The sequence below is a fragment of the Hyperoodon ampullatus genome (genome assembly GCF_949752795.1).
Source record: "Hyperoodon ampullatus genome assembly, chromosome: 2".
NCBI classification, from domain to species: domain Eukaryota; kingdom Metazoa; phylum Chordata; class Mammalia; order Artiodactyla; family Ziphiidae; genus Hyperoodon; species Hyperoodon ampullatus.
Genome location: NC_136915.1, coordinates 103,966,725 through 104,038,173, shown reverse-complemented (window position 1 = coordinate 104,038,173; position 71,449 = coordinate 103,966,725). Strand labels below are relative to the sequence as shown.

The 71,449-nt window shown below is 46.1% G+C and overlaps 1 protein-coding gene across 1 annotated transcript; it reads right to left on the bottom strand.

Moving 5' to 3' along the window:
* Positions 1–26,252: 26,252 nt before the first annotated feature.
* Positions 26,253–47,188, bottom strand: ATP1A1 (ATPase Na+/K+ transporting subunit alpha 1). The gene is made up of 22 exons (XM_079698104.1): positions 47,144–47,188; positions 46,386–46,445; positions 43,900–44,103; positions 43,133–43,246; positions 42,610–42,744; positions 42,380–42,497; positions 41,650–41,918; positions 40,941–41,139; positions 40,578–40,687; positions 38,525–38,659; positions 37,649–37,841; positions 36,207–36,382; positions 33,810–33,946; positions 32,803–32,953; positions 32,055–32,223; positions 31,761–31,915; positions 31,253–31,376; positions 29,937–30,082; positions 29,692–29,822; positions 29,304–29,405; positions 27,064–27,155; positions 26,253–26,613 (listed from the first exon to the last, which is right to left on the bottom strand). Exons 1-22 carry the CDS (start codon positions 47,171–47,173, stop codon positions 26,585–26,587), a joined length of 2,979 nt encoding a protein of 992 aa, XP_079554230.1. The 5' UTR covers positions 47,174–47,188; the 3' UTR covers positions 26,253–26,584.
* Between the last annotated feature and the right edge of the window lie 24,261 nt (positions 47,189–71,449).

Sequence of the window (71,449 nt, the reverse complement as noted above, 5' to 3'; positions counted from 1 at the left end):
TTGTTTTTCCTCTGTGTGATTTTCAAAGATCTGTTGTCCTTTTGCACTGAATTTTATCATGTGTTGGTGCCAATTTGTTTTCCAGAGGAGCACATCTCCAAATTTATAATGAAAGGCAAGCAAAGTGGGACTTCACGGCCTTGGCTGGACACCAAGTGTTAGCTAATTTTTGCAGCAAGGAAGACAAAATAACAAGTCCCTGAATTGCAATTTGGGTTTCTCCTTCTGTTCCCAAACAAAATGGTTTAAATAACAAACGCCTGCCTTAATCATACTTATTAGTTAATGAGAGTACGTCTGTATTTCAAAAGTATATTTTTGTTTTTTAGATCTTAAATGTCATCCTGGGATTGGAAAATCCTTGGGGGCTGTTACCTTTGATTAAGGCAGAGGACTCTGGTTAAACGAATTAACAGTTCATTTAACTTAATGGGCTGGAAGAGCAAACAGATACCCAGTTTACTAATGTTTACTCTTTACGGTTGACATCAGCTGTCATTTAGCCTTTAGCCGGTACACAAAAATGACAGTATGTCCATTTTATAGAATGAAGGAGTAAGATTTATGCTTGAAACTATACATTTTATACTTACTTGATTATTTACAGACTGAAATAAGGAATGTCATTGTAACCTAACCCTATGAATCATTTTGGAATCTTATTTGCTTCTAAGAACAAATGAAGATATTAATTTACTTAATTTCTTATGTCAGGGTAGAAACTTTATATAGCCCGAGAGAACCCCTCCGTGCCCCCATCCCCTTGCCTCTCGTGATTGTTCTTGGTTGCTCAGGCCCCTCTGCATACTGTGGAGACTCTACCTTGCACATACACATGCACACACATGTGCACACACATGCACACAAACTCCTATTTATACACACAGAGTCTTTCCTGTTCTTCTCTCCCTTAACTAAGTTCCTCTCTGAAGTGGTCTATTCTTTGTGCATTCTGATCTCTGCTTCAGCCTTCAAGAGTACTAATGGCCTAATTTATTTTGCATCTTCCAGGTCCCATACCATATTTGTTCAAATCTAAGATGTCATCGATTGGAAGATGCTCCATTAGTTTGTGTGCCGTTAAGAAAAAACAATCACACTTGCAAGACTCTAGAGATCTTAAGTTATGTCCTGATTTTAAAGATGTTTAAATATGGCACTATCTGAGCCTTAGACTCAATGATATATAGTAATTGAATTTTTTTTTTGGCCCCGTTGGGTCTTCGTTGCTGCGCGTGGGCTTTCTCTAGTTGCGGTGAGCAGGGGCTACTCTTTGTTGTGGTGCACGGGCTTCTCATTGTGGTGGCTTCTCTTGTTGCAGAGCACAGGCTCTAGGCACCCAGGCTTCAGTAGTTGTGGCTCGCAGGCTCTAGAGCACGGGCTCAGTAGTTGTGGTGCACAGGCTTAGCTGCTCCACGGCATCTGGGATCTTCCCGGACAAGGGATTGAACCCGTGTCCCCTGCATTGGCGGGTGGATTCTTAACCACTGCACTACCAGGGAAGCCCCTGGTAATTGAATTTTGAAGGGAGCCTTCCTGAGGCAATGCCTTGGTGACTCCCATGGTGGAGTGTCAGGCTCCTTGGCAGGTGGCGGGAGAAAGGTTGGAGTCAGTTGGTACTTTTGTTGCCCACATGAATCACACTGTGTAGTAAGCTGCCCGTCCCATGTACAGAGTGGCCATGAGTGAGAAGACCCGGTACATAACAACAAAAGAAAACGTAAACCAAACTATGAAAATAAAGAGGTAGATCTGCCTGTAGGGAATTCACAGATGTTCTGCTATATAAATCTCATTGATTGGAGGCAGCAGGGAAAGTCTGTCCATACGGAATATGCTTAGAAGGGCTCACAGTAAATTTCTCTGCTTAGGCTTCAGACCTGAGTTCTTGTTTTTGCTTTGCTGCTCTCAGCGGCCCAGTGACCTAGGTCTGTGGCTTCCAAATGTCATCCTCATTTCTGGAGCCCCTCAGGTGAGGGGAAAGAAAAGGAACCTTGGACTTCAATCAGAACAGCTCCACTTTTACCTGACTTGGATATTAAATGTCATTATTTCCTACTTGAGAAAAGAAGAGTTCCTCTGATAAAAGCAAGCTTGAAAATGATTAAGAGAGATGAACCCTACACTCTCTTCTACTGCTAAAGTTCTCAGATTTAGTATTTCACTCCAAGAAGTAGGTTATAGAGAAATACTAAAATCTCTCTCCTTGGATAATAGTACCAAGACAAGAATGCTGTCTTAATCAGTTTGGGCTGCTATAACAAAGTACCATAAACTGGGTGGCTTTATTTCTTACAGTTTTGGAGGCTGGAAGTTCAAGGTCAGGGTACCAGCATGGTCAGGTTCTGGTGAGACTTGCTGATGGCCATCTTCTCATACATTCACATGGCAGGAAGAGGATGAGGGATCTCTCTGGGATCTCTTTTATAAGAACACCAATCCCATTCATGAGGGCTCTACCTAATAATAACCTCCCAAAGGCCCCACCTCCAAATACCATCACATTGGAGCTTAGGATTTCAATATATGAATGGGGTGTGGGAGGGACACAAACATTCAGTCTATAAGAAGGACCAAGGGTAATTCCTGCAGTATCAGCTGCTTTCTTCTCATTGTTCCTGCTGAGGCCTCCTTTCCCTATAAGTGACCCCTTGGGATCACTAAAGAAGTGGAATTGCTTAGTGTGTTAGTTTCCCATTGTTTCTGTAACAAATTACTGCAAATGTAATGGCTTAAAACAGTACAAATTGATTATTTTACCATTTTGTAGGCTGGAAATCTGACCCAGGCCTCACTGGGCTAAAAATAAGGTACCGGCAGGGCTGGATTCCTTTCAGGAGGCTCTATGGGAGAAGCCATTTCCTTACCTTTTCCAGTTTCTGGAGGCCATCTGTATTCCTGGGCTTGCAGCCCCTTCCTTCATCTTCAGAGCCAGCTATGGTGAATAGAGTACTTTTCAAATTGCATCTTTCTGACCCTCTTCTGTAGTCATATCTCACTCTGACTCTCTTCTTCTGCCTCCCTATTCTACTTTAAAGGATCCTTGTGATTACATTAAGCCCAGTATAATTTTCATGTTTTTAGATCACCTAGTTATCAACCTTAATTCCATCTGCAATCTTAATTCCCCTTTGCTATGTAATTAACATATTCACAGGTCCTAGGTATTAGCACACAGACATCTTTGGGGGCCATTATTCTGTCTACCATACCTAGAAACAGGTATCACAACATGGCAGGTCATGGGAGAAAAGAGAAGTGACACAAAAGAAGCTACAGAGACATAAATAAGCCTATTTTGATTTATGACTTGTCCTCATATTATTTCTAGATAATGTTAACTGAAGAGGGACCTAGAGAGTAGTAAGTGAATATTTCATGTGGGATTCGGTCACAGGTTGGATTCCCCCAGATGATGGAGATTTCCATGCAGGATATTTATTAGGTAGCACTCTTGGTATCAACCTTTGGAAGGGACGGGAAGAGAGAAAGGTGGTTTGGGCAGTGAACGATGTTGGACTACAAAGCAGTCTCAACAAAGGCCACAGCTGATCCCTTAGAGAGCTCTGAAGCTGAGGTAAGGGTACCAGACCTTTATATACACGTTGGGTGTGGACTGCCCTAGGAAGAGGGTGTGACCTTGAAGGGGCCTCTCACTCTGCAGAGAGACTTCCTAGAGAAGACTGACAACCTAGGGCTATCTGCCAGGCACCCCCAGTAGCTAGGGGGTAAATCCATCAGTTCTGGAGTGGTGCATTCTTCCCATGCAAAGCCATTTGGCAAGAATACTGAAAAAGCCCTTACAAACGTTCATACCCTCTGACCTAGTAATTCTACTCCTGTGTATATAACCTAAGGAAATTGGTCTAAATACTGAGAGGACTTTGTTCACAAGAACGTCAAAATAATTCATAATGGTGTAACTCTGGAAACCACTTGAATGTTAAACGTTTGTCGCTCAGGTAAATGCTAGCATATCCACCCAATGAAAAAATATCCTGTCGTTAAAAATTATAGTTAGAAAGAGTCTGTAATAACATAACAAAAATATTTATGTTATAAAAGTGAAAACAAACACATTAGTAGGTGCATTATCACAGCTATGTAAAAAATAAATCCATATACATAGAAATAGAATGAAGCGAAAATATATGTAAACGGCAACAGTGATTTGCTTAGTGGTAGAATTAGGTGAGCTCGTAAAATCATTTTATTGTTCTCAGTATTTTCCAAGATGTGATGACTGGAATGCTTTTGTGCTGCACTACGGTTTTAAGCCTGGTGCACAAGCGCACAGAACTCTCCCGCCAGTCGGTTCCCAGCACGACTCCTGGAGCGGGTAACAGATTCTCTAGGGGGAGGCGACCAAAGTCAAGTGGCGGCCGTGGGCGCAGGAGCCCTGGCGAGGGATCCGAGGGCCCGGAGCGGGGACAAAGGACCCTTTGCACTCCCCGCTGGCCGAGGCCGGGGTGGCTTTGGAGACCCTAGGTCGGCGTTCCCGCGGCCACGGCCACGGCCGGAGGAGCCGCCGCGAAGCTCCGGGCTCTGCGGCAGGACCCTCGGCGGCCGCCGTAGCGCGGAGCCGACCCCGCGCATCCCGAGCGCTGCTGTTGCTGCGCTGTTGGACCAACCTGGGCGACTCGGGTGCATCCTTAGAGCCTCGGGACCTTGCTTTCCTCATCTGTAAAATGGCTTCCTACCTCGTGGGCCGTGTGAGGACTGAATGAGGTAATGCATATGCAGTAGTAAAGTGCTTGTCACAGTGCGCAAGCCCGATGTGGGCAGCCAGCCTAAAGAGGAGCTTCCAGATGCACCCCTGTTAGGGACACTCCCGGCACTAGCCAGGGGATAGTGTGGGCTCTCCAAAGAGATACCAAATCCCTTTACCCTAGAATAAGGATGATGCTTCTGGAGTGTGAAAAGGAATAAACGAGATTATATCTAAAGGGGTTAGCCCCGTGGCTGATGCTAAAATAAATCATTTTCTCTGCTGCCACTGCCGCTTACACCTGGACGTCTGCAACAGCCTCCTGGTGGGTCTCCTCATTTGTAAGCTGAAGTCAATAGGTGTGCTGTGAGAATGCAGTGAGAAAATACACATACAGAACCTGCATTTAATTAGGCCTCAGGAAATGGTAGCAGTTCCTTTTTCACTACACAAGCGGCACCATTGGAAACACCCACCCTTAACAGCTGCTTCCCATGAGTTGGGAGCTGGGGCAGCGAGAAGGCAGATGCTGTGAGAATTGAGAGAGCCAGAGGGGAGACAGCCATGCCCAGGCACCCAGCAGTGTGTCTGCTCTCTGCCGGGCCCTGCCTGCTGTTTGCATTTGCTGCACCCATCAGTTCCCACACCTGTTCTCTGAGGCAGGGAGCACGAGGACAGCTTGTCCTGATTGAGCAGAGAGTGCAGCACACACCCACGGCAGTATCCCTCAAAGTCAGCAGGTGAAGGTCCCGTAAGCTCCAGGTCAGTGAGGCCCTCCAGGTTAGCTTCTTGGAAATAGCCAGCTCAGGGGCCTGCCAAGGTCAGTCCCTCCTTTTCTGCAGTAAATCAGACTTTATAGGGTACTGGAGAAAAGAAAATTGGCATGCTTTTATTCCATTGTCCAAAGGAAAGACGTTTCATTTGCCTTTAAAGTGAATTGTAGTACCAGCTACTTTTATAGAAGCCTTTCTCTTTGTAGTCATTGTACTAACTGCTCTGTAATCTCATTTAACTCTCATAACCACCCTCACAATGTCCTATCCAGTTTACATATTGGAAAACTAAGACTCAGAGATTGAGAGACTTGTTGAAGGTCACAGCTGGCAAATAGTAGAGCCAGAATGTGAATTGGGCTGACTTATAAACAGTATGCTCTTAACAACTACACCACTCTAAATGTATACCCATATTCTCCACTTTAAATAAAATGCTTTCGGTAGCTTCATTTTCGGGGCCTCTAATAAAGTCTTTTGCAGAACACATTTTCTAGATTCTCCTTCACCCGCTGAAACCAGGCTTCCTTCACTAACCTTTTATTCATTGTAAGCACATAATACACGCATGCTGAATTGGTAAGCTCAGCACCATGATTGATCACCCATGCTAAGCAGGGTTTGGTTAGGGAATTCAGCTGCAAACCATCGGCTGCCCAGCCAAGTCCTCAGAGCGAAATCCAGGGGTACAAGGCCCCTTGGCTCTGCAGTTGCAATGACACCCTGATATGGCCTCCCTGGGTCCTGCCTCAGAGGCCCCTCCATTCGCCTGTTAAGTGAATGCACTTCCCCTTCCCCACCAGTTATTGGGACAAAATGTCCTATGCTTTCACCTTTATGTGGCTCCAGATGTTGGATTTAAATTTTTTTTAAATTCTGCAGCAGAAATGTGGTGGTGAGTCTGGGATGCGTGCGTATGTGTGTGCTCCTCTGTGTGTGAAGCCAGTATCTCAGCAGCAGCTAAAAATGTGAAGCAGCCAATGTGTGCTGGGAATTGAGGACACCATATGCTTGCATTTCTAGGTCTTCCTAAGGGTTATATAACTGCCCCCGAAGCCAGGGGGCAGGAGCAGGGCCAGCTGTGGGAGATGTCTCCAAAGAGGAATGCTGAGGAAGGACTGACCTTGAGAAGATGGGGAGTTGGCCAAGCCATGGAATGTTCCCAGCCTTGGGGCTTAAACAAAAACTGTATTCAGAGAGTGAGGGCTCTGTTGAGAACAAACCCTGTCTGTCTCCCTGCTTTGTCTTGGGGGCTTATCAAGGTGAACCCTTACCCTGTGGGGCACTGGATATTGAATTTAGAGCTGGGCACAGCTGCCAGAACAGGGCCCTGGTAATCCTCCCAGCCATCTCTAATTAGCAGGCTTCAGGGCATCTTGAGGGCCAGGCAGAAGTGAGATAAGAGCTCCAGCCTCATCTATTCACAGAATTCTTGGGGGAGGAGAGCCGTGGGAGGGAACACAGCTAATCAGCAAAGGCTTATCAAGGGCTCACTCTGTGGTCATCCTTCGGTGAGGGAGGTATCTGATTGGCCCCTTCCCCTTGGGGGCCTTGTAGAAAAAACTCTGTTTGCCATTCTCCCTGCCCACTATCTTACTTGACTAATGCTTATTTTTCAGGCCTCAGCTCAGAGGGCTGAGACCTAGAGCAGCGTTTTTCAATCTGTGGGTCATGACCCATTAGTCGCTTGTATAACCAATTTAGTGGGTCACACCCAGCATTAAAAGGAATAGCATAGGGCTTCCCTGGTGGCGCAGTGGTTGAGAGTCCGCCTGTCGATGCAGGGGACACGGGTTCTTGCCCCCACCCGGGAAGATCCCCTATGCTGTGGAGCAGCTGGGCCCGTGAGCCGTGGCCGCTGAGCCTGCGCGTCCGGAGCCTGTGCTCCGCAACGGGAGAGGCCACAACAGTAAGAGGCCCGCGTACCGCAAAAAAAAAAAAAGGAATAGCATAGACCATCTGAGCACATCAGATGTAATAAAGATACCTGTTGTTTCAGTTACGTGTACGAAATGAATTCTCATTGGTCATTTCAAAAAATTGAAAGCCTTTGGCTTAGAGGCTATATCTGTCCGTATCCTTCTCACTACAGGCATCAGAAACCCTGGCTCAATCTAGTTTGGACAAGAAAGATATTTATTATTTCACTTAAAAGGAAGTCCAAAGGTGGGGCAGGCCTCAGGATACAGGATCCACTTTGATTCAGGCTCCTCTGTGCCACCAAGGATGGCAAGCCTTCATGAGGGTTTGGTTGTCCTCAGGCTGGTAGCAACATGGCTACGGAAGCTTCACGTCACATCACGAGAACATCACGGAAAGCAGAGAATGGCTCTTGTGGCTCTGAAGAGTGAGGAAATCTGGCTGACTTCTCTAGCTCAGTGGGGAATTGGTCACAACCGTATTCCTAAATGTATCACTGGCAAGAAGTATATGACTCCCACGAATAGAGAGACTGAGCAGGATATCACCCTGGAGCTGGAGATGGGAGGCAAGGGTGGCTACCTGATCAAAGTAGCGTTCTGACCATGGACCAGAGGACAGAATGGGTGAAGACGCTTGCAATATCGAAACTGATTTCTAGAATATACAAGAAATTCCTACACACCCAGGAAAAAAGAGAGCAACCCCAAGAGAAAAATGGGCAAAAGATATGAACATGCAATTTTCAGAAGAGGTAACACTAAAAGCTAAGAAACAGATGACAAAATATTCAAAATCATTGCTAATCACCAACGAAATGAATTCAAATGAATTTTTATATACATTAGATTAACAATTAAAAAGCTGGGCAATTCCAGTTGTTGATGTGGGGACATGGGAACCCATACACGCTGCCTGTAGGAGTGTGGACCAGTGCAGCCATTCTGGAGGGCAGTCTGGTCTTCTTGGTCAAATTATGTAAATGCACATACCACGTGACCAGCAATTCCACTCCCAGGCAAGTTCTCACAAAGGCCACTTTGTGAGAGGAGACGTGTGAGGGTATTCCCTGCAGCTTTACTTGTGGTGGAGGGACGTTGTCCAGAACCCCATGTCCATCACTGAGAGAAGGAAGAGGTCAAATGTGGGTGCACCAACAAGTCGCTAGGCAGCAGTTAGAAGTGATGGATCAGAGGTATCCATGGAACATGCGTGGATCTTAAAAACAGTGTATTTTGGGGGAAAAAAATCTACCTGGTGGCTGTGAGTTTTTTAAAAGGTCATTTTCTGTTTGAGATGCATACTGAAGTATATCTGGATGAAATGACATGATGTCTGGAATTTGTCTTAAAATACTCCTCAAAGAAAAAAGTGAGCATGGAGTGGGGTAAAGAGATGAAACAAACTTGGCAAAATATTGGTAGTTGTTCAAACTAGGTCATGGCTATGTGGAGCTTTGTTATATTATCTCTACTTTTGTGGATCTTAGAGATTTTTCATAATTAAAGTTTAAAGCAACACACAAAAAAACAATACCCATGTTGTGGGAAGACATTGAAATAAAAAGATACACATTAAAATGGTACCTATAAGGCAGAAGAAAGGAATGGGAGTTGGAGATGGTGAACAAAAGGGAAAGGAAAATAGAGAAACTATTTGGTGTTCCATCAGGAAGGCCCAGAAAACTCAGGATGCCCCCAGTGGAGCCTGGGATGCATAAGGGCAAATGGGTGGGTGGGGGGCGGATGTATGTTTGCAGGCAAACAGCAGGATCTGCACAGTGCCCATGCTGATTTCCTCACGGGGCATCCTTCCAACTGCCAAGGCTTGGTTAGGCTCCTCCTGTGAGTTTCTGCAGCAAGAGGGTCGGGTGGCAAGGGCACAGGAGTGGGGAGGGGTCTTTTCTGGCACTTACTTCACAACATCTTAAGATCTTCTGACTGCATGGTCTTCCCCAGCAGACTGGGAGTTACAGGGTGTGGGGCTGTGTGTTGTGTTTTGCACAGTAGTGCATCCCTGTGCATCCCTGGCACGTGGTACAGGGTCCACCACAGAAGTGTACTCTACAACTTCCATTTATTAAAAAACAATAGCCAAGGCTTGTTGAGCATTGTCTCATTTTATGCTCACAAACAACGCTATGAAGTAGGAAATAGTACTTTCCCCATTTGGTCAACAAGGAAATGGAGGCTCAGAGAGGTTAAGAAACATGTTCAAAGTCACACAGCTAAAGCTCGGCAGAGCAGGGCCCAGTTGGACCATCTGCCATTGGAACCAATACCCTCAATCACTGTACCACACTGTCTTGAGGGAGAGAGTGAGGCCACTTGTGTTACAAGAAGCAAACACTGGGCTTCCCTGGTGGCGCAGTGGTTGAGAGTCCGCCTGCCGATGCAGGGGACACGGGTTCGTGCCGTGGTGTGGGAAGATCCCACATGCCGCGGAGTGGCTGGGCCCGTGAGCCACGGCCGCTGAGCCTGCGCGTCCGGAGCCTGTGCTCTGCATTGGGAGAGGCCACAACAGTGAGAGGCCCGCGTACCGCAAAAAAAAAAAAAAAAAAAAAAGAAGAAGCAAACACACCTGCAGCACTTTGCAAGCACCAGAAGACACTCCCAAACCAAGAGTTAAAGGTGGTGGTAAGGCTCTGGGGTACAGGCATGGTTGAGAAGGAAAGGGCCTGATTAGGGAGATGGGAAACCAAGGGAAAGAGCTTGCTGAAGACAGCGGTGGGAGACCAGCACGTGATTGCAGTTGAACCCAAGAGCATCTTCTTGAAATTGCTGTGGGGCTGAGATGGTAGGCTGAGCCCAGCCCTCCCCCTTGGGAGGGGCTCCCCCTCCCCCCTCTTCCCTTCTAGGTAGGTCTTTTTTTTTTTTTTTACATCTTTATTGGAGTATAATCGCTTTACAATGGTGTGTTAGTTTCTGCTTTATAACAAAGTGAATCAGTTATACATATACATCTGTTCCCATATCTCTTCCCTCTTGCGTCTTCCTCCCTCCCACCCTCCCTATTTCTAGGTTGTTCTTAATCAGCGCTTCTGAACTGGGCGTGGCTTTGCCTTCCAGGAGACATTTGGCGATACCTGGAGTGAGAGGGTGTGACTGATGGCATCTAGGGGGTAGAGGCCAGGGGTGCTGCTAAACATGCAGTGGTGCACAGGGCAGAGGACAGTCCCCACAAGCAAGAATGACCTGACCCAACATGTCAACAGCGCCAAGGTTGGGAAACCCTGCCCTGAATCTATCAATCACTCTTAACCTGTAAGAAAGTTCTGACCATTCACCCCCTCTGCTTCCTACAGTCCCCCTCTCTCAGCTTCCAGAAGCTCTAAATACAAGGACTTGGCCAAGACAGGGTTTGTCAGAAAAGCCCGAGTGCTGGCTGGGTCTAGGGAGCTTCACACGTTGGTGGCATTTCTTTGATGGTTCATTACAGCCCAGCGTTGGTGCACCGTGCTGCCTTCTCATGCTGATACTTGGGCCTAACAGTGTGCTGGTTAATGTTTAACAGCTGGCTCTCTGGCAAAACAAGCCATGGTTTGCAGCATTTGACGACTTTCATGGTGTAAATATTCTAGCCTCTGCCAATTTCAAGCTACTGATGTGAAGTCACCAGACTTGCAAAATTCCCGAAAATGGATCAATCAAGTGAGCTGGCAGGAGCCAGCTCTCACATGCCACTGCTTGGTCCCACCTTCAAATCTTCCATTTTCTCTATTAAGCTACGCAAACACTGACCTATTGAACCAGTGGCTTAACAGATAAAAGTTTTTCTCACTCATACTCCAATACGGGTATTCCTGATACAGCAGCTCAGGACCCAGGCTCCTTCTGTGTTGCGGCTACCTTCCTCTAGGGCAGTGGCTCTCAAACTTCAGTGTGCATCAGAATCAGCTGCAGAGGTGAAAATGTGATTCCCCAGAGCTCTGACTCGGCAGGTCTAGGATGGGGCCTGAGGATGTGCATTTTCTTACAAGTTCCCAGGTGATGCTGATGCTGCCGGACAGGGTACACATGCTGAGAACCACCGCTCTAGGGCAATACTTCTTAACCTTGGCTGCAGAGAGGGATCACCCAACTCCTGATGGCTGGGTTCCACTTCCTGAGCTCCCGATTGAACGTGTCTAGGAGGCAGCCTGGTCCTGGAGATCATTAAAGCTCTCCAGGTAATTTCATTGTGCCGCCAAGGATGAGAACCACTGCTTTAGGGCCTTACTGTCACTTCCTCCATTCGCAGGTGGATGTGGAAAGAGAGTGAGGACTTTACATGGAAGGGTTTATGAGCCAGGCCTGGAAGTGATCTATCGGAGCCTGGCTGCATCTCACATGGCAGGCTGGGAAGTGTGGTCTCACTGGGAGCTCAGGAGGAAAGGGGGCATGGTTTGCTGAAAAACTAGTGAGTTGCTGCCATAACAACTTCCTACCTGCTGCTTTGGAACAAGTATACCTGGAGGGATGCCCACACATGTGGATCCACGAGTCTCTGTGAGCCGACATGAGCGTGTAGGAGTCCCTGGCTTTAGGGTATGTCTGGATAAAAACGACCAATGGCAACATGGGGTGCTTTTATGTCCTTAGAGGAAGGCAGCCTGATGTGGTAGAAAGAGTCAAGGCTTACAGACCTGTGCTCCCTTCCTCAACCACCTTTTACAAGTGATAAATCTCTCCGAGCTTCAGTGTCCCTTCTCTGTAAAGTGGGAACAGTATCTATCTATCTGCTTCAGAGGATTAAGTGAAATTAGTATAAAGCCCAAAGAGTGCTGTAGGCGTATAGTATCTGTTCCATAAACGTCAGTTCCCTTTCCTTTAGCAAATACTGCCCTGTTAGCACCAGAGATAAGGGAACTGAAACAGGTGAACTGCCGAGACTCTGGGTCTCTCCCCCGGCACACGCATATGTTGTAGTGAAGCACTGGCTCTCTGTTCTTTGGGAGAGAAACCCTCACAGAACTCATTATAGTAAAGGATGAAACTATATTTCTGGGACAGTATTTTGTTGGCAATAATGTCCTCACATGTCTGTCATTTTAGGAAAAAAGTAAAACCCTGCAACTAGTTTTAAAGGGAGCAATTATACTACAAAAAGATTCTTTGCGTTACTCAACAGCCTCTTTAAATAGCTTTGCTTTCCTGCGCACAAATTAAGCACACCAGGGCAGCCAGGAATGCTGGAAGGGAGGGATCCTTCCTTTCTATAGAAGGCAGAGCTGGGAAGGGCAGTGTCAGCTCCTGACCGCTGAAGAGCAGTCATCAACGCAGAGCCTGCAGGACGTAAGGGACCCGCCATCCTTCAGCTCACTGTTCTGCCACAGCCTGGGAAGCAGATCTGCCACTAGCCTAACGGGAGAGGCAGCACAGAGCTGGCCGGGATTAGAGCTGCCTGCCTTCATGCTGCCCAGTTACGCAAACTGCAGGTTTAGTCACCCAGCACCTCCTGGGGGCAAATCCATTTGAGTAACTGTTCAACAGTGTGTGCTTAATTTCCAAGAAACTTTCCACGATCTTATGTTTTAGCACCAACTCTAACCTTCCCTATTATTTGTTTTTCATAAAAACTGCCCTTCTCCAGTTCTTGGCCCCGGCACTAGCCTTCTGTCACAACGCCAACACATCCATAGCACTTGCTAAATATGGGCCAGGTACAAAGTCTTAGGAGTCTGGGCTCTGAGCTCAACTGTCTGGGTTCAAGGCAGACTCGCCCACCTCTGCCACTTCTTAGCTGTGTGACTTCAGGCAAGTTACTCCACTTCTCTGAGCCTCAGTTTTTTCATTTGTAAAATGGTTGTAGTATGGGCCACTGCCTAGCCCATGTAGCTATTTCTATTCTGGGAACACCAAGTCTGCTCTCCTAGGTTTGTCTTCAGAGGACACTTGGAGCACAGTGCAGATGCGCTGGTGGGCGAGTATGGGAAGTGAGTTACCCTTTAATGAACGCTGATGAAGAGTCGGGCTCTTCTCATTTAATCTTCACAGCACCCTCATATGGTAGGGGAGGCAGTTGCCTCCATTGTGCAGGCAGAAAGAGAGGTTTGGAGAAAGTCCGTTACTTGTCCAGATCTCCCATTTAACAAGCTGAGGAAACAGACTTCCCAAACATTGCTGAGACTGCTTCTCTCTAGGCACACAGGCTGAGAGGGACAAGGAATAAAAAAGAAACCCGGGCTACCCTGGTGGCACAGTGGTTAAGAATCTGCCTGCCAATGCAGGGGACATGGGTCTGAGCCCTGGTCCGGGAAGATCCCACGTGCCGTGGAGCAACAAAGCCCGTGCGCCACAACTACTGAAACCTGCAATCTAGAGCCTGTGAGCCACAACTACTGAGCCCACGTGCCACAACTATTGAGCCCGAGTGCCACAACTACTGAAGCCCACGTGCCGAGAGCCCGTGCTCTGCAACAAGAGAAGCCACTGCTCGCCGCAACTAGAGAAAGACTACACGCAGCAACAAAGACCCAAACACAGCCAAAAGTAAAATTAATTAATTTTAAAAAAAACCAAAAAAAACAGAAAGAAAAGAAAAGAAACCCAGCTCCTGAAACTCTCTGAGCCCAGATGCCAGGCAGCCCCACAATCAAGTGCAAGCCCACCCAGGAGGCTCTTCACCTCTGCAGCTCTGCACGCCCGGGTCGGCCTCCCGGAGGGCAGGGAGCAGGAGACCCACCAGCTAAGCCTTGCCCCTTCTTCTCAGCTGCACGAGATCGTGGCAAGTCTCTCTGCCTCTCTGACCTTCTCTTTATTTATGATACATCAAATGATTTTATTTAAGTTATTTTTTATTGAGGTATAATAAACATATTATTAGTTTCAGGTGTACAACATAATGGTTCAGTATTTGTATGTATTGTGAAATGATCACCACAATGAGTAGTTTATTTAGACTTACATAGTTACAAATTTTTTTTTCTTGTGATGAGAACTTTTCAGATATATGGTTAGCAACGTTCAAATGTGGTCTACAATATTATTGACTATAGTTGCCGTGACATTTCTTTTATAACTGGAAGTTCGTAACTTTTGACCCCTTTCACCCATTTCACTGCCTCCCCTCCCCCACCTCTGGCAACCACTAACCTATTCTCTATCTATGAGCTCTGTTTTGGTTTGGTTTGCAGATTCCACATTTAAGTGAGATCATTTGTCTTTGAATCATTTCACGTAGCATAATGCCCTCAAGGTCCACGTATGTTGTTGCAGATGTCAAGATTCCACTCTTTTTTCTGTCGGAGTCATATTCCATTGTGTGTGTGTGTGTACGATCGTGCATGTGTATGTGTATATATCAAAGGACGCTTAGGTTGTTTCCATATATTACCTAACAAGTTGATCCTTGAACAAATGGGTTTGAACTAACTGTGTGGGTCCACTGACATGTGGATTATTTTTGCTAAATATGTGTACAGTACTATACCATCTGTGGGTGGTTGAATCCATGGACGTAGAGCCTTGGATACAGAGGAGGAATTGTGAAGTTTTATTCGGGTTTTCAACTGTGTGGAGCGTTGTCACCCCAAACCCCATGTTGTTCAAGAGTCAAATGTGGTGCTGCAGTGAACAAGATTATGCATTTATCTTTTCAAGTTAGTGTTTTCATTTTCTTTGGATAAATACCCAGGAGTGGAATTGCTGAATCATATGGTAGTTCTATTTTTAATTTTTCGAGGAAACTCCACACTGTTTTGCATAGTGGCTGCACTAATTTACATTCCCACCAACAATGCACAAAGGTTCCCTTTTCTCCATATCCTTGCCAACACTTGCTATTTCTTATCTCTTTGATAATAGCCATTCTAACAGGTGTGAGGTGATAACTTATTGTGGTTTTGATTTGCATTTCCTTGATGATGTTTCAGTGATGTTGAGTACATTTAATAGTACATATTGGCCATCTGTATGTCTTCTTTGGAAAAACGTCTAGTCAAGTCCTCTGTCCATTTTATAATTGGATCATTTGTGGTTTTGCTATTGAGTTCTTTTTTTATTTTGTATATTAGCTTCTTATCGGATATATGATTTGTGAATATTTTCTCATTCAGTAGTTTCCCTTTTCCATTTTGTTGATGGTTTCCTTCGCTGTGCAGAAGCTTTTTCCTTTGATGTAGTCCCACTTGTTTGTTTTTGCTTTTGTTGCCTCTGCTTTTGGTGTCAAATCCAGTAAATCAGATTGACGTCAAGGAGCTTACCACCTATGCTTTCTTTTAGGAGTTTTATGGTTTCAGGTCTTTTTCAAATATTTAATCCATTTTAAATTAATTTTTGTGTGTAGTATAAAATAGTAGTCCAGTTTCATTCTCTTGCATGTGACCATTCAGTTTTCCCAACACCATTTGTTGAAGAGACTGTCCTTTCCCTACTGTATACTATTGGCTCCTTTGTTGCAAATTAATTGACCATATATGCATGGATTTATTTCTGGGCTCTCTCTTCTGTTTCATTGATCTATACGTCTGTTTTTAATGACAATACCATACTGTTTTTATTACTATAGCTTTGTAATGTAGTTTGAAATCAGGACACATGATTCCTCCAACTTCGTTCTTCTTTCTCAAGATTCCTTTGGCTATACTAGGTCTTTTGTGGTTTCTTGCAAATTTTAGGATTATTTGTTCTATTTCTGCAAAAAATGTCCTTGGAATTTTGATAGGGATTGCATTGAATCTATTCATTGCTTTGGATACTATGGACATTTTAACAGTATTCTTGCAATCCATGAGCATGGAATATTTTTTCATTTATTTGTGTCTTCTTCAATCTGTTTCATCAGTGTCTTATAGTTTTCCATGTACAGGTCTTTTACCTTCTTAGTTAATTTTATTCCTAAGTATTCTATTCTTTTTGATGCCCTTGTAAATGGAACTGTTTTCTTAATTTCTATTTCTGATAGTTTATTAGTGCATATAAACACAACAAATTTTTTTTTTTTTTTTTTTTTGTGGTACGCGAGCCTCTCACTGTTGTGGCCTCTCCTGTTGTGGAGCACAGGCTCTGGACACACAGGCTCAGTGGTCATGGCTCACAGGCCTAGCCGCTCCGCGGCATGTGGGATCTTCCCGGACCGGGGCATGAACCCGTGTCCCCTGCATCGGCAGGCAGACTCTCAACCACTGTGCCACCAGGGAAGCCCAAACACAACAAAATTTTTTATGTTGATTTTCTATTCTGCAACTTTATTGAATTTGTTTATCAGTTCTAACAGTTTTTGGTGGCATATTTAGAGTTTTCTATGTATAGTATCATGTCATCTGCAAATAGTGACAGTTCTTCCTTTCCAATTTGGATACTTTTTTTTTTCCTAGTTGCTCTGTCTAGAACTTCCAATACTATATTGAATTAAAACGGCAAGAATGGGCATCTTTGTCTTGTTCCTAATCTTAGAGGAAAAGCTTTCAGTTTTTCACTGTTGAGTATGATGTTAGCTGTGGGCTTGTCATATACAGCCTTTATTATGTTTAGAGAGTTCCCTCTACACCCACTTTACTGAGAATTTTTATCATAAATTGATGTTGAATTTTGTCAGATGCCTTTTCTGCATCTATTTAGATGATCGTATGGTTTTAACCCCTCATTTTGTTAATGTGGTATATCACATTTATTGATTTGTGGATGTTGAACCATCCTTGAATCCCTGGAAGAAATCGTCCTTGATCATAGTGTATGATCATTTTAGTATTGTTTAATTGAGTTTGCTAAAATTTTTTTGAGGACTTTTGCATCTATGTGCATCAGGGTTATTGACCTGTACTTTTCTTGTGGCATCCTTGTCTGGTTTTGGTGTCATGGTAACACTGGCCTCATAAATTATGTTTGGAAGTATTCCTTCCTCTTCTATTTTTTGGAAGAGTTTGAGAAGGATTGGTATTAATTCTTCTTTAAATGTTTTGTAGAATTCACCAGTGAAGCCATTTGGTCTTGGATATTTATTGGGAGGTGTTTGATTACTGATTCAACGTCCTTACTAGTAGTCGGTCTGTTCAGATTTTCTATTTCTTTATGAGTCAGTCTTGGTAGGTTTATATTTTTAGGAATTTATTAATTTCTTCTAGGTTGTCCAATTTGTTGGAGTATAATCGTTCATGTTTTTTATGATTCTTTGTATTTCTGTGGTATTGGTTGTAATATCTCCTCTTTTATTTCTGATTTTATTTATCCAAGTCCTCTCTTTTCTCTTGATAAGTCTAGCTAAAGGTTTACCAATTTTTTTAATCTTTTCAAATAACCAGCTCTTAGTTTCATTGATCTTTTTTTTTTTTTTTTTTTAGTCTCTATTTCCTTTATTTTTTCTCTGATCTTTGTTACTTCCTTTCTTCTAATAACATCGGGCTTTGTTTGTTCTTTTTTTTTGGCTGCATTGGATCTTTGTTGCTGTGCACAGGCTTTTCTCTAGTTGCAGTGAGCAGGGCTATTCTTCATTGCAGTGCACAGGCTTCTCATTGCAGTGGCTTCTCTTGTTGCAGAGCATGGGCTCTAGGCATGAGGGCTTCAGTAGTCACGGCACATGGGCTCAGTAGTTGTGGTGCGCAGACTTGGTTGCTCTGCAGCATGTGGGATTTTCCTGGACCAGGGCTCAAACCCTTGTCCCCTGCATTGGCAGGCTGATTCTTAACCACTGTGCCACCAGGGAAGCCCTGTTCTTCTTTTTCTAGTTCCTTGAGGTGTAGAGTTAGGTCATTTATTTGAGACTTTTCTTATTTCTTGATTAGTGATTTATTGCTATGAACTTCCCTTTTAAAACTGTTTTTGCTGCATCTCATAAGTTTCGGTATGTTGTATATCCATTTTTATTTGTCTCAAGGTATTTTTAAATTTCTCTTGATTTCTTCTTTGTCCCATGGTTGTTCAGTGGCATGTTGTTTAATCTCCACATATTTGTGAATTTTCCAGTTTTCTTCTTATAATTGTTTTCTAGTTTCATACCATTGTGGCCAAAAAAGATGCTTGATATGACTTCAATCTTCATAAATTTATTAAGGCTTGTTTCGTGGCCTAACATATGATCTATCCTGGAGAATATTCCACGTGCACTTGAGAAGATAGTTGCTTTTGGATGGAATGTTCTGTATGTATTTGTTAACTCTATCTGATCTAACATGTTGTTTAAGTCAGTCTTTCCTTATTGATTTTCTGTCTGGATGATCTAGCCATTGATGAAAGTGAGGTATTTAAATTTCCCTACTATTACTGTATTGCTGTCTATTTCTCCCTTTAGGTTTGTTAATATTTAGGTGCTCCTATGCTGGGTACATAAATATTTACAAATATGTTGTCCTCTTGTTGGATTGACCTCTTTATATAATGTCTTTCTTTGTCTCTTATTACAGTCTTTGTTTTTTAAATGTTTTGTCTGACACAAGTACAGCTACCTAAACTTGCATGGAATATATTTTTCCATCACTTTACTTTCAGTCACTTACATATGAAGTGAGTCTCTTGTAGGCAGCATACAGATGGGTCTTGTTTTTGTTTTAAATCCATTCAGCCACTCAATGTCTTTTGATTGGAGCATTTAGTCCATTTGCATTTATAAGAGTTATTTATAGGTATGTACTTATTGCCATTTAGCTAATTGTTTTCTGGCTGCTTTGTAGTTTCTCTGTTCCTTCTTTGTTCTCTTCTTTTATAATTTGATGATTTCCTTTAGTGCTGTGCTTAAAGTCCTTTATGTTTTGTGTACCTAGGACAGATTTTTGCTTTGTGGTTACCATGAAGCTTACATACAAAAATTATAATAGTCTATTTTAAGTTGATAATAATTTAAGTATGAATGCATTCTAAAGCTCTACATTTTTAGTCTCCTCCTCTTGTATTTTATGTTTTTGATGTCACATTTTACATATTTTTATTTTGTATATCCCTTAACTAATTTTTGTACTTATAGTCATTTTTACTACTTTTACCTTTTAACTGTTATACTAGCTTTATAAGTGATTAATCCACCATTTTTACAACATTAGATTATTCTAACTTTTACTATATGTTTACCTTTACTAGTGAGATTTATACTTTTATATGTTTTCCTGTTATAATTAGTACCCTTTTCAGCTTAAAGAAGTTCCCTTAACATGTCTTGTAAGCCAGTTTTGTGATGATGAACTCCTTTAGCTTTTTCTTGTCTAAAGAACTCTTCTTCATCTCTCCTTCAATTCTGAATGACAACTTTACTGGATAAGAGTATTCTTGTTTAGAAGTACTTCTTTCAGCAATTCAAATATATCATGCCACTCCCTTCTGGCCTGCAAAGTTTCTGCTGAAAAATATGTTGGTAGCCTTATGGAGCTTCCCTTGTACCAACAAATTGTTTTTCTCCTGCTGCTTTTAAGATTCTCTCCCTGTCTTTAACTTTTGACATTTTAATTATAATGTGTCTTGGTGTGGGTCACTTTGGGTTCATCTTATTTGGAACTCTCTGGGCTTCCAGGATCTGGACGTCCATTTCCTTCCACAGGTTAGGGAAGTTTTCAGCCATTATTTCTTCAGATACATTCTCTGCCCCTTTCTCCCTCTCTTCTCCTTCTTGGGCCTCTATAATGTGAATATTAGTCCACTGGATGTTTTCCAGTGGACTAATAAGTCCCTTAAGTCAATAAGTCCCTAAATAAGTCCCTTAAGCCATTGTTGTTTTTGTTTCCTGTTTTTTTCTATTTGCTGCTCTGATTGGGTAGGCTCCACTGTCCTGTCTTTGAGTTCACTGATCCTTTCTTTACTTCATCTAGTCTGCTGTTGAACCCCTCTAGTGTTTTTTTTCAGTTCAATTATTGTATTCTTCAGCTCTGTGACTTCTATCTGGTACTTTCTCATATCTCTTTGTCGAAGTTCCCACTGTGCTCATCCATTCTTCTCCCAAGTTGGGTGAACATCTTTACGACCATTACTTTGAACTCTTTTCAGGTAAATCACTTATCTTTATTTCCTTAAGAACTTTTTCTGGGATTTTTTCTTGTTCTTTCATTTGGAACATATTCCTCTGTTCCTTCATTTCCCTTGACTTTCTGTTGACTTTTATGCATTAGATAAAACAGCCACCTCTCCCAGTCTTGAAAGAGTGGCCTCGTGTAGGAGATGAACTTATTGTTCAAACTTGCCCTAGCTCTCGGTTGTCTCTCAAACTTCTGTGATTGCCTAAGCAGTCTATTTTTAGTGGCTCCCAGTAGTTAAAGGTATGCCAAGACCTGTTAGTGTCCCAAAGGAAAGGATCTCAGCACCTAGATTCAGGCTGACTGGAAGCCAGACCCTCAGGCAGCAGCTTCTAAAGTATGAAAATACTATACAGTCCTGTGGGACTACCAACATAAGTCCCACTGGCCATTAGAGCCAGGCGATGTGGATATGTCCTCTGGGTAGCCGTTGCAAAAATGGGGGTGCTAGATGATTGTATAAGTTCCTTTCTGGGAGAAACCAGTTACCTGGAACAAGGCAGAGGGAGAGCACAAAGATGGCCTCCATCGTCCCTCAAATGCACCTTAGTGGGCTCCTAGATGTGTGCCAGACCAGAAGTCTGCTCCTCAGGCTAAAGATCCAGGACAAGAAAATAGGCCTCTTCCTCAGAGCGATGGGGTGTATATTTCAGTCTGCTGTTTGTGCTGTGCCATGGGGTGGTAGCCAGCCAAACACATTCTCTCTGATTGTTATAGGCCTGTGAAGCTCAAGGATGCAAGCCTTTCTGGCCATGAGAGCCAGGCAATCAAGGAGTGTCCCCTGGGCACCAGACCTAAAACCTGGGGCACCTGTCATGTGCAAAATCTCCCCTCCAGGAGATACTGATGCTCTAAAGTATGCAGATGGAGACTGTAAAGCCAGTGCCCATCTTCTGAGATCTCTGGAAAGGATTTCTGTAGGACCTTAGATGTGTGTCTAATTAGAACCCTCAGGCCACAGCCTATAGGCCTCTTTCATAGGAAGACTGGGCTCCTTGGACTGTTGCCTCATGCCGTGCCCCGGAGGTGGTGGCTGTTTAAAAACTCTTTCTCCCTTGGTTACAGTTTTGTGGGACCTTGAGCGTAAGTCTCAATGGCCACCAGAGCCAGGTGATCTAAAGGTGTTCCTTGGGTGGCAGCCCCAAAAATCAGGGTGTTGGATGAGGGTACAGGTTCCTTCCCGGGAGATACTAGCAAGCTGGAGCAAGGCAGAGGAAGAGCGCAGATGGTGCCTGCCAGCAGCCTTCATCCCTAGAAAGAACCCTGCAGGCCCTTAGATGTGTGTTAAATTAGATGTCTGCCCTCAGGCTGATGCTTTAAGGCAAGCAAATAAGCCTCTTTCACATAAGGTCTGGACGCCTCTCAATCAGCTCCACACTGTTCTCTGGGGTAAGTGAGTCCAAACATATGGGCCCTTTAAGAGCTGTTTCTCCATTCACTATAGCCTGTGAGTCTTGGGGACGCAAGCCCTGTTGGTTTTCCAAGCTAGACGTTTTGCGGGCTTGTCTCTCAGATGCAGGTCTTAAAGTTGGGGTGCCTTTGCTCCTCAGGGAGAAGCTCTGGATTTTAGATTCCTTCCTGATTGTGGGTCATCACACGGAGGGTAGAGTTTACGGCCAGATTGTGTCTCAGCCTTTCCTCTCCGCTTCAATGTGCTTTGCCTGATGTGTAGGAGTTGCTCAGCTAGTTTTTAGGGGTATTTTTTCAGAGGAAGTTGTTCCATATGTCGCTGTAGGTTCGGCATGTCTGTGGGAGGAGGCGAATTCAGGATCTTCCTACGTTGTCCTCTTGAGCCGGAACCCGCCCTTCTCTTTAAATAGGGAGTGTTGGCCACTGTGCTAAGTGCCAACTTCTCTTTTTAAGGCACTGAACTGAGCACCAGGGATAAAATGGAAAAGAACAGACCAGCTTCCAGACCTCATAGGGCTTATAGGTTAGCAGGCAAAAATGGATGTTAGATTATTACATAATTGAGTAATAAATAGTTAGAACTGTGAGTTCTATGAAGAAGCAGAGTACTAATCAACTACCTAATAGGAGATTCCAACCTAGTTGGAGGGTGGGAAGGGTTTCTTGTGAGATTATTTGAGGCTCAGGACAGGGATTTGAAAGCTCTGGAACCCAGGCAGGTCCGAGGACCTGTGTCTCTTTCAGTGTCTGTGTGTAGGTCTCCTCACCTTGTTTACCTTCTTGTGTCACTTGCCGTGGTATCCTAGTCCATTTCTGGCCATCCTAATTCCCTCCATGACTTGTTCTTAATACTCTCTGATTTCCAACTTCAGAGTCTTGAGAGATGGGGAGAGACCCTAACTCATAGATCTCTGGCAAGCCTGGGCATGGATTTCCTTTAGATGGTATCAGTTCTGATCCAAAAACAGAGACTCAAGAGATGAGGGTGAAATGTTAAAAATATGGCTGCTTGGGCAGCAGAAAAAAAGCCTGGTAATGAGCATGCTTTGATTCATTCAACAAGCACTGATTGTGCCAGATGTTGGGGTGGGTGTGGCCTGATCCACACACTCAGGAACTCTAGTTCCCTGATAAGGGAACAAACCAATAAACAGAGGCCTAGGGGCTAACAGTAAAGTGTGCAAAAACGAGGGCCCACTGAACCTTTCCCAAGGAACAAAGGCCTGAATAGTATCTGGAAAGGTGAGTCGATTAGCCAGGAGAATGCAGGTTGGGCCAAGGTTGGGTTGGAAGGAGGATGCCAAGGGGACTTGTAGGATGGCAGGGGAAGCAGGGTGGAGCACATTTGTACTGCCCACGAGTTTGGGTGGCTGAGCAGAGATGGGTTTCTGTGCTGAGGTCAAGGGTGAAGACACGCATGGTGAGAGGCAGCCAAGTGGAGTTTGGAAGATGGCGTAGAGCAATGGTTCTTAGATTTTGACATGCATCAGAATCACCTGGAAGGCTTATTAAAACAGATCACTGGTTCTCTCCCCACTCCCCAGAGTTTCTGATTCAGTAGGTCTGAATTAGAATGCACTTTCTAATAAGTTCCCAGGTGATGCTGACCTAGAAATGACACTTTGAGAGCTGAACTAGAGGAAGGCAGAAAGTAAGGAGAGCAGTCAGGAAGCTGTTGCTGATGCCCAGATGTGAAAGGCAGTGGTGGCAGAGAAAAGGATTTATAGTGCCAGCCACTGTGCTAATCCCTTTACATATAATCTCACATAATCCTTTTAACAACTCTGAAACACCACCCTTATTCTAGAGTAAATGAAGCACAGAGACTAAATTCCGTGCCTGTGGTCAGTCAGTGACAGGGCCACTGTGTCCAGGGTGTTAAGACACAAAGCCCATGCTCTCAGCCACCAAAGTGGAACCAGCAGTGGTTGGTGACTGGCAGGGTGGCAGGGCCACAGCAAGGTAGGGGAGAGAAGCCTCACATGACTTCCAGGGTTCTAAAGTGGCAACAGGGCGACAGATGTCTTTGCCTAGAGCATGTTCATTGTGAGGGACCTCAGACTCCGGTTTGTCACTGGGGTTAAGACTCTATAGTGTGCTGTGCTCTTTCTGAAAAAATACACATGTCCAGGAGACAACTGGATTTATGGGTCTGGGGCTCAGGAGGGAGGACCAGATTGGAGAGTTGGAAAGCATCATGTAGGTGATCTGTTGTGAAACCCCAGGAAGAATGAGGCGCGGGAGGGTGAGGACCTCCCTGAAGAAACGAGCAGCCAAGGGGCAGGTGGAGATGAGGGGAAAAGTGAGGAGGAGAGGGCAGAGGTGATGTCGCAAAGACACAGCGGCTGTTTCAGGAGGCGTGTGATGGAGTCATAGGTGCTGCAGAGGCCAAGGAAGGACCAGGGAGTGCCCAGTGGATTAACAGTCAGATCAGTGACGACCTCAACCAGGACAACTTCGGTGGCCCAGTGTTAATGGGAGCCGGCAGGAGGCAGAGGGCTGAAGAAGTGATGGGCACTCTCCTTAGAAGCTTGTCCATCAAAGGAAGGAGGGTGAGAGCTAAAGAGATAAAGAAGCTGTAAGGACGTTGAAAATGGCAAGAGCTCAGATATCGACGTGGCCAAAGGGGCAGGTGGTCGAAAGTGTCAGGAGGGCATCACAGAGGGTGACCAAGAGGGCATTACCCTGGGGATGTCTGGAGGGCATTGCAGGGGAGGGGTGGGTGGGAGTCAAGGGGGCTCAGCTGCATTTTTGTGGGGTAGACCGTCTCCATTGTTCTGGAGCAAATTTTAGCTCCTCCGGACAGGGCTAAAGTTAGTGGGTGAATGTAAAGGTGTATGATGAGGCCCGGGCACTTACTCTTGCTGCCTGTAGGAAGCTTGGAAAAATCTGGCCCTTTGGAAGGCCTGGCTTTGGTGCCAGCTTTGCCTGCTGCTTATCTGCGGTCTCTAGATCAAACGCTTGGCTTGTAAAACTTTTTATTCAGGGGATTGTCAAACAGAGAAAGGGCAGAGGTATTCCGGTGGAAAGACGGCGGGAGGTTCCGCTCTGCCCTTCTCCTGCTCTGCCTTCCCCGCCGTGTGCCCAGAAGTCCAGGGCTGCACAGAGGCCTGGCCAGAAAGCTATCCGGGGTCACCTCCAGAGTCTACAGTCTCAGGCTGCTTCAAATGCCTCTTAAGTAGGGAATACCCATGACCTTCATCAGCGGTATGTTCACTGGTCAGCTGTCAGGCGTGCCAGAGAACAGACATGTAGGGAGTAGAAGAGAGGCCAGCGAGCCTCTGACAAGGCTGTGCCAGTCTAAGCACGCGGGGCAGCCTCATTCTTGCCCTCAGAGCTATGTCCTCAGGGAGGACCCAGTAACCACCAGCCCTGAGCCTGAGATCTCTGTTGGTTCTTAGCTTTATCCTAGTTTCCTTATGTTCGGCTGAACGAGTGTCTCTTTAAAAATGACTTGCCTGCAGGCATAGAGATCATCCTGGAAGAAAGTGCCCCGAGAAAGAAGGGAAGACTGGTGGGTTGGACTAAAAAGGCACAGACCACCTGGCCCTCCCAGTGCCCCTAGCAGGAGAGGCTGGGGGTAATGACTGGCTGGTATGTGGGCGTCAGCCGTTCCCTTCCCACGTGCACAGCTTGGAAGTGAGCACAAGAGGCATGAGCAATGAATTAAGCTTTTCAGAGAAAAAATACTCCAGCCCAATCTATGACCACCTGGCGGACCATGATCATTGGTGCCAGAAGTAAGGACTCCTCATCACATTGGCTTGAAGCAAGGACAGCTTTGAAGTACAGGTAGTTACGGCACACAGGATGGATTACTGAGCGATGGGACTTGAGGGGAGCTTTTACACTAACTCTTTGAAAGTCGGAGGTATACTTGACCTTGAAGGAAACAGATCTTTCACCTTTTTTCTTAAGTAGCTTCTGGAACATAACCACTCTCTGAAATGGAGCTATTCGATGCTAAATTAGGAACAAGTTACGTGCAAGGGAAGCACTTTGTGATGTCCCAACAGACTGTATAGGTAGGTTTCTGCTTCTCAGATCTTGGTCTAGAGAAACTTGAGGCTGTCGTGGTGGCGGTGATGATCTGAGAGACCACAGGTGGGGCTGTGACCAGGACGGGAAGAGGAGGCCCTCCCCTGAGGGTCTGAAAAATCCTTCTCGTGACGGGTGTGTCCGCCAAGCAGCAGATGTGAAGGCAGCAGGGGGAGTTCCAGCCATACCACCCGCAGTAGCCCACGGGAAAATGGGGAGGTAGGCTCACCTACTCAGACCACAAAAGCATGGGCAGAAAGTTTCCCCTTAATCTGTGGTCCTTAAACTTGAATGTGAATCAGAATCACCTGGAGACTTATTAAACAGATTGCTGGTTAGCTTCTGGTTCAGTGGCCCCGGCTTTGCTGTGCTAACAAGTTCCAAGTGATGCCGATGAAGCTCCTGGCCAGGGACTCGTGCGCTGGGAACCACGGCTCCAGACTGATTACACAAGAAAATCTGGACCGTGGAAGTGATGAGGGCATGAGACCAATTCCATTATAATAGCCATCTTTATTTGTAAAAATCCAGATATAAAATGTATTCTTTCAGTCTTTCCGAGTTTTCCTTTTTACAAAAACAAAAAGGCACATAAAAACCTTCCCCGATGTTGTTCCCACAGACGGATGTTTCTCGGGCAGCCCTCCCCCCTCCCCCCGATAGAGCTACATGCTTCATTCCGGGACATCTCGCTTCTTCCCCACATGCTTCGGTGCTTTCCTACCAGGGTAGAATTCCGAATTCCGAGACTGAAGTACACAAAGAGGGGGTGGGTGGTGGGTGCAGAGTGTGTGGCGTGATGCTCCCCGGCGTGCAGGATGGGGTCTAGTAGTAGGTCTCCTTCTCTACCCAGCCTGGGGGGCCATAGAAAGAGACAGAGATAAGCGACAGTGAGCCTTCCTCCTCGGGAGGGGGGCAAAGGGAAAGACAGAAAGAATGGACCTCGGGAACAAAGCCAATGGGAGGGGGGTGTTTGACCCAAACTCAATCTGGGCCCTCAACTGTATTTATTTAAATGCTCTTAAGAGTAATGTGTTAATGGGCAAGATGGTTCAGATTTCTGACCAAGTTTCCACTGCATCCTATTTGGTTTGTATTTGGTCAGTTCTGAAACCTCAACTGAGATCTCCATTCTGAGGACGGGCTGTGACTCAAGTCAGTTTACAGTTGGCTTCCAAAGGACTTAGCCAAGCAGACTGAGTGTGGAGGAGCCCAAACACTTCAAAGGAAACAGAGCAAAAGCCAGTAGACCCACAGGCGCCCCTCCGCAGCCCGCACCCCCAACTAAAAATGCCTGTTCTTACCGCCAGGGCGTCGCCTGATGATGAGCTTTCGGACTTCGTCATACACGAAGATGAGAAGAGAGTAGGGGAAGGCACAGAACCACCAGGTAGGTCTGGAAATAGAATCAAGTGACAACTTATACGTGTACGCACAGCTCAAAGGAAAAAGAAACTGCGTATCAGCATTGTGATAATGAAATAATCAGCCTGAAAGGAGAAGCCAAGTACAGTCATGGGTAGCTGGCCGAGCATTAACACAGAACACATGATAAAAACAGCCCGCTGCTGTGTGCTCAGGGCCCGGAGACGCAGAAGCAAGCGGACTGCCACCTTCAGTTGGGTTTTCCATGAGAACTGGTTTGTAGGTCGGCTTAGGTTTTTTTTGTTGATGATTCCAGAGCAACTGGACATTTTCTTCCATTTCTAAAGTATTTAAGAAGCTCACTCAAGTTTATCTGTCTGATGTCCTGGCATCTGAAGGTAAAGAACTGCCGGTGTGGGTCACAACCAGTTTAAGCATTCCCTGAATGTGGTCTCTGACAGTGGGGCTTGGGACAGTCAGGAGTGCGTTGAGTCCCAGACCTGGGGAATAAGAAGCTGAACCCTAGCAGAGATCCGAGGCCTTTGGGGGCCCAGGGGCTGCTGCCACAGTCTCCAGCCTGGAGACAGGCTCCCTAGGCGGCCTCCAAAGGAGGCTGATGCTTTCTTGACTACCAGCTTCCCACAGCAACCACTGGAGGATGACTGTCCCAGAGAGAGCTCTGGCATCTCCTCTTCCTCTTCCTGTCTCGTGTATCCTCCACATGCTAGAAGATGACCTCGTTTGACTTGGGGACCCTTGTAACTAAGCCACCTTCCACACTGGGTAGAACCTACTGGGAACAAGCTCTCTAGTCATAGCAAAAGATGCCGAGGCACCACCAGCCCGTTGTAGGCTGAGATTTTGCAGAGATTTTCCATTTTGGCCTTTTAGAGAGCTCTGATCCTCCTAGCCTCCTCTTAACAAACGAGGGCCCAAGACGATAGAATTCACCTTGGATAAGACTTGCCCCTGTTGTGTGCCAGCTCTGTGCGGGGGGCTGGAGACACAAAGTCAAAACAGATGTCGTGGTCCACGCTCTGAAAAATAACAATCTATGCGAGCAGAAGTGACAACAATGGCAAAGGAGGGCTGCAGCTGCACACGCCCAGGAGGGTGAGATCACATGGGGACAAGCCCTGAGAAAACCAACCTTGAAGAACTATCGGGATTGATGGGGTGAGAAGGGAACAGCCTTCCCAAATATGTAGGCAGAAGAGAAGTACTGAATTCACCTAACATAAGCCTGGATGGGTATAAGGCTAGAAAGACAGGCTGGCACAGTAACAAGACCCTGGATGCCAGGCTCCCCTCGCACCACAGATGGGCAGTCAGGGAAGCCAACAGGGTTTGGTTACTTCTGGGATGAGATCAGTGAGAGGAGGTGAAGGGCAACAGGCTAGTCGAGAGAGTCCATATGGGTCTGAGCGAGCATGGGAAGACTGATGTTTAGATCAAAAGCTTGACTCGTAGGGTCTCATTTTCTGTGGTTTAGCTATTTTAATAGGTTGCAGCTGCCTAACCTCAACCAGTTAGCAGACACCACAAACACGCTCAATGCTTCAAAACACTACTGGAGTTTGTGGCAAATCCTATATGTGAAAACTCAGGTCTATCAAAAGTGCAGTCATTCACCATGTTTAAGGCCAGTCTGGTTCTGGCCAAAGACTAGTGGTCAGCCTCCTCTGATCCTCCACCCATGATCTCCTAACACTACTCATGCTTGACTGTAAAGTAAAAGGACCTCAGATCTGCTCCACCACTGTCCTTCGAGAGCAGAAGAGTCAGAGGCCCACAGAGGTGAGGGGCTTGCCATGCGACGCAGTGACTGGGTGAGCCAGTCAAGACTGGAACCTGTGTCCCCAAACTCCAGGATATCCCCCGCTGGCCTCAAGACGACGGGGCTGTGGCCATGGGGGACCTGAGTGCTCAGTGCAGTTGGCTGGTGAGCAAGCCCAAGGGCCAGAGCCCGGCTGGCCCTAGTGACGGCAAATCCTAAGCACAGTCTGTGGATTTGCTGGTCTGCATTACTGAGTCAGCCTTTCCTCACTTTCCAATCCAGAGGAACTCTTGTACACATCACCCAAGAGTTCCCAAAATAACAGCTACTAACGTGTGTCATGACAGGAAAAGCCACACTTACTATTTCCCACTTTCTGGAGCTAGAAGAGGATGGACTTACTTGAGGGGATACATCCTCAGGGCAACACCCATTCCAGGGCAGTAGGAAAGGAAAGCAGCAAGGGCCGTCTCTTCGAAGAGGCCAAAGATTAAGATCTTGTTCCTAAAAAAACAAGGAGTGGGAAAAAGTTAAAAAACACAAACAGAAGTGTATCTTCTAACGCTACGTGTCAAATGGCAGGTCGATGTCTATGTATTATTAGTTGTACTTAGGAACTTGATTGAGGTCAGATGAAAAAACCTAGAAAACGTTTTGCTTCCTCAATTTGCTCCGCAAATAAGTTTCCAGAAACTCTGCCCTGTGTGTCAGGTGCTGGGCTTTTGGCAAAGGGTTTAGATGTCACCAGACCCCTTCTTTGAGCCAGGACCCCTGACTGGGCCCTACTCACTTCATCCCCTGCTGGAAGACAGAATTCCTCCTGGTCTTGCAGATGACCAAGTCGGCCCACTGCACCACCACGATGCTGACAAAGAAGGCTGTGTGGCAGGTGAACTCCACGATCTTCCTCTGTTCGTAGGTCTGAAATGCATAAGGCAGTCAGATGAGCATGCGTGTCCGGAGGCCGTGTGGCCCCATCCCCTGGGGCGGGAGGAGCTCCGTCCAGCACTGGTCAGGCGGGCAGCCCTCACTCACCCACTGCTGCCCATAACTATCTTCCACGTCGTTGATCCAGCGGTCATCCCAGTCTACTCGGACCCCCAGCAGGTGAGTCGGGAGGAAGCCGTTCTCAGCCATAATCACAAAGTAAGTGAAGAAGCCCCCCAGGGCCTGGATCATACCTGAGAGGTTGGAAAGACAACTTGAATGCCAGGGGGTCTTGATCACTCACAGGCTATGACCGGTGGGAAGGACGACCCGGGACACACTCCTCGCTCACGCCTGCTCCACTAGGAGTCACTTTTTAGAGCTTAAAAGACGGTACCCGGGCCTTGCTCTTAAACACCCAGCTCTATTACTCGATCATCTGCTTCTATAAGGGCATGACCTTGGGGGGTAAAAATCCATTTCCCTACATTTTAATTTCTGAAAAATTATGACTTTCCCTCCCACGTCTCAAAATTTTTACACATCGCCTTTTTGCCAGCCACTGTGGAAATCATGAATGTGGCACTTTCTGACCTAATCTTTCTCCTCCCCCACTTTCAGGATCGTTCTCCCCAGGATCCAATCCAATCACTATGCCCTCAACTTCTTGGGGTGGGATTTCATCCCACGCTCTGGACATGGTCTTCCTTCTGCTCAAAATTAGGTCTTTCTGGCCATCAGCCAATTACTTTGTTGTCAGCAACTGTCAAATCAATCTTTTCCACATTTCCACAATGTACTAATCTGTCCCATTTTACCCAAGTGTTCGCAGTGATGCAACCCATTACTCCAGAAGAACAAGTTGCTAATGGTGGCTTCACCAAGTTTTCCTGAAGGCACAGGATTTAGGATCAAAGGGTATTTTCACTGCCCACCACCTAGACCATCTGTTAGCTGGTCATGCGCCACTGGTGGAACAGAAATCAAGCACTGGGGGCGGGGAGAGAGGGCGTGCAGAGTAGCCACTTGGCGGTGACCTATCAGCCAAACCTGCAATCTCTGGACAGTGAGTTAGGGTTTGCAGAGTCAAATGAGTGACAGATACTAGGTTTCCCCAGGAAAAGCCGCCTTTGAGTTAATAGTGCAGCTCCCAGGAACTGTGCCTGGCACTGGAAAGGCTCTGTGAGCAGGGGCATCCTCAGTACTAAGGCAGATGATGAGCTCAGTCGCAGGTGCCCAGTCTAAAGAACTATGGTTTCTTGGCAGACAGCAAAAGATTTATTCTCACTTGGAAGGGAATCTAAAAAAAAAATCCCCAGTCTCACCCTAGGTTATGGCTCATCCTAGATTTGAAAGTCACCCAACACTTGAAGTCTCAGAAGGCAGACACCACCCCTGCAGACACTTTAAATCTGCCGGCTCACCAATCTGTCCGTAGGCCATGCTGATCAACCGCTCATTCACGAGTTTGTCCGTTTGGGGGTTTCTGGGCTGTCTCTTCATGATGTCGCTCTCAGCCTGCTCATAAGCCAGGGAGATGGCAGGAACCTGGGGAGGAGGGGCGAGAAGGGAGTTAAAGTTATCAGAAACCAGCAAGCTGATGTTGTGAACCTTTTGTTTTAAAAGTCTTGCCCTCCCTTTAAAAAATGTTTTTCATAACATGAGATATTACGAGTCCCACTTTCAAAAAAAAAAAGGGGAAAAATTATACAAAAGGGAAGATTTCTATCTATCTGATAAATAGATGTTGTCAGCTGTCTTGAGGAATGGTAACACTCAATCTTTGATGCTGAGGCTGCCACACATTGGAAATTCACTACCGAGAATTTCTTTTCCTTACAGTGGTCACGGGGACCCAGAGAGCACAGCGGTGAGTGCTAATGCCACGCCTTAACACTATGATGATGTGTGGAAGCCGTGACAGTCACTCACCATGTCTGTTCCCAAGTCGATGCAGAGGATGGTGACAGTCCCCAGGGGTAGTGGAATGTTGGCAATAATAAATATCAGGAAGGGGGTGATCTCTGGAATGTTACTGGTGAGGGTGTAGGCAATGGATTTCTTCAAGTTATCAAAAATCAGACGACCTACGAAAGCAAAGGATTGTTTTTACTGTAGAGCTTAATGAGAGGGACCAGACGCTGCACACATCCCTTAGGCGTACGGACACGGCTCGGCAGCATCTGGATGAGGTTTTGGTGGTCGCTTTACGTGCAGCACCCTCACCTTCCTCTACTCCAGTCACAATTGAGGCAAAGTTGTCATCCAGGAGAATCATGTCGGCGGCTTGCTTAGACACATCTGAGCCAGCAATTCCCATGGCAACCCCGATGTCAGCCTTCTTCAAAGCCGGAGAGTCATTGACACCGTCGCCAGTTACGGCCACGATGGCGCCCTGCCAGAAAAAGGAGGGATGCGGGTTACGAATCGTGTAGCCTAGCGATGGGTATAAGGGAGGTGCAGCCTCCAGTCGCCTCTCAAGACGGACACCGCTCCTTTCCCAAGTGAGACTCTACAGAGACGCGGAACCATCTCAGCCAGAATCCAGGAGTGACAGCAAACGTGTCCCTCACCTTGTTCACAAGGGCTACTCAAAGTCATGACTTGGGTGAGTGGCGCTTTGGAAAGCCCCCCACCCCCACCCCCCAGGTCTTTCCCAAGTATGGGATGTGAGTCTCCTGGACATTCACATCTCCAGTGTACACATTAGGACCCTGGTCTGCTATTCCAGGCGAGTGCCGAAGCTCCGACTCTGGGCCACAGCGGAGACCTGTACAGTGGAGTTCATGTCTCGGCTGAACAGTGATCCAGTCACCACCCTTCTCTCTATGCCTGGAGCGTCTTACTGGCACGTGTATACTGAGACTGAGAGAAACTGGCTCATGTTTCCACCACTGTTGCTTTGTTTCTACTGGAACTGCCACCACCGAGGTCAGTGGCGCCTGAAAGAGCCCGGCCCCGGCTGTGCACTGACCTGTCTCTGGCAGCCTTCCACAATGATGAGCTTCTGCTGCGGAGAGGTCCTGGCAAACACGATCTCCGTGTGGTACTTCAGAATGTCATCCAGCTGCTCGGAAGTCATGTCCTTCAGATCACTTCCATGTACCACGCAGGCCTTGGCATCCCTACCATTAGGACCGAAAGACAAGTCACTTCACCAGCACGATGCTCATCCCCAAGAAGGAATGTTGCCATACTACGCAGAACGCTTCGTAAACACCACAAAGCCAGAGGGAACTGTCCCCATTATGTATTATCTGTGCAGTGTTTTACAGGTTACAAAGCATTTTCATATATATTATCTCATTCAAGACTCACAGTAATCACTGGGCAGGCCTGTCTCTCATCTTCCTTTCCCCATCTTTATAAGACGCATTGAAATAACATAACTAAGTTTTAGGCGGCGACAGAGCTGATGGAAAACCAAACCCAAAGTAGGGTTTGGCTGGGGGTGAGTGGGGGTGGCCCTAAACCTTAACAAAACATTAAAAACAAAGTTGTCTCAAGTTATCTATTTTACTTTATTACCAAAATCTCCCTTTCTGGCCTGAGCTACCTGGACAATTGTGCCTTGCCAATTTTATTTTGTTAGGGTGGACCTGTAAATGACAAGGTGCTGGGTGCAGGGCAGTATGCGCAGTGGTTAACAGTGTGAACTCAGAAGCTAGACTGCTGAGTGTACTGAGTGTACTGCGTGGCTCAGCCTCAGCCTCCCTGCTCTGCAAGGTGGGAGTATCACCTACCTTCGTGGGTACTGTAGCAAGTACTTAGAACAGTAGGCACCATCTAAGTGTTGCTTATGGTGACTGCTCTTCTTATTGAAAACCCTCCCTAGGAACAACAAGGCTGTTTTCTGGCACTGGAGGGGCATCCCTAACCCAGAGCAAGCCTAGAAGAAAACTGTGTAGAACCAAGCTGAAGATGCCCAACTACCAGCATCTGCACATTCAAGGCAACAGTGCTCTGACCTTCCTGCCTTACCTGGGGTTCACCTGGCTTACTGGGATGTTGAGGCGGGCAGCAATGTCTTCTACGGTCTCGTTTCCTTCCGAGATGATGCCCACACCTTTGGCAATGGCTTTGGCTGTGATTGGATGGTCTCCGGTGACCATGATGACCTGTGACAAGGAAGAGGACAATTTATTGAATGCAGCTGCCAAGCAAATGACCTTGAGAAGTCTTACAAGTACACGAGAATAAAGGTCAAGGATGACTCGGCTTGGAATATCAAAGGGAAAGAAATGCAAATATAAAACCGATAAACATGAACTAGCCCAAAATATAGACATGAGTTCACAGAAGACACAAAGCAATACCCAGTTTTTATCTTGGTACGCAATCACACAGAATAAACAATATCTTTGTCCTTTTACACCATCACAGAAAAATACTCAAATTTACTGAAACCAACAAAAAAAATGATAAAAATCTGATGCTGGTGAGTAAAGGGTCAGCATCCTGAAACTGGCCCAACTTGGAGCGAAAGCAGTAAGTAACAAGAATTCAAATCAGTCACTGCTCTTTTTGACCCCAGATTATATTTAGAATACAGTCGAGGTGGTAGGAGAATAATTTTTACAAAGCTTTTCAGGGCAGTAGTACTCATAAGAATGAGAAAGCGGAGAATCAAACAGCCAGCAACGAGAGAGACTACACGAACTACACTGAACCACACTGTATCAGCGTACCTGAACAATACTCTGCAACTTAAGACCAATAGAGTACGCCAAACATTCCTCTAAAACCAGTTAACTGAAAACACAGAACACATGCCATTCACTGCATGAAGCGTATTAATTTAGAACAAGGCAAATATTTCAAAATAACACTCTATGACATAAATCACAGCAAGATCCTTTTTGACCCACCTCCTAGAGAAATGGAAATAAAAACAAAAATAAACAAATGGGACCTAATAAAACTTAAAAGCTTTTGCACAGCAAAGGAAATCATAAACAAGATGAAAAGACAACCCTCAGGATGGGAGAAAATATTTGCAAACGAAGCAACTGACAGAGGATTAATCTCCAAAATATACAAGCAGCTCATGCAGCTCAATATCAAAAAAACAAACAACCCAATCCAAAGATGGGCACAAGACCTAAATAGACATGACATACAGATGGCCAACAAACACATGAAAGGATGCTCAACATCACTAATCATTAGAGAAATGCAAATCAAAACTACAGTGAGGTATCACCTCACACCGGTCAGAATGGCCATCATCAAAAAATCTACAAACAATAAATGCTGGAGAGGGTGTGGAGAAAAGAGAACCCTCTTGCACTGCTGGTGGGAATGTAAATTGATACAGCCACTATGGAGAACACTATGGAGGTTCCTTAAAAAACTACAAATAGAACTACCATACAACCCAGCAATCCCACTACTGGGCATATACCCTGAGAAAACCATAATTCAAAAAGAGTCACATACGACAATGTTCAATGCAGCTCTATTTACAATAGCCAGGTCATGGAAACAACCTAAGTGTCCATCGACAGATGAATAGATAAAGAAGATGTGACACATATATACAATGGAATATTACTCAGCCATGAAAAATGAAATTGAGTTATTTGTAGTGAGGTGGATGGACCTAGAGTCTGTCATACAGAGTGAAGTAAGTCAGAAAGAGAAAAACAAATACTGTATGCTAACACATACATATGGAATCTAAAAAAAAGGGGGGGGGAGGACAGAAATAAAGACACAGATGTAGAGAATGGACTTGAGGACACAGGGAGGGGGAAGGGTAGGCTGAGACGAAGTGAGAGAGTGGCATGGACATATATACACTACCAAACATAAAACAGACAGCTAGTGGGAAGCAGCCGCAAAGCACAGGGAGATCAGCTCGCTGCTTTGTGACCACCTAGAGGGGTGGGATAGGGAGATGCAAGAGGGAGGGGATATGGGGATATATGTATATGTATAGCTGATTCACTTTGTTATACAGCAGAAACTAACACACCACTGTAAAGCAATTATACTCCAATAAAGATGTTAAAGAAAAAAAAAAGTGCCAATGTAGTTTTGTTGAATGTGTTAAACCATACTACTTTTAAAATAAATTTATTTTATTTATTTAAAAAAGAAAAAAAACTTACCAAGTCTTCTGCTCTTTTTAATTTGCTACATTACATTTCCCTTAAAAAGTTGATTTTTTTTTTTTCAATCCCTCATCTGCAGTTTACCCCAACATTTTAATACCATTTGGTCTTCTCTGGTGGTAACTAAAAAGCTTTGGAGGTGAGAAATTGATACTCCGGGTGAGAAACACCAGCTGCCACAAGGATCCCACAAGGCAACGTCACTAAGTAGGGCGCCCCGAGCTGCTGAGAGGTGATGCCAAAAAGGGGGGCGGGGCATTACCTTAATTCCAGCACTTCGACATTTGCCCACGGCATCAGGGACAGCAGCCCGTGGTGGGTCGATCATGGAGATGAGCCCCACGAAGCAGAGATTATCAACAGGGAAATTCACCTCATCGGTGTCAAACTGGAAGCCTTCGGGAAACTGTTCATCTGGCAGGGAAAGGTGGCAGAAACCTGCAGGAGGGCAGAGAGCCTGTGAGGGCTTCTAGTGACAGAGGCAGCAGCAGGACAACGGCTTATTATTCACTTAGTTTGGAAGGTTTTTTAAAGTCTACTTTTATAACCAAGTGAGTTTTATCGATCGTTTATGAATGACACAGAATGCCTAGAAGAAAAACTGTACAAAAGACAGAATTCATCACTAAGCCTCAGAGGAAGAGGCTTTGTTCAATGTACAGCAGACGGACTCTGGCACCAGGGTTTCCGGCTCCTAGACCTGCCCACTCAGTTACTGAGACATGGCACATCATGTCATTATTTGTCTCCACTTCCGTCTCTGGGAAAAATCAAGGCCACATCTCTGCTCACTGTTCATCTAACCAAAGTATACTGCTAAGCACCCACGTGGGCCATCGTGCCAGCTTCTTTGAGGATAAATGCAGATCAGACACGTCCTGCCCAAGGGGTTTATATCTAGTATTATTGTTCACACAAGAATCATGATATTCAAGATATTTCTTTCAATGTTGTGTGAAGGTTACAGTGTACTTTAAAGTGGTATCGAGTGGAGTTCATATAAGAGAGGCTGCTTCTACTCTGGGGTGGGAGGTGCAGAAACAAAAACCACTTAAGAGCGACCTTTCAGTTGGATAGAGACCTAAGACACCTCAAGTTAGACGAGAGCAGGTAAGAACATGAGTAAGGCACCAGTTCTAAGTTACCCAAACTAAGAACAGAAGAATTACATCAATAATGAATTTTTATCTGTCAACCTACACGATTATAAATGCCACTTTCTCAATGACACAGTGGGTGAATGTACTTCTAACCTGAGGTGGCTGACAGAGCAGGAAGGACAGGTGGCATCCTGGGCCCCGAGTTTACCGTTCATCTAATTTATGAGCTGGCGGCACAAGTGCCCGTGTAAATTCACAGCCATTCTGTGGCAGTCAGGAAGTGGCTTTATTCTAGATGCCCTAGGGAATTCATTTTCATTTCATTAAGTTTACAGATCATGGGCACAGCAACAAAAGCCAGATAATAAAATTCTTTTCCCCTCTTTTTTTGAGCAAACAGAACTGACCAGCATGAGACCAAAGGTCAAAGTCTGAGTCAGAAGCAAACCAGCAGCATTTTGCTGCCCAGTGTCTTCAGCGCTTATTGTTTTCAAAACAATAGGGGGCAAATAAAGGGAAGTTAACAAGAAACAGAGGTTAACCCAGTAACTTGCAATCGTCTCCCGGACTAGTTTGCGGCTCAGTTGCCAGGCTATCTGCATACCCAGCACGCGCTCTCCAAGACCACCCAGCTCCAGGTAGGCGTTCTGAAAGGCGTCCTTCAGCTCCTCGTCCAGGGGCTGCTCCTTGCCGTGGATGAGGATGGAGTTGCAGCGGTCCAGGATCCTTTCCGGGGCACCTTTCATCACCAGCAGGTGCCGGGGCTCAGCCGTGTTGGGGTTCTTGTGGATGGACAACTGTGAAGGATGGTGGAGATGCAAACGTTGGATGGCTGGGCCAGGCAGCCCAGGGAGGGAATTGTTTTCTTTTTTTGGCTGCGTCGCGCAGCTTGTGGGATCTTAGTTCCCCAACCAGGGATGGAACCCAGGCCCTCGTTAGTGAAAGGGTGGAGTCCTAACCACTGGACCACCAGGTAAGTCCCTAGTACTTGTTTTCAAAAATATCCAAGATCCCCTATTTCTGAACTTTGAAGTGTCTCGCACCTTGTAACACACTTTGAATGCTACAGAAAAAACAAACGTGGTGAGGTGCTCATACATCCCTCACACATGTTCATGTACACAGTTTTCCCAAAGAAAATTCAGAAAAGGGACTGGCACACGTGTGCACCTGCAGCCCTACCCAGCCCCCTCTCCAAACGCCCACACCCACTCCAACCGACAAATGAGAATTCAAAAGGGCCCGGACAACGTATTAGAAGAGGCTTCATTTATCCTACTAATACTCAAATAAATTAGGATTTTCTATACGGAGTCAGGGTAAGATGTAAAGTTAAAGCATTCATAAAGAGTGTGACTCATTCGTTTTTAGAAAGCATTTCAGCGTGGAAAATTCCAAAAGGGATGATGGATCTTTTCCCAGCGTATGTCCTTCTCTTCTGTCCCCTCGGGCCCCCCACAAGGTCCCCAGACCCTCAGACCTGGTACTTGTTGGTGGAGTTGAAGGGTATCTCGACGATCTTGGTGTATCTCTCTCTCATCTCCTTCACAGAACCACAGCACAGCTCAATGCACTTCAGGAGCGCGGACTCGGATGCATCGCCTGCAACGGCCCGCTGTGAACAGAGACGCCTCTGTTAGTCACCCTGAAAGCGCTCTACCCAGGCATCCCTGAAAGCCAGAGAAGACTCAGAATGTCTTCCCACCCGTCAGGAGGAGAGGGGAGCTGGCGAGGAGGAGCACAGTTGTGGCAAGTGACCACGGCGTCACAGCCCCTAAATTCCAACTTCCTCCTCGTCGGCCTCCTGGCCTCCTGCCCCACCCAGAGGCCCCCCGACAAACCGGCACGAGAAGGTGTCACCTACACTTGGGAGAAGCACAACACACTCTTCCAGCCTACTCCGGCCTTTTTTACCTTCCCTGGGCCTGCTGAGAAGTCTCAAAGCCAACCATTCCCAACCACCTATTTCTAGTTATGAATCTGAAAATACAGAGTGAGAATGTAAATATTTACGGTCCCCTTCACTGCCCTGCAATTTAAAAGAGAAAACACCTTGGGTTCTCTGGATGGAGGGCAAGCTGTCTGTGTCAAGGGCAAAACAGGACTTCACATTCTAAACTAATTCAATTGTGCAGGATTGTCTGGGCCTGAATGATGCGAACTGAAAGCTATTATTAGCTCCAACGGTAATGTAATCAGCCCCCATTTTAGTTAATGCATACATTTTCAGTGATACATGTTTTGTGTGATACACTGTAACACTTATATTTTGACATACTAAAAACATTTTCGGCTACAGCCAACTTTTACACAGATAAACATTTTAGAACTTTGGCATGCCAGGCCGCGTGTGCAGATAGCAAGTTAATGCTCACTTACAAATATAGTAGCCCTGTTTAATAAGAAATCTGGCGAGGTTTGGTAAGAAGCATGAAATAAGTGGGATCACTTTAATAAAGGCCAGTTACTAAAGTAGAATAGGGCTGCATGTCTTTTTTTTTTTTTTTTTGATAATGCCACTAATATAACGTGGCCCCAACCCCCTGAAATAACTTAGAAATAACATCTCATGCTACTTTTCTGGAGCTTTTAAATGAGCAAAGACTGGATACTTATGAGTCCCTGTGCTCAAACCCTAGAAAATTTCCACTTTGAGGTAAGAAAAACGATGAAGCTGGCATCTCAAGTTTCATCCCAAGATCAAGAACATCCTCCTCAAAATAACATCAATTCAATGCCAAGAGAATCTCCTTTAAAGAATAAAGGAATCCTATCTTCACAACAGAAGCCATCTCGGTTCCATCGGAGCCACATTCTCTTCGACAATCAGTTTCGACCCAGAACCACCACAGGCAGCTTTGGGGAGAGGGAGCCGCCCAGAGGGCCCCATGCAGCTCCTCTTGTCCGCAAGGACCTTGTGCAGCTCGTGACCTTTCTGGGACCAAGTCTTTACTAAGCCACACAGAAAAATCTCTCAGTCATTTCAAATTTCATGCAAATTCCACGAGGCTACGCTTAGCTTATTTCTGCAACATTAGTAGCCAGCTAAGAACAAATAAGATAAGAGAAATAGCTGAGCTATTTTAAGAAAATAAATGGCTTAAGGGATTGACTGGAATCTGCTGTATCCTAATATGCAAATGCAGTTATTAACTCACAAAAGTAGCCCTCGCTGTCTGCTAGGTTAGGTGATCATCACATAAACTCAAGAGTAGTAAAGCTGGATTTTACTAATTAGGTTTTTCACCAGTAAAGATTGCCTCCCACCTCCCCCAACTCCTCTTGGTCAGTTGTTACTGTATATTCCCCCTTTACTGACCTATACTGACCGCAGGGTACTGAAAGTGTTTGGGGTCTACAGGCAACACAACTCAAGTTACACATAGCAAAGCATCCCATGGACCATTCCAAGTGTCCCAGTTACTCTACAGCCCCCAAAGATCACGTGCTATTTAAAGAGAACCCTCAGGTAGTGGTTCTTGGGTGGCATCTGCACACCTCAAAGGCAACCTTAACAGAACTGCTGAGCCGACCTTCAGGATAGGCAGGTTCTCCTGGTTAGCCTGAAACACGGCCCTGTTACAAAGCCCTGCAATTCTGGACAGAGCGAGCCAGGTGGCCGAGGTCTTGTCGAATGAGACACCTGGTGGAGGCAAAAAGAGAGGAAAATAACGCACTAGCTTTGTACTAAGGGCCCACAGAAATGTGAGGTGACGCGTCTCATTTCCTAATGAACAAAACTAGTCAGGTTTTAGATATTTTCCAACCACGTTTGTACTGACATGCAAACAAAACCCCAAAAGACAAAAAACCCAAACCATCTAAAACCCTGACTCTTTACCAAATGATAAAAAGCAAGCAAGCAGGCTCAGGTGTGGGCCAGGCCCTGGTCTTACCACTCTGATTCTCTGTCGTGTCGGCCTCGTGGATCTGATTGTCGAACCACATGTGGGCCACCGTCATCCGGTTCTGGGTCAGAGTTCCAGTTTTGTCTGAGCAGATGGTGGACGTGGACCCCAAGGTCTCCACAGCCTCCAGGTTCTTCACTAAGCAGTTCTTCCTGGCCATGCGCTTAGCGGTCAGGGTCAGGCACACCTAAAGCATTGGAGCCAGGTTACTTCAAACTCGACCAGGCGGCCATTCCATACTAACTCTGGCTACCCCCTAACATGGGAGAAATTTGCCTAAAATTAAATCTCTCCAAGCTTCCTCTGAAGTTGGAGGAAATAATAATGGTAACGTGTATATGGGGCTTCCCCCCTCCCAAAAAAGCAGACTATTAAGAAAAGTGAAAATAGCCAGGATTTACCATAGTCTGTTTTCCCTACTTACCCCCAAGTTCTCCTTTCTGTGCTACACTGTTCTGGATCATGTGATAAAATTCAAGGAAAAAAAAAGTATGCTTCTGGGTTACTATCTTCCGTATAAAAACATGCTGAGGTCTTTTCACTGTCTAACCCTACCAGGTGGCTCTGAAGAAAACCCACATGCAAAAAAAACCTAAGTCGGCAGCCCCCGCAGTCCCTGAGGAAAGGGTAGCAGATGAGTCTCACACTCAGGCAGGCTGTCAGAGTGAGCGAGCATCGCCTTCCCCAAGCCTCTTACCGTGACGGTGGCCAGCAAACCTTCTGGCACATTGGCTACAATGATGCCGATGAGGAAGATGACGGCCTCAAGCCAGGTGTACTCAAGGATCAGAGAAAGGATGAAGAACGACACGCCCAGGAACACGGCCACGCCCGTGATGATGTGGATAAAATGTTCAATTTCGGCAGCGATGGGAGTCTGGCCCCCTTCCAGCCCAGAAGCAAGCGTGGCGATTCTGCCCATCACGGTGCGGTCCCCCGTGTACACGACAATGCCACGTGCAGTACCTTAAAAGGAGGAGGAGGGAGAATTGTACTAAATTTTACCAATGAAGCCGCAGAATCTGCACAATTACCTGGCAGGGTTTAAAAAAAAGAGACAGAAACACACATGTTTTTAAAGGCCAGCTCCTTGGTGGTATACGCCGTCTGTTTTAAACTACAGGGACTTTGGCAGAGGGATTTCTCTCCATGAGCAGAACAGCGGCTCCAAACCCCATGCTAGCTTAGCACTGCCAACAGAAGAGGCACACAGGAGGTGGAGGGAAGAGGGTAAAAAACAGCCCCGAGGCCTCCTGGGTCTTCCTGCCAGCAAGTCAATTGCTTCTGCCCTGTGCCTAACTGAAGTGGTCAGGAATGGGGCCAATAAGACAAAAAGAGAAATTGTGGCCGTGGGTTTTTTTGGTGGTGGTTGTTAATGCCCAAGACAAATGCCACGCCGTGCTGAAGAGTGCTTGAAAACGGTCTACCTTCAACGCAGTTGGTTGAAAAAAAGGCAATGTTCCGTGTCTCCAGGGGGTTTTCATTGGTGAAATCCGGAGACCTGGTCTGCGGTTCTGATTCTCCAGTGAGTGAGGAGTTATCCACCTGCCCGTGAGAAAAGTAAGACGCGTCATGTGAGCAACACAAGCCTCATCCCGGGCTACTGGACCACTCAACTCACTCTGTCCGGAACTATGGAGACTCTGTTTAAACCTACCTTGCAGCCATTCGCAGAGATGATTCTGAGATCAGCAGGGATTCGATCCCCTCCTTTCACTTCCACCAGATCCCCAACAACAACTTCTTCTGCATTTATGCTCATTTTTTCACCATTTCGAATCACGAGGGCTTGCTTTGGAAGGAGAATACAGTTTACACCATTCCATCAGATAAAAACGAATACCAGCAAGAAGGTAGTGTCAAAATTACAAAATGATCTGTAATCCTAATTATCTGAATGTATAGCAAAGATATTAATCTGTTTACTTATACAAGTTACAAAAGCTTGCTCAAGTTATCTAAGAGACAGTCCACATGTTGCCATCGTGCTGTGTACGTTCAGAGGGAAGACACTCACTTTTTGGGGTGTAAGAAAAACAGATCTGGTTTTGGGTGTGGGGAGAAGGCATCCCCTTCTCTCTGATGGAGCCACTGAATATTCAGAAAACCTTAACCTCACACCAGCTCACATTCTTGGGGCTGTCAAGTCACCTGATGGGGAAGGACAAAGCGGCAGGTACCTGAGGAACCATGTTTTTGAAGGACTCCATGATCTTTGAGCTTTTAGCTTCTTGATAGTAGGAGAAACACCCAGTTATGATGACGACGGCAGACAGCACCACACCAAGATACAGCTGGGACAGAACACACAAGTTAGGATGCATGGCTTTTAGTAAAGAAGTGGGAACATTCAGTTAATTTTCGACTGAATAAAAACCAGACTTTTAACAGAGATCAAGCCTTCAGAAATACAGAACTCATGTCTTCATGTTTATCTTCTGAGAGACGGTGTACGGGAGTGTCAGAAATGGAGTCACACTGGCGCTTGGTCACTAGCTTGACAGACTTTGGGAAATATTCTCCATGAATCAGTTTCTCCTGCTTTATTGAAGAAAGATATTTTCAAAACAACTTGTGACTTCTGAAGAATGGCTACCAAACGTTTCTGGATGTGTGTAATATTCCAATATTACAAGCTGTGCTCTGCCACTCAGTGGCAGCAAGACCTGAGCCAGGGCCTGAGCAGAGCTGCTTGTTCACAGAAACAACACGCAGGGCAGATGTCCAGCTTGGAAGAACATCTACACACAGAGCAGGAGATGGGAGAGAGAACTTGAAACGAAGAAGGAAGAACAGATGGGCCCTGAAGGCAATCGTTGCTGATGCTACTTTTCCCCAGTGTTTAAAACCATCAAGTAATCAGTGGTAACTGAAAATAAGTAGGTGGCAAAGACAGAGGATACTTTATGCATACCTAATAATCCAAATGAGAAACTATGGCACTCACATTATCATTCTGAGGTTCCTCTTCTGTAGCAGCTTGGATGCCATAGGCCAAGAAACAAAGAATTGCTCCAATCCACAGTAACATTGAGAACCCCCCGAACAGCTGCCGACAGAACTTGACCCATTCGGGGGTCGTGGGAGGGGGAGTGAGGGCGTTGGGACCGTCTCGGGCCAGGATCTCAGCAGCTCGGGCAGCTGTTAAGCCCTGAGAAATAGAGGAACGTAAATAAGACAAACTGCTTCAGGACTTACAAGCTAATACAGCCACCTGACAGCTGGGAAGCTGCAATAAAAGAGTTGAGGAGAAAACTAAATGTCCCAGGGCAATGTAGAAGCTGTAAAATTCTGATGATTCCCCGCCTAACCCCTGCCCACGTCCACGTCCGCAACGGTTCAGGCAAACAACGGCCCAAGTTTCCTGAGGAACCTACAACACCCAAACTAAAATTATTTTAAAATTGATCCACGGACAGACTGGAATCTGGTCCGGTCTCTTCCGAGTTTTAGATAAGGGATTCATGCCAAACTGCATTTTTACCAAAAAGATATCAATCTTAACTAATCGATTCAGTTTTGCAAATTAAAAGCTTAAGAGTTTCCTATGTATTGAATCTGTCAGGGAAGGGGGGAAAAAGGAATCACTCTATAAATATCAAAGGAGGAAAAAAAAATCTCTGTCAGAATCCAACCTGTTATTGGGTTAACTTGCCAAGCTTCAGTATAGAACTTTATTCTTTGGACGGCAATTAAAATACTTGTCTGAGGCTTCCCTGGTGGCGCAGTGGTTGACAGTCCGCCTGCCGATGCAGGGGACACGGGTTCGTGCCCGGTCCGGGAAGATCCCACATGCCGCAGAGTGCCTAGGCCCGTGAGCCATGGCCGCTGAGCCTGCGCGTCTGGAGCCTGTGCTCCACAACAGGAGAGGCCACAACAGTGAGAGGCCCGTGTACCGGAGAAAAAAAAAAAACTTGTCTGGCAGGGAAGGGTTCACATATGTGCATATTTGAGCTAACCCCCTGGACACCTGTCAGTTGAAAAGTATTCACTGGAAGAAGCATCCACTGTACTGAGGCCCTGCTATTTTCTAACGGGCCTTAAAACCAAGATGCAATGACAGCAGACAAGAGACATGAGGCTCCCGCCATGAGGGGAAAATGTGATTACTTTCATCATAGAATACCAACTCATAAAAAAAGACATAAAACACATTTTTGCCTGAAGTGTGTATATATATTTTGTTTTCATGTTATTTTTAATATTGGAGTTAACTAGGGAGTATAGCGAAAGGGATAAAGAACATCAAATGGTTCAAGGAAAACAAGGACTTATGTAGGACCCTCCCCCGCCTCAAGTTCATGATGTGACCCCTGGACAGAATAACCACCACCACCAGCCACCTGAGCTGTCTCTACTTGTTGAGCACTGAATCAATCCAGTGCTTCCAATTGTTTAATTCTCACCACAACCCATTTTACAAGTAAGAAAACAGACCCACAGCATTTGAATAAGTAACTTAGGGTCCCAAAGAACATACTTCATAGGAATCTAATGAAAACTTCAGTGAGATAACCCATGTGATGTGCTCAGAGAGGAACTGCCTGCTGGGTCTTAAGAGTCAGGCCTCCTCTCAGAGCTTAAGGGCCTCAGACTTCTCAGAACTTCTTGATAATTTATTGAAACAATAGCTACATATTAGCTGGCACTCTAGTCATTCCTCAGACTTTTTAGTGATTGTCTAGAAAATAACAAACTCCACCCCTGCGCCTGACTGTTTACTTTTATATTGTTTGTTGCAAAGTTAATATCAAAATCCCCTCGGTAACAAGGATACACAATACATACTTTATTTAAAAGTTTTTTTGAGCTGTTCAAAAAAGAAGTTTCAAATAAATGATAGAATAAACCAAAGGCTCTGACATACAGCAATGAGCTAGCTGATAAAAGTGCAAAAATCTGAATCGTTCAAGATTCAACTAGTTGAAATAATCAATTTAACAAATGTAGAAGAGTAAAGAGAAGATTTGTCATCACAAGGTCAGGGGATGAGCATGGCTTTGGAGCTTTTCAGTTTCAAATCGTGGGACTCCCACCTATTGGCTGTCACCTGCTACAAGATGGGGAAAATAACATGCACTTCCAAAAAGTTTCAGGGGAAACAAAATAGTAAACAGCATATAAGAGCCCAGACTCTGGGACTTCCCTAGTGGTCCCGTGGTTAAGACTTGGCCTTCCAATGCAGGGGGTATGGGTTTGAGCTCTGGTCAGAGAGCTAAGATCTTACACACCTTGCAGCCAAAAAACCAAAACATAAAACAGAAGCAATGTTGTAACAACAACAAAAAAGGGCCCAAGCTTTGTGCACGTCATGTAGCAAACACTCAGATGGTGGCTGTCATTGTTCTCCTTGAGTCCCTAAGGTTAGGCCTGTGATACTGGGGAAAACAGGATAGGGAAAATCAGGATTCTATACAACAAATTAGAACATACTCGGCTCAAGTCCGTTCCGTATTTGCGATGAAGCTCGTCAAGGCTAAGTTTATGGTCATCCTAAGAGAAAAGAGAGGAAAAGAATTAAACACTCACTGTACCATTAAAAAAAAAAAAAGAAGAAGAAAGATTTTAAAAAGCATCAATATCATCACTCCTATCATGAGGCTCAGAAGACAAGTTTTTCTTCAGTGCACAAGTTAGTATACTTTCACCATTGTTGTCCAATGGCTTGGCAACCATACAGCTACCTACTGAATAGTCTTCACTGGAGAATGGCCCAAGCTGTGTGATGGAGCCCGACTGTCTGCCACCTATCGTCAGAGAAACCCAACAGTCTTAGAGACCTATAAGACCTCATCTACCTTCTCTGATGACCAGGCAGATTATAGACAGGTTGCATCTGTGGACGCCTCCACAGCCTGCAGAGGTTGGAAGTTCCCCGTGTTCAGTATGATGCAGAAACACAAAAGCAAAGGCCCACGATAATATCATCCACAGTTCCTCTGTGGACCTTTGGTTATGCCGGAGTGTTGAGTAACTTGTCCAACCCTCTAACGGCTTTTATAATGAAAAATTTCCATAGCAACCTCTACAATTCAGTAAAATCTGTACAACTGCTGTAATCTCTTTACTTTGAAAAACGAAGCAAGTCTCTGACTGAAGGATGACTGGGGGGAGGGGTACCATAACACTCAAAGGATGTAAGACATAATTTTTAAGACGAACAAAGAGCAATCTTCCTCCTAGTACTTTACCATAGAAACTTCTTTCTTCAGCTCATCCATATCCCTCTCTTTCTTGGCCTTCTTTTTGTCGCCATGCTCTGAAACAGCTGCGGGTTCATATTTATCACGTCCAACCTACAGAGGAATGTGGGAAACGTGTGGTTGTGAATTCAGAACAGCATTTCGAAACTCAAGATTGTGGAGAAAGGATTTTCAGCAGTTTTAGGAGAGCCATCATTTTGAAGGGTCACTGGGCTAATATCCATGGAAATATATGTTCTAATGCTGCACACTCAACAGCAGTCCAGGATTAATACTGCCATCATTAGCTCAGGTCAGGCCATCTGCACCCTAGGGCATTAAGACCAATGGGAAAGTCCTGTCAGGCCTCAGAATGGCCCTGCCAGTTGCTTCCATTTGGAGTAAATGGGGGGAGAGGGTTGTGCTGTCAACATTTCCATGCCATGGCCCTCCATCTTCCCCACTGAAAGAATGAAACTATCTTCACATCACTAACTTAGAGTACTGTATAGTACTTATGCACTTGGATTCTGAATCAGACAGGTTCATACCCTGGGCTCCACCACTTAATAGCTGTGTGTCCTTGGGCAAGTCACTAATTCTGAAATTCTTCTGTTCTCTTCCCTAGAATGGAGCTAATGGCGCCTACCTCCTTAGAGGTTTGAGAGGATTAAATGATATATACACCTAAATGCGAATGACTTTTATTATGATGTTTAAATTCTTACCTTTGCAAAGAAGTCATTTCTGATCTTTAGGGCTTGCCTTAAGAGCACTGACCTTTTCATCTTATTAAAAAAAAAGTCAGGGCTTCCCTGGTGGCGCAGTGGTTGAGAGTCCACCTGCTGATGCAGGGGACATGGGTTCGTGCCCCGGTCTGGGAAGATCCCACATGCCGCGGAGCGGCTGGGCCCGTGAGCCATGGCCGCTGAGCCTGCGCATCCAGAGCCTGTGCTCCGCAATGGGAGAGGCCACAACAGTGAGAGGCCCGTGTACCGCAAAAAAAAAAAAAAAAGTCAGCCCAAGGATCCTTCAAATTCTTCAAGTGAAAGACAAAAAAAGGGAGTCCCCACCCCAATCTGCAGCCTGAGAATAAAGCCCCCAAATGAAAGTCCCTGGAAATGTTTTGACATAAGCAGGATGTAGGAAAAAGCATGTGCATTATCACACAATTCGAAGGATCCACCTACGCCTCTTGAAAACTGGAACAATTTTTAGAGAAAACGTTGATTCCACAGTTTAAATTTAGATTGTTCCACTCCCCCACCTCCTGTTGAAAATGCCTGAGCTCAGCTATACAAAGCCTGAACTTGGTGCCCCCAAGGCTAGCAGTCCCTGGAGAGAAGACGCCCCTCACTCCAGAGGCCCCCCAGCCCACAAACTGCCACTATCACCTAAGAAGGGCAAAGAAAGGCAATTATATTAGCAATTTTCTTACAGTGGATGCTATGCGGTGCTATCTGTACTCATTTGTGGCTCTCCCTTAATCATTTCTGATTTTCAGGAGTACCTCACCAGCTACTAGAGCAACGAGTAGAAACACCGTCTAGATTAAAATTGTACTGTGCTGAATATAAAATAAATTTAAAAAATCAAAGCATATACGTGTCTTTCAGTCATAGCTGTTATGGTTGCAAATAAATACAATATTCACTTGAATTTGAAAATACCCTCTTAAGACTCTAAAGAGATCCTGGCCCCAGGTTAGTTAGTGTTGCCAAAACACAGAGAACATGTACAGTATTCACATTGCTCAACTTGTGTGGTCACATTTACAGTGTTCCCTGCCCATTAACTTTTTCAGAGTGTTCTTTAGTTTCTGTATCTTATCTGTTAAGAATGAAGCAAGTCTAAAGATAGTCAACATTCTCCACATTCTCTCCACTACGGAGCAACCACGTTGCTGAGAGCCTCTCTGGGAGAGCCCTGGGGCCAGAGTTAAACTGGAACATCATCACACACACTGGAAGCAAACAGACAAACAAAACAAAGGACAGGGCTCCCACCAGAGAGGAACTAAAGTGGGACTTCCTTCATATATTTAATAAGGAAGCACAACACTGAAAAATCATGTTAAAGACATTGACTAGGGATCTCTAAAAGACTCACGTAGCCCGTTTGTATTGATTTCTTAAATCCAGTTCACAAATTCTCATTAAGCAAGTTGAGTATCATTAAAACATATTTAATTTCAATATATGAAAATCAGAGTTAAAAGCCCTCTGCCTCACCATCTGTAGGCTTTGATTATTCTCCGACTTTCAGTATTTTCCACTCCAAAAGAGGGGGAGAGAATTATTGGAGCAGCTAGACCTTGGACATGTTCCAGAGTTTTATCCCCATTTACAAAACAGATCTCCTGCCTGAAGCTTCTCAGTTGTCAATGGTTAAGGTAGCTGGAAATCAAGATTCCCTAATAACCCTCCCCATTCTTCATCCCTTCAGGGCATAGAAGGGGTGGTGGTTTAAAACAGGATATCTGTGAAAGAGACAGGGGAAGTGCTAACAAGTGATATTTCTTCTCCTTCAAGTTTTAATTGTTTCACTAGGCAATGTCCAGAAGACCAGGCAGCTTATGCAATTCAGTGCTTCCCTACAAGTAAAACAATACTACTAGCTTATCTTGATGGGAACCAAATATTACTCGAGTCCCTACCAATCTCAATTACTAGTTTCAAAGCAAAAAAAAAAATCTGTGTGTGTGTGTTTGGGGTGGGGTGCGGTGGTGCAGGGTAGGACAGGGAACAACCTAAAATTGGGTAGACAGGATTTTCTTTATTATTTCTTTTAAAAGCATTTGGGAAAAACAAAGGTCATGAAAAGGGGAATGATAATATGGTCTCCCACATCTACTGCGATGACCTGCCCACTCCTCTGGGCACTGGGCACACAATTCCCACTGTTTCCATTAGGAAATGCAGGTCAGTTCTCCTTCCTCCATGGAAGACGGGCAGTGACCGGGCTCCCTGCGACAGCACCCTTGGGCACCGCTGTGCCATCTCTGAGGAAGGGGAAGGGTACGATGGAGGCTCAAGGCCACTGTCATACCACCCCCCCAAAAGGGCCACTTGTGAACATTTGTTTTTCCCATTCTAATTTAGGAAGTGGGAGGTCACAACAAGGGCAGGGGCTTGCCCAGTGTGACACAGCCTAAAATAAAAAGTGTCATTACTTCACCCTGTGCTTCCTGGGGATTTCATCCTCTCGACGGTTCACTATGAGTTTTGCCACCAGTTGATCTGGGTAGAGGGAAAGGGTGCTCAGGAGATGGGGTGAGAAAATTCTTGACAGGAGGAACCAAGGTTGAAACCTGGAGCAAGGTGCGCTTGTTTATTATTTATTTTTTTTAGTTGTTTCAAACTAGTTTCTTTAGGGGTTCCATTTTCACTCCTCAATGGATTTTATGCATTTCTCAGATGCTTCTTCACTCATTAGTTCATCTAGTTCTGAAGGGTTACTGAGTGTCATCTTGATCAGCCAACCATCTTCATAACAAGATCTGTTGACAAGTCCTGGATTTTCTGCTAGAGCTTCATTAATTTCAGTGACTTCTCCTGATAGAGGAGAAGAGTTCACTAGCAGCTTTTTCACTTTCCAAAGCACCAAACTCCTCATTTGTTCAATTCTGTCCCAACTTCAGGGAGACTACAGTCAGTAAACATCTCCCAAAGCTTCCTGTGCAAAATTGCTGATTCCCACTACTCTAACACTATTCTCTGTTGTCATCCATTCACGTTTGTCTGTGAATTTACACACAGAGTGGGGCTGGTGTGCAACGTTGGGAAGGTGCCTACCCTCAGCCCCCAGGGCTGAGGCCCCAACGTTCACTTTTTTAAAAACATAGACCAAATCCTTACAATGAGCAAGGCCTGCTAGGGCTGGAGATGCTCCTTCCTCTTCTTCAGTAATTAACAATTTAAAGTGGGTGGAGTGGGAAGCGGACTTGAAAGGTACAGAGAAACATCCCAAAAATTTTTATAAAGGCACACAAAGAAGCTGCAATGAGTTTAGGAGACCAGCTTCCATCCTAGAGGTGAGTCACTTGATGTCTGCGTAATCTGAAGCTGCCCCGAGGCCTTCGGACCCATCTCAACTGGCCCCCGTCAGGCCTTAGAGGCTTTCTCAACTGTGCAGTGTGATGTCTGGCCACAGCTCCCACCACATCAGCACAATGCCCTGTGGCCAGCCAGGAGGTCAGAGGTCTTCAGACTTCAGAAATTGCTGCTGATAAAGTCTGGAGGGTACTTGGAAGCAGAGATGTCCACACCCTTTGGACAGGACTATGGATGGTACTTTTAAGTCAGTCCCAAGTCATTCTAGCTCTGCCATGTGCCAGCTAGACGACCCTGAACAGACAGCCTCAGTTTCCTCGCTGCCTAAAATGGGAACAACACTTGGTGTAACTACTAAAGACTCTAGACAGGCATTCTGATAGTCAGATGAATCAAGGGGCTGCCATCAAATCCAAAAACAAAACTCCTAAAAACAGCACTGTTTCCACTGGTTGCCTAGAGGCACTGCCTAGTCTGGGCTACATCTTTCCTTTATGTAAAAAGGGGGGCGTGGGTAGGCTTTCCAGTCTCCCTGGGATGATATATTATTAATCATTATCAAATACAAATGTGTATGTGAAAGTACTCTGCAAAGCACTACACAAAGGTTATTATAACTTGGTTTTAATGAACATGTAAATCACTGCCACTCGTCACTTACTATGAAAAGTCTTTATGAATTAAAAAAAAAAACCTCATTTAAGGCATTTTTAATTTCATCGTCAATTGAAACTTATAAAGATATAAGACATGACCAATCGCAGTTCATCACACCTCCGATGGCTCCTAAATGATTAAGTAGTTTAGTTTATGTACAAGGGATTTTCCAGCCAGGGAGCTGAGGGTGGAGATGGCTGGGGCTGAAAGAGGACGGCACTGCAGGGCTCTGCAGCCCAGAGCAGCGTTTAGGGCAGAGAAGGAAAAGGATGTGACCCGAGGGACACCTGGCCTTCACAGTCCTTCTCTCACTCACCTAAACCTGCCGCGAGGTGGGGAATATCAAGTAGCCAGGCCAAAGCAGTGGGTCTCTTTGTGAGCCCAGCTCAGTCCCTCCAAACTTGGGCTGCAGCCCATCAGCCAGCAGGGGGCAAAGAAAACAGCTCCAGCTCTAGCCAGAGGGTTCCCTCAGCCCCAAATGAACAAGGCTTAACCTTCCTCCCCAATCTGCCTGCATGTGAAATTTCAACGAGCCTACCAGTCCACTCTACCTGCAATAGTTAGTATACATCCATGATCATTCAAAACGATTCTATGGGGCTTCCCTGGTGGCGCAGTGGTTGAGAGTCCACCTGCCGATGCAGGGGACACGGGTTCGTGCCCCGGTCCAGGAAGATCCCACATGCTGCGGAGCGGCTGGGCCCATGAGCCATGGCCACTGAGCCTGCGCGTCCGGAGCCTGTGCTCCGCAATGGGAGAGGCCACAACAGTGAGAGGCCCGCGTACCGCAACAACAACAAAAAAAAACGATTCTAAAACATCTAAATAATCAATATACTTTAGATTTACGACCTCTTTAAAAATGTGCTTTTTCAGTTATTTAAAATAAAAAAACTTGTTTTTTCAATGGGGTTTTCTACCTCTACATTAGGTGCCTAGGTTATGAAGAGTTAAAATGTTCTGCCTGTTTCCCCCCATTTGCTGCCCTCCTCATGCCTTCTTTCATTTTGTCAGGCCACTCTTTAGCTGGTGCTACTCAGAAGAAGTTGTTGGTTTGAGAGACCCTGGCTTAATAACCAACACAAGCATTAAAAGGGGACTGAATCAATTTCCAGTAAGTCCTGATCACTCCTCAGTTGGTACCTTGAAGCCTAGGGTGGGAAGTAAAACAGCTGCAGGGCTGAAGAGGACAAAGGCAGTGACAGGCCCTAGAGAAATGCCACCTGAGTTGAAACCAATAAAGTGAATATGGCACCATGGAAGCATCATGTGGAGGATAAAGGAAAAACACAAGAAGATAACACCCCAAGTGAGGGAGGCCCTGCCCTCACCATGATGACAAACTGGAAAGATAAACCAAGCACCAAGTCCCAATGATCCACAAAACCTTAACACACTGATTATCAGGCCCCCAAACAATACAGGTCCCAAAGACAAAAACACAAGCCATCAAGGATCAACTTTTCAGATCACTAACCAAAAACATCTAACAGCTGTTACTGAACAGGGTTTGAATAAAACCAGGTACAGAGATAATTAATGTTCAGATATAATCCATTGTAAAGTCACAAAGGAACTAAGGAATGGGGTCCACTGGCCAAAATTCCCTTGGCTCAGGATCCAAATGAAACCAGAGAGAAAAACTGCAGGGTGGGTTGGGGGGGGTAGAGAGGGGTGCTTCTATTCTCACTGACACAATCTGCTATCTGAAACATTAGTCAAATAAATGTGAAGAACTGCTTGTGGATTCCTGACAACAGATTTAAACACAACTAAGAGGTGACTCATAGGCAAAGAACAGTCTCTCTATGACTACAGCCAAAGAATACACTTCCTCTCACACACATTCGATTCATAGCAACGTGAGAAAGTTCAGACCTGACTTGGTTATGGCTCCTTTTCCAAAAATATATAAACGAAGGAGAGTTTTAAAAAAATAGTGGATTTTAAAATTCTCTGTCCTTCACATTATCACTTACTGGACACGTAATTTCAGCGGAATCCAAAATTGGACAGCTCTGGCAGGGATGGGGAAACATTCTGCCCAGTGCTCTGCTGGCCAAAAGCAGCAACTCTGATTACTGTGAGCCCATCTGATCTGACACTCGTGTTTCTTCTTCTGGCCTGCTGGCTGGCAGAGCGCCCTGGGCGACTAGAAGAAGGCACCACAGCACAAATGTTCACCCTCCTGTCCCTCACGGAGGGCTGAAAAGCCCATTTTATTTCACAAGACTTTGACCAAGACTCTAAAAATGTAAAGCCTTTTACTTGGAAAGTGAAAGTAAACGAGAAACCGAAGATGCCGTTCAACAGCATCCCAGCAGTGTCCAATGACACTTCCACTCAGCTTCCCTTCGGAGTGTAATTCATAGTATTCAATATGTCCCATTCTTTTCAATCTTCAGTAGTTTTTTTTCAGCTGAAAGAAAAAACGTTTTCTAGTTTTGAAAAGACTTAAGGCTGACAAACAGCAAAAACCCATAGTTTATAAAGATTAGATCTCTCAACGCCAAATGCTTTTAAAAACCCAACAACAGCTGCCACTCACACTTGCCCTGTACCCTCTCTAAACGGAACACAGGTGACTTTCACTTGGGTGAGTATTTTACCTAAGGGCCAGATGAGAAACTGACACTTCAGGGCTTTAAAATACTTTCTGTTTTAAATAAAGAAACTAATTTTACTTACTTTTCCATACAAAATCCTTCGAAAACTATCTTCCTTAAAGCCTCTTTCATTCTTAAGTTTGGATATACTACGTGAAAGAACATAGCCTGGACTTCCCTGGTGGCGCAGTAGTTAAGAATCCGCCTGGGGACACGGGTTCAAGCCCTGGTTCGGGAAGATCCCACATGCCACGGAGCAACTAAGCCCGTGCGCCACAACAACTGAGCCTGTGCTCTATAGAGCCCGCAAGCCACAACTACTGAGACTGTTCACCACAACTACCGAAGCCCGCATGCCTAGAGCCCGTGCTCCACAACAAGACAAGCCACCGCAATGAGAAGCCCACGCACTGCAACAAAGAGTAGCCCCTGCTCGCCGCAACTAGAGAAAGCCCGCGCGCAGCAACGAAGACCCAATGCAGTCCCCCCCCCCCCAAAAAAAAAGGAACATAGCCTGACTGAACAGAAAGTCACTTATCTGTTCATTTGTTGCTAAAATAATCAGAAAACAATGCTTTAGAAGGGTTCTGGGATGGAGAATGGATGGGTATCCAGTCTATTGGGCTTTATAACGTTGAATTCACTTTTTTTAAGTGCAATTTAGAAATAACACTTCCAGGGGTCTGGATATTTCAAGTTTTATTCCTCACCTGAATAAACATTTTACTGGATTTTAAAAAATTCCTCGCCCCCTTTTGGGGACGGGGGTTGTCAGGCTTAGCCTACTCTCAATCTTCTCCGACTTATGATGCAGACCTCCCCCTTTCCTACCCTCCCACCCAAAGGTGAGTCACCAGAGTGTTACAAACCTACTGGCAGAGAAAACTACAAATTAACAAACAGTAAGTTACCCAAAGAGAATACACCCTCAGAGCAGGGTACAGAAAGGCGAGGGGGTTGGGGGCTGTTCGTCACTCATACACTGAACACTTGACGGGGGCAAAGGGTGTGATGCATCCCCGACCTTCTTCTCTGTCCCTAGGGCTAGTCACCAGTTCCTCCCATAACCACTCCACTTGCTCGGGCCAGGCCTGGGCAACCTTCCACTCTGAGGACTCTGCTGTGCGATGTCTTCAGTCTAAAGTACTAGCTTTATAGCAGCCAGAGGGAATTTAGTCACACTTTCAAGCTGAGCTCCCAAAGGGCAGCTGATAGAGCTACCATACAATCAGGATTTCTGCTGACATCTGTATCCCTTGTGCAACCTTCACCTGCACCTTTTTCCAGGCTCCTCTTTAAATCACTATCCATAAACTATGGTTTCTTTTCTAGGTAACTAAGTTAATGTTCAAACAATGGAGAACTGCAGTGAAGGAGCAGGTGACATCTCCCCTCCCCTCATCTTTTGTAAACTTGAGAAAAAAGAAAGTTTCTTGCATACCTTTGGTGAGCTAAAGGATTGTGGGTGGTAGGCCTAGCTGTGGATTTAAGCCAAGTGACTGGCAAAAACGCCCAGTTATGAAAAAAAGGACAAAATCCTATTTCATCCAGGAATGATTCAGCAGGAGCTGTTCTTCCATTTCTTTTCCAAAAGCTTAGGAGATCGATTTTTAAGGAGAAATAAAATCACCTGAAATATCGTCAAAACCTGGGCTCCCAACAGTAATGGGAAGGGGAGGGGAAGAAATTAACAATGACCTTAAAAATTAGCTGCCAGCACTGGCTTCCTAGTTAACCAATTATCAGCAGGGCTTTAGTCACCACTCCACCCACATTTTAATCCCCATGTGGAAAAATCCCAACATTTGAGCATAAAATATCCTTCTGAACATTTGGACTATCACGGTAAGTCACTGGGGACAAAGGGGTAACTTTATCCCAGGGGAGTCACCCCCCACACACACACACACACCACCCGCCCTTGTTTAATTTATCAGAGTACCCAGAATACTAACTACAACCCAGCAGATAAGCAGCGTATCAGCCTGTGTTAACCAGTTACAATTCAATTTTGTGTTTGCCAGCCACTAGGCATTTTATTAAAAATCCATACGACATCTAGGTTGAACCTCCACGACCCAGGTATGTTGCTTTCTTTACCACCACTGTGCATGTGTGTGGTTACGAAAGGGACATATAGATCTATGGACATAACTTAGTTATTCAAACATCTCTCTGGTCCATTAATCCAGCCTCACAAACACCCCAGTTTCATCTGAAAAATAACTTGAGAGTTCTGCGTATCAGGCAATGTTAAGGAGTGAGTGAGTATTCAGGCTGGGAGACCACAGGCTGTTCACGAATCAGGAATGTCTGGTGTGTCACTAACCAACCATTTGACCTTGAGCAAATCACTTCACCTTCCTAGGCCCCGGGTACACATCTATGATCTCTACAGCCCCCCAGTCAGTAATGTGAGGCTCAAGAAATAAGCTTTTTTTGAGGGGAACGAGACAAAGAAATGAGCTTTAAAGAGCTTGTTTACTGCAATGACTTAGGGTTTGATAGTGTGGTACAAGCACAGGCCACTAACCCAGTTTTCATCCTGGAAGTACAGAGGCTGGCACTCAGCTCTTTTCAGCTACTTGACCTGAGCCAGCCCTCCACATTTTGTGCTTTTAGAAGATGCAAGTTGTGCATTCCCACTTCTCCTTACTTTCTCGACCAGGTCCAAGCCTTTCAATGACCTCCTTCAAAATCCATTTAGAGTCCCCGAAGAATGCACCGTCCCTCTTCGCCCATCACTCACTCCACACCGAGGAGCCCTCAGAACCTTCAAAGACCTACTAACCGCCAAGGCACTGTGCAAGCCCTGGACACAATGGAGCGGATTCTCTCCTACCAGTATTCTCTTGACCTGGTCATTTTATCCCATCAACTGATACTTCTGATTGTTCTTTTGTATAAACTTTTCTCAACTGGACTTTGGCCCCGTTGGGGTCTGGCACCCAGTCCCTTGCCGTGGCTATGGGTTATCACAGCTCCAAGTTACAGAAATGCAAGAACCAGCCGTCGTTCTGGTATCCCCACAGCGCTCGCCTCTCCTGCCCAGGGGACCCCCTCGTTCCTTGCGGAACACCCCTCTTCCGCAGGTCGGCACTCCTACCGCGTACTGCCCCGGCTCCCCGTCCTTTTTCGTGTTTATAGTACCCGGAGACCCTGGTGGATCAGCCTGTGCTCCTTCCTGGATCATCCCTCCAAAAAATCTACATACACCCTCCCCACCACTAAGATAACCATTCCAGTTGCTCCAGCGGCCCCGGGCGTATCCCATGTTTATGGAAAGGGGCCCATTAAAGCTCTCAAAAGTATACCTTAAAGGCCATCCTAGGGCAAGGACACACCCTTTCTGGCACCAGCCTGCCCGACCGGCTCCACAGTAAGGGGGAAGCCAATTTTTTCCTTTAGGGGAGGGCGGCCGCCTCTGCGGGCAACTGGCTAAGCCCGGAGCCTCCAGAAGGAGCCTGGGACCCTAAGGCCGCCCCCGCGTCGCAAGCCCCCCAGCGCCGGGCCGGAGCCGCGGCGGGAACGGCAGCCCGGGAAGGGGCCGACCAGAGCGCCCCAGGGGAAGGGGAGGAGCACGCCTTTCCTCGGGGCAAGAAAGGCGGAGGAAAAAAGGAAGGCGAGAGACGCGAGGTGAGGGCGGGCGGAGGGAGGGAGGGAGGGAGTGAAGGAGCGGGTTGGGGATGCCGCCGGCGGCCCGCTCCTTGCCGGGGCCGCCCAACAGCCGTCCTCCCACCTCCTCCCGGGCCCGCGGCTCCCGAGCGCCGCCTCCAGGAGCCCGGACCCCGGGCGCGCTCGGACTCGAGGGCCCGCAGCCCCTCTCCAGGGTGTGAGCGCTGCCCGGCGCTGCCGCCCTCCGTCCCCCCGGCGCTCCCTTCCCCCGCCCGCCCCTCATTACTGCGCTTCCTCCATTTCCAAAGTGCGTCGTCTTTTAAGCCTCGCCGCTCTGCCAACCCATTCCGCGCCCCGCCGCTTCCTCCTCCTCCGCCTCCCGCTGGCTGTGGTCGCCCTCCTGACTTCCTCCTCTTCCTCCTCCTCCCCTCCAGGGCTCCCCGTGCCCCTCCCCTGGCTCCCCGGACACTCACCCCCTTCCCCATACTGGCGGTGGTCTGTGCCCCGCACCGGGTCCTGTTGCTTGAGAATCAGAGAGAAACGAAGAGAGCGGCTCCCGGCCGAGCAAGCGCGACCGGGGGAGCGGAGAGAAGGGAGCTAGGGCTGCCGCGGGGCGGGAAGGAGGGAAGACGGCCGGCGGCTCGGGCCGATGCCTTTTCTGCCGCCGCTGCCGGGGCTGCTACCGCTGCTGCTGCCACGTGTCCGCCTCCTCCCGCCGCTGCTCTGCGCCCCAGACCCAGCCGCAGCTCAAGCCCGCGCCTCCTCCTCACTTCCTAAAATATGCAACCTGCGTGCTAGCCCCGCCCACGCCGTGGCACGTCACCGTTACCGGAGCAACCTGACACCGGCCGCGGGCCTGGCTCCGCCCCCGCCCCAAGCCCCACCCCACAGGCCGGGGCCGCGCCGGCTGCGGCCGGTCGGGGCTCCCGGCAGGAGGGCGCCGGGCCCTGGGGCGTGCGTGCCCACGTCCTGGGAGGCCGCGGCCGCGCCACTCCCGGGCGCGCCGGCTGGCTAGGCAGCGGGGACTCGGCGGCCATGCAGCTCCCGCGCCCCCCTCCCGCCGCCCTGCGTGACCGGCCTGTTTTGGAGGGCACGCAAGGTCCTCGGTGGGTGCGGGGACGTCCACGGAACTGGGTCCCCGAATCTCCGCGGACCCGGGGCAGAAACCTTGCGCGGAGGGGCCTTTCTGGGCATCGGAAAGCTCCTCTGGGACTAAGGGAAGTACCGGGATGGGGGTGGGGGGTCGGATGTGCCTGCAGCCAGCGCCCGCAGGAGGGATTGCGCCCCCCTGCCGAGTCCAGGCCCTCGCGCCCACCTGCGATGGCCTCCCCGGCCAGCCTCTTGGTGCCCTCCCGAATGCCACCTGTGGTCTTGGTAGCCCCGTTATCCATATCCCCACAGGGCCTGAGCTGGCCTTGCCGGAGGTCCCAAGTGCCTTCTCCCTCCTTTGCTTCAAGACCCCCAAATGATAATCCAAAGGGCCTGCTGTGAATTCATGAAAGCTGCTTTTCCAGTTTGGGAATTCATTTTTTGGGGGAGGAATAACTGAAACCTAAGGGAATGCATATCCTTAGCAAAAGGGGCTCCTCCGAGGAGGAGATGTTTGAGGGCCTGTCTCATGCCTCTCCTTGCCCCCCACCTGGCACAGCAGGGCCTCTTTCACCGCAGCCTTTGGTGCTGTGAGGGACCTGGGCCTGGAGTGTGGTGAGGAGTCCAGGAACCCCCCAGAGGGGCCCAGAGGGCCCTGGACTGGCTGCGCTGTGTGGCTTTCTCCCATTACAGCTTCTGCAGAGGCTGCAATGGCTGAAGGTCTCCTACAGTTAAAAAACGAAATATTATTAACAACGTTTTGGGGAAGTCAAGCATACTCTGGGAAAGCACGATTTGCAGGAGAAAGTCACTCCATGTCTCTGGGAATTCTGACTAGAAACAAGGAAAACATTAACTTCCTAAGCAAGTTAAAACCGGCCCTATCAACTCCCAAGTATTAATTTAACATGAGTAAAGATGTGAAACTTGAAAGAAACGGGGAAGGAGGGAAGGAAGAAAGAAAAACAAAGGGGGAAAAAGTAGCAACTGTGTTATCAGTTAGACCATTAGCCTAAGTCTTGTTTCTCCTTAGAAGAAACTGTTTCTTTCCTCTTGCCCAAGAATGCATTAAGGGCTGGTGCCTCCTCCAGCGACCTTCAAGCTTGGTTAAATCAGTGCGGGCCCTGAAGAGCAGAGGAATTGCCAACTGAATTCAAATTCGTGACTGCTGGGGAAAGAACCCCCAAATCCAGAACAGAGTTCCCAATGCTGCTAATTCAACAGAAGGAATTTATGAAGAGTTATCAGGGCTCTGTCTCCAAGGGTCTAGGAAATGCTTTATTTACATGCCCTACATCCACCATTACCGCTAACCTGTAGGAGGCTCTTGCTTGCTAAAGATCTCTCAGCTTGTTTGAGATTCATTATCCCTTGGGCCCTGGTCTGAATGGAAAAAGCACAGCAAGAACAACAACAAAATGTGGAGAGCAGAAGTCTGAACAATGTAGGTTTCTCCTGCTAGCGGATCACCTTTTCCTCCCTTCATAAGTAAAATTATCATTTTTTTCCCCATTCAACAACATAAACCTGGTAAATCAAGGCATTTCCCTTGGTCTCTACCGCTGTTCATTTGGTAGCTGAAGATTACTGAAGGTCCTTTCAGGAGGACCTCAAAGTTCTAGCTATATGCCAGAGAGGGGAAAAGGCATAAAAATAAGAAATATTAAAATCCAAAATTTGTCTTCACCTCCACATAGCACTTTTACATATAAAATCCACTAGAATTCTCACAAGTCCAAAAGGTAAAGGGCTTTAGCCGCATTTTCCAGCATGGGGAACTGGAGGTTTGAGGACTTTCTTCTAACAAGGCCACTCAGCTAGCAATGGGGGAGCCTGGCCTCAAAATTGCAAGATGGGAACCCATCTTCCTGCTTGTAAAATGTGGTCTCTGAGCATAGCACCAGGGAAGTTTTGGTGAAAGAATACTAATTGCTTTCAACATGGCTGTCCTCACAGAGAGAGGGTTTCCACGTGCCTCTCCTCTCGGCAAGAGCCTCTTCTGCCTACTACTCTTCATCAGTCTACTGTGTGCATCATCGTGAGGCAGAGAACCATTTCTTTTATAAAAATGACTGATATAGATCAACAAACACTCCACCACTGTTCTGACCCACCTGATCCCACCTCTAGAGGCAAATCCCATTCCATTTTCAAGTCATTTGATAATCCATTTTTCATTGCAGTCCTGTTGAAAGAAACATAATTCGACAAAAACGGGTCAGAATATCAGAAAGGGCCTTGCTATTACTCCTCTAAAGTTGATGTTTCTACAAATGCTACAGCCAAGTGTTATGGTCTAGGTACTTCTGGGCAATTTTCAGGGGTGCTTTTAGGTGTAAAATTTATTGCCAGGTGTTGAGGACAAATTTTAAGAGGTGAAGGGAAAAAACATGATAAGGAAGCAGGAGCTGAAAACTTTTTATGGGAAAGAATGATGTAAAGAACGCCTGCCAGGTGGTACTATGGAGCCCTGAACACGCCTATAAAATTAAGAAAAAAGGGACATTGTGGCCAGAATTGAGGTGCAGAAGTCTCAGATGCGAGAGAGATGCTTTGGGATATAGGTGACCAAAGGGGGAAATATCCTTTTGGGGGGACAGGCTTCTTTCCTCCTCTTGGGAGAGGTTTCTGAATGGAACCTTGGAGAGCAAACATTCCCCTTATTTTACATGAAGAAACTGAGGCCCAGGGAGTGATTGGCACTGGATAGTCCCAGGACACTGGCAGAACTATTGTGCATCTTTTCAAGCTCCCAGAGCAATGCTGAGGATAAAAGAAACTTCCAGAAGAGAAGGTGGGGCAAATTCTGCCTCTCTATTCTATCTACCTCTTATTCTATCAGCTCTTATTAAGCTCCTAGCTTGGGAAACAATTAAACTGATTGGTCCAGAGACTCAGCATTTACAGCCCTCAAGGCTGCCAAGTGTGGATGGCTTTGAGGAGGATTTGACACACCATGGAGGGTTGGCCCAGTCATTGTGAATAGTCAGCAGATGTCTGAAAAATATGATGCAAGTCAGTATTTTGAGCCAAGTGTGCTAGCACTTTGAGTAAGTACTTGCTGAAATGAATAAACATGCCATTGCAATTAAGGGCTTTAGAATAAGAGTTGGAACCTACGTGAAGTTAGCATTTTCCACTGGAAGCAAACATTTGCGAGATCAATGAGCTAGGGATCTGGAAGGACAGAAGTCTCTTTGGCCCAGCTTGCACTAAAGGTTGCATGGAAACAATCTTAAGCATGCATCTTTATCTCTTACCATTCCCTTGGTACCCCAGAAAGCCACTTAGCTGCCACTATCACTGTATTAAAGCCACCCCTTGTCACCATTCCAAAGTTCCTCCTAGCCAATGTCTATTCCGCCATTGCAAATCTCTTTTTTCCTGTCTAGCAGCAGACATCTTACCTCCTGCTTTAAAAGCACAGTTCTAGGCAGACCACTGACCATCAGAAATCTGTCAGCTAAAGAATTCTGACCCCTGAAACTTTTCCTCCCTGACTCCGTTTTCCAGTCATCTCTTAACTCCCTATAAAAGCTCTTTAGTACGCTTGTAAACATATTTTCTTCTGTTAATGATTTTTGAAGCCCTTAGGTTTTGCCTCTGGACGTTTAGAAAAGTCAACGTTTTCTTGGTCCCTGTCTTGGAGGCTGTTATTAAACACGTCAAGTCCTCAGTCTTTTCCTCAGCATTCCTTTAATACAACTGCCACTTAAATAATTTGCTCTTATTAATAGCAGTCTTTGTAAATGAAACAATTATAAAGTTGTTCCCCAGGTGTTCTACACTGAGTCCTGAAATTCAGAGTCAGGTTGAGTCTTCTTTTCTAGCACTCTCCCCACAGTACACTGCTACACCCCTCACCCCAGTGGAAAACATTATTAAATTTTACAATATCCTGGAATGTAAAAACTCATCCCTTGTAAAACTCAATGTAAAAACTCATCCCTTGTTCTCTATAAATCAACAACCACTGGGGCATTGCAAACAAAAATTAAATGGCAACAAACAAGGGATCTGGAACTTAAAATAGTCTATTGCCAGAGTCCTATCTGCGCCCAGGCAGTAGAGATGTGGCTTCAGGCAGGCTTACAAGCCAGCATGGGCAAGCTGAAGGCAGGGAAGAGGCAGCAGATAACTGTCATCGAACCCTTCTTGTTCTCAGGGGAATACAGCATGAGCACTAAGGAAATGAGTGCTACCATCGGGGTAGATAGATTTGCTATTCTTGGCCTTTAAATCTTGCATGGAAAAATGATCGAGAAAGTTCCATGAAAGCTGGTTCCACTGAGAACAGCACTCTTCCATAGATGACTTTGCACTAAAATTGGGTTTCAGGGACTGTGCAGATTTTCCCTTCAGCGGAGTGAAAAGCCACCATAATAGGAGAGAATACAAAACCATCCAAAAGTGGTTTGGTTCATTTACAAGAGTCTGGGAGTTTTTTGTAGAAAGTAACCCCAAAATAGGTCAGGTACGAAAATAGTAACCAGCTCAATTCATTTTTAACAGCTTAGGTTTTACTCTGGAGTCTGCCGTTTGGTTGATGGGTAACCTCTACATGTGAACTCTTACTGATAAGCCCCTAAGAAAGTCCCCTCTCTTTCTTCCCTTCTCCAACCCCTACCTCTGTCACTCTACACTGTTTAACAGAAGTAAGAGCTAGTTCATGCAAAAAAACAAACAAAACAAAAAACAAAACAGAAAAACCCCAAGAATAGCCATTACTGGGCATCTACTCTGAGCCTGACATGGTGTTTGGTGCTGGCATAAAATGACAACTAAGACGCATTCTCTACCCTTAAAGAGTTCACCATTTGGCATAGAGAAAGACATGCAAAGAGATCTTAGCAACACAGTGAGAGGTGCTATATCTATGCAGCGTATCATGGGGGCATAAAGGAAGAAGTGGTCAGTTCTGCCTGCGGAGCTGGAAAGGCTCCCTTGGCTGGATCTTGAAAGATGGGTGGGAGTTCATTAAGTGGAGCCTCGTGCGGGTGCATGTGTGTATGTGTTTGTGTAGCAGGGGTTGGTTGCAAGCAAAAGCAGCAGCATGGGTAAGACCCTCAGCACCTAAACAAACTTAGCCTGTTGGAAGACTGGCAGGTAGTTTAAAATCGCTAGAGCGTAGGCTGTGAGAGAGAACGCAGCAGGAGATAAGCCTGGAGAGGTGAGCAGGGTCCAGATTGTGGAGGACTTGGATGCCCATTCTAAGGGCTTGGACTTTATCCTGTAGGCCACAGGGAGACACTGCAGGATCTTAAGCAGGGGGGTGGCATGATCAGATTTGTGCTTTGGAAATATTCCGCTGGTAGTACCAGAACCGTGGGATAAGCTTTCACAATCAGTGCATTTACCAAAGCTCTTTTGATGGTATTACTGAACTCAGAATCTCAAGACATCCACGTTTCCCCATATAGCTTTGAGATGGCATGTTAATTTTATTTTCTTCCTTTTTTGTGTACACACATGCATGTCTTGATCCCCCATTATAATCCCAATCATTCACCACTTCTCCCAAACAGAGGATTTCAAGTTGCTGGACACAGTGGAAAACTGGGATTTGGACATAATTTTAACAATCTGTTAGTATACAAGTCTCTGACCTTGGAAGATGGTTCAATTTGCAGGGACAGTACCAGCAGTTTACCCAGTTTTCCTAATGTTTTTTTGCTATGCCGAATTCCAAATAGACCAAGGACTTGGTTGGCTTCCACTTCTCCCAGAGAACAGTTCTTTTTTTTTTTTTAACATCTTTATTGGAGTATAATTGCTTTACAATGGTATGTTAGTTTCTGCTTTATAACAAAGTGAATCAGTTATACATATACATATGTTCCCATATCTCTTCCCTCTTGCGTCTCCCTCAGAGACCAGTTCTTGATGCAGTTCCACTGATTAAAGAAAATTTAAGCTGCCTGGCTCCCCATCTCACATATAAGGACCAGCAATCTAAAGGATAGTGATGATAGAGTAAGAGGCCAAATGAATGAATAATTTGGCTTCCGTGGTCGAGACAGTTCAGGTGTCCCAGTGTCAACAAATTTCAGCTCTTTATTTCTTTGACAACTCTCTGTCGCTTTGACACTTCGCGTCTGGTAGTGGGCATGGCAATAGAGGCAGGGTGGAGATGCTGGTGGGGTGGTGATGACGGAGGTGGTGGGGAGGGGAGGCAATGATACTAAAGGGGGAAGACCCAAAACAGCTGATCCAATAACAGGCTCCCAATCGAATAACTCCTTCAAGCAATTGCATCTTCCTCCTCACATGAAGCTTTTGAGTCTATTTTATCTGTAACCATATCAGCGGGCTGCCGTGAGAGTCAATTGACATGATACTCTTAAGGAAACATCGGGCCTGTCACATAGTAACTGTTCAAAACGTGTAAGGAATGATCTTGTCTTGATTTCAAATTCCTACTCAGCCTGGGAGAAACAAGGTTCAAGGAAGGATGAAGGCATCCATGAAAATTTGTCTAGAGGAGGAGGGAGTGAGAACAGAATCTGCTTTTTGCTGGCTTTCCTCTCCCCCCACCAACCTCCTGTATCCAACAGCGGGCCTGTCTGCGGGGACACAGCCAGCTTGTAGCAGAAAGCAGAGTACAGAGAGCAGGAGCTACGTGAGCAAGGGTAGGGCAACACTCCACCTATATGAACTGGTCTAGTTATCACCAAACCACAGGTGAGGACCATGGAAATAAGCCCTGCACTAAAGCATTGCAGCACTGGCCTCAGGGAGAAATTTTCACTTTCAGAATAAGAAGCTTGGGCTTCCCTGGTGGCGCAGTGGTTCAGGGTCCACCTGCCGATGCAGGGGACATGGGTTCGTGCCCCAGTCTGGGAAGATCCCACATGCCGCAGAGCGGCTGGGCCCGTGAGCCATGGCCGCTGAGCCTGCGCATCCGGAGCCTGTGCTCCGCAGCGGGAGAAGCCACAACGGTGAGAGGCCGGCGTACCGCAAAAAAAAAAAAAAGAATAAGAAGCTTGACTATCCATGTTCTGGACTGCAGGGGTTGATACAGCACAACCTCCTTGGGAAAAAGAAAGCATTTAAGAAAGCACTTGGAAGTGCAACTTAAAACCATCAAAGCCTTTTCTTATTTTTTCCTTTTTACTTAAAAGAACAAAAAACAAAACAAAAGAAAGAAAGAAAGAAAGATACCATCTGCTAATGCAGTTGCTAATCGGCAAGGGAGAGTTCTTCCTCTTCCTAAGAACAGGCCCAAGAGAATGCTGTGTTTCGGGACCATCACTCCCGATCCTGGAAAAAGCAGCTAAGTCTGCCAGGCACCATGCTCAGACTGGAGCTGCAGGGAGCTAGGTGGGCCCAGGGATCCACTTCCCTCTCATGCCTTTAACCTTATCAACCAGAGTGCTCAAATTCAATGTATTCTCTTTCCCCTTTGCTTTTTTCATAATGGAAGAAAAAAAAGTGATGTTAAAGTTTTGAATTAAGAAACAGTTGCCATCTGGGTAATTGAATTCTGCTTGAAGCAGCCCACCTGGTTCTCATCAGTGGCTCCTGACAGGTATGGAAGTGTCAGCTGAAGTCTTGCATTGACTTCTAAACGCAAGCTCATGGTCCATGCACAATACAGAAACCTTAATTCCTGAATAGGGAAAGCAGTTTTCTATCAGGTTACCTCAATGCATGGTCGATTTCTTAGGTAGATTCTAAATGCAGACATTTAGAGTGAAAGCAGTCATGTTGGTCTCATCCATTCCTGGTCATATGCTGCCTTAAAAAAACAAAAAATGAAAAGCCAGTTTTCTTTGTCTTCCTGTTTGGACATCCGTGTGATAGAAATACGTATGACTGAAATCACCTTGCTCTCTTAGAGGATTCAGGAGTCTGAGTGTGTCCAACTCCTCAAATAGTGGAAAGAGGGGTGGGCAGCCTGGGAGGAATATCAGGTGTCCATCTATGGGTTGGATGCCATGCCCAGCCCTTCTCAGCAGGCTTCATGGTTGCCAGCCACTCCTGTTCCCCAAAGGGAGGCACCATCAAGCAGCACGAATGGGGTTGCAGTCCCGTTCCCTGACCTGAGATGCCAGCATGCCAGGAAGAGAGTCACTAGCTTTGCATACAACTCGCAGCCTCACCTTCTGTTTGCGTGCACAGCAGAGCTGGTGTCAAGCAGGATGGTTGGCGAGGACAAGATATAAAAGGAAGCAGAATGCTGGGACCTTGGGTGGTCTTGAGCAAGTCCTTGTACTTTCCTTCAAGTCTGTTTCCCTGTATCTGAAACGTCTAGAACTGAGTACAATTAGGAACCGTGCTCAGGCAACATGGGATGCTTGAGTTGGGAGGGGAGCTCTGCATTGGACAGAAATCTCACTCGCAGGCAGTTTGGGTTTTACAAGGGACACTGAGCTTATGAAATGAGAATTCTACACCACAGATAACCTGGTCTGCTCTCCTCTTTTACAGAGGAATTGAGTCTGTGAGGCTGCATGTGCTTTTCCCAGGGTCACAAACCACCTGCTTAATGTCAAATCGAGACCCCAGCCCCTTCTCTTTCCACTACACCATGCTGTTTCCTTAGTTTTAGGACAACTCGGAAACATCTACTTAAGGACAGAGATGTTTTGCTTCCAAACCAAGAACTGAGGGTTATCCAAAACATGCAATTTAAAGGATCAACTTTTTGAAAATAGAATCTTCCATGTTCCTCTGGGTACTCGTATAGGTTCATCTTAAAAATCTCGCTCGACCTCTTTTCACTCATGTCTCAATGGAGCTACGTCTGAATACACATACACACACACACACACACACACACAGAGACAAATACACACACTACTGTTTTGAATTTGAGAGAATTCAAGGAAGCCTTGAATTCCTTGAAGGTAAAATTAAATTAAAATCTCTTGCAGGGGTCCCAGGCTCAGGACGAGACTCCTCTAACTCCTTTCCTGGGAAGCCTGCTCTGTGTCCAATGACAGTTTCCTGGACTCTGCATCACACCTGTATGGGGTTTCCTCGAGCTGCTGGGTGACCAGCTCCACTCCATGGCCCTCTTGGCTCCAACATCCACAGACTTTTCTCTTCCTTCTGCCAACTGATGGAGGAGCATGCTGAAGAGAACATGGAGGGCAGTAGCATGGGGGCAAGGGCCTGGGAGTGGAGCTGGGGTAAGGCTTGGGCAGATAGTGGAGGCTGAGGGGGGAGTCTGAGGCAGCCAGAGCAGCCTCCAGTAGCCTGGTCCAACTCCCAGCAGGCTCCCTTCTGCTCCCTTGGCCTGGCTTAGATCTCTTTTCTTAATCCAATAAAGGGGCACTTGCTTAAATTTGAAAAGGTGCCATAAGATTATTTCATCCACCATATCCTGTCCTGAAGCAGTTAAGCTCCAATTTCCTCTTCAAAACTAGTTTCTGTCTGATAGGGCTCTTTTGATATTGATCTAGAATCACTAATATTTTATAGCCTCTAAGGCATTATTGTCTCTTTACTCTCCTGTTTCTTGCCAGATGGACAGTGTCTCAGATCTCCTTGTTCCTTCACCCACTCTTGTTTCTCTCTCTGCTGCTACAACAGCCAGCTACCCACAGCCCTGCCTTTCCACAGAGCAGCCTCTCCTCCTGGCTCCTCTGAAAATTCTAATCAGCAGAACTCCATCTACCCGCATCTGGATCATGCTTAATGTACAGAAAATCAGATCCCCACACTTTGGAATAGTGGTTGTGGATGGTGAAGTACTGATTCTAGATCCTTTTGCAAAGGGGGCTGGTGGGACCTATAAGCCCCAGTGCCCTGGGGGCAAGAGTTGCTGGTATAGCAGCAAACTTCCTACCTTTTTCAACGCAGGGATCAGAGATTTCTCTGGTAACCTTATTTTCCTATTTAAAGCTGCCCTTCTTACCATAAATCACACCTCACTGATAATAAAAGTTTGCCTTTTTGTGGTAGAACCATATTGTGATTTTGCCTGGGTGTTGCCCACAGCCTCTAAAAAACATCAAGAAAACAGGTCTGGAGAAATATTGAACATTTTCACCCTAAGGTTGGGAATGAGTGACTTACCCATTACCACCACTTCTACCATCATAACAGAAGTCCTGAGCCCAGCTGTTCAGGCCAATGCCTCTAGCAACTTTCCCCTCCACTCAGTGGCAGGCTATTCCTACAACTCAGCTGTAGCTCACACCCTCCTGTTTTTCCATCACTGGTGGACTGCATGTTTCTATGGCAGCCACACCTCCAAAGAAGTCTGAATCTCAGCCCCTTTTAAGGGGGTCCTTTTTTTTATTTTTTTATTTTTTGCGGTACGCGGGCCTCTCACTGTTGTGGCCTCTCCCGTTGCGGAGCACAGGCTCCGGACACGCAGGCTCAGCGGCCATGGCTCACGGGCCCAGCCACTCCGCGGCATGTGAGATCCTCCTGGACCGGGGCACGAACCCACGTCCCCAGCATCGGCAGGCAGACCCTCAACCACTGTGCCACCAGGGAAGCCCTTAAGGGAGTCCTTTTAAGTTTCCAAGTATCTTCACATTCGCTATCCCTCTGCCCCAGAGGTCACAGCTACTCTCTGCAGTGGCTCCTTCTGTACCCCTTAGAGGCATCTTCTACCGTTTTAAGTAGTTATTCACCTTTTTACTAGCTGTAAAAGATTTTTTATATTAAAATTTTTCTGTTCAAAGTACTGGTCTGGTTTTCAGCAATTCACTGGACCCTGACTGATACAAGACCTAAATAAATGCAGGAATAAATAATGTTCATGGATTAGAAGACTCACTATTGCAAAGAAGTCATTCTCCCTAAACTGAGCTATAGATTTAAGAAAACACGCCTCTCCTAGGTGCTTCTTTTGAAGGTACTGGGGTGTTAGACAAATATAAAATATCCAAAATTACTTGGTTGTTGCTGCAGTACATTTCTGGAAACCACATGGAAAGTCCTAAATCTGATCTTACCCATGGAATCTGTGTTCTAATTGGATGTTGCATTCTTGACCAAAGACTTGGCATCAGATAAATCAGAGATACTAAATATATCATAGAGGCAAAGATTCAGAGTTTAAATTAGTAGTGCTCAACCCTGGATGAGCATTAGAATTATCAAGGAAGTTTTAAAAAACAAACAAACAAACAAACAAACAAACCAGTGCCTGGGCCCCGCTGGCACCCAGTTGAAGCCAAATCTTTATAGGTGAGCCCAGGTAATCAATATATTTTGTTTGTTTGTCAAGATCCATAACCATAGGAAAGAAATAGCTGTCATTTGGCACTTCAGAAAAAAAAAAAAAAAGAGTCACCTGAAAGCAAATCATAAGATTTATTGCTTCTCCAAGTGGAAATTTAGAGATCCCACACTGATGAATGAGTCATCGCACATGGTAATAAGACATTGCATATTGCACCTACTGTCCACCAAGTCTGAATGCGATCTAGTGCCCTCAAAGTACAATGTTCTAAGGCTGATGGTCAATGAATTAATGAGTATTTAGAAAGATTCCACGGCAAGTGTAATATCACTGTATGAGGAATTTGCCTAGGAGACTCTGGAAAAGAATACATACAGTCCCGTTCTTAAGAGGTGGTCAAGGTGAGAAGAGCACAATGATTCTAAAGTTAGGCTTCCAGTAATTTAAAACATGGAATGTTGGCCTTTGCTGATGATAGCATTTATATCTGAAATGACCTCAACCAGGTACATCCAGTTATTTGGAAATTGTGGTAACCCAGAGATACATTTCAGGATTCTTCCCTTCCCTTGGCAAAAGGCTGGAGAGGGCTGACCCAGGGAAGGGGAGCCTCTGCTCAGCCTTGGGGTCTCCTCCAGGTGCTGTCAGTGCAGAGAGGAAGGCAGTCCCCGAGAGCCAGCCACCAAGAGGCTCCAAGGAGAGACCAGCCCTGGAGCTTATACAAACTCAAGAGATTGGCTTCTCTGTTATTTTTTTAATTAAAAAAATTTTTTTGGCTGCGTTGGGTCTTCATTGCTGCGTGCAGGCTTTCTCTAGTTGCAGGGAGCGGGGGCTACTCTTCACTGCGGTGAGTGAGCTTCTCATTTGTGGTGGCTTCTCTTTTTTTGGAGCTCGGGCTCTAGGCGTGCAGGCTTCAGTAGCTGCAGCACATGGGCTCAGTAGTTGCAGAACATGGGCCCTAGAGCGCGTGGGCTTCAGTAGTTGTGGCACACAGGCTTAGCTGCTCTGCGGCATGTGGAATCCTCCTGGACAAGGGATCAATCCTGTGTCCCCTGCATTGGCAGGCAGATTCTTAAACACTGCGCCACCAGGGAAGTCCTGGCTTCTCTTTTAGATTCCAGTTCTCTGTCATGAATTATATGATTTGAAGCAG

What these genes read in the sequence shown, in the direction of transcription:
- ATP1A1 (XM_079698104.1), bottom strand. Translation starts at nt 47,173, where the DNA reads ATGGATGAGCTGAAGAAAGAAGTTTCTATG. An exon ending in TGGAAGGCTGCCAGAGACAG is followed by an intron (nt 32,224 to 32,802) that starts GTCAGTGCACAG and finishes TTTTTCTGGCAG; the next exon opens with GGCGCCATCGTGGCCGTAAC. An exon ending in TCGACTTGGGAACAGACATG is followed by an intron (nt 31,377 to 31,760) that starts GTGAGTGACTGT and finishes CCTCCTCCCCAG; the next exon opens with GTTCCTGCCATCTCCCTGGC.